The sequence below is a fragment of the Zootoca vivipara genome, chromosome 15, assembly GCF_965207765.1.
Source record: "Zootoca vivipara chromosome 15, rZooViv2.hap1.1, whole genome shotgun sequence".
Taxonomy (NCBI): Eukaryota; Metazoa; Chordata; class Lepidosauria; order Squamata; family Lacertidae; genus Zootoca; species Zootoca vivipara.
Window position 1 is genome coordinate 191414 of NC_142598.1, and position 71866 is coordinate 263279.

General features: G+C 46.5%; 1 protein-coding gene across 8 annotated transcripts; it reads left to right on the forward strand.

The window, feature by feature from the left end:
* The first annotated feature begins 6832 nt into the window (after positions 1-6832).
* Positions 6833-57105, forward strand: S1PR2 (sphingosine-1-phosphate receptor 2). Of its 8 annotated transcripts, none has more exons than XM_088658454.1 (4): positions 6833-7019; positions 39312-39430; positions 51350-51497; positions 51603-57105. In XM_088658454.1, exon 4 carries the CDS (start codon positions 51714-51716, stop codon positions 52767-52769), a length of 1056 nt encoding a protein of 351 aa, XP_088514580.1. In that variant the 5' UTR covers positions 6833-7019; positions 39312-39430; positions 51350-51497; positions 51603-51713; the 3' UTR covers positions 52770-57105. The 8 variants fall into 8 exon arrangements, with proteins under 8 accessions (XP_088514580.1, XP_088514581.1, XP_088514576.1 ...); XM_088658455.1 differs by having other exon boundaries at positions 39315-39430; XM_088658450.1 differs by lacking the exon at positions 51350-51497 and adding an exon at positions 25279-25423 and having other exon boundaries at positions 6834-7019.
* Positions 57106-71866: the final 14761 nt, after the last annotated feature.

Consider the following 71866-nt stretch of genomic DNA (forward strand, 5'->3'; position numbering starts at 1 on the left):
TATATTTACATCAGCACCTATGGAGCAGTGGGGGGAGCTGATGCTGGAACCCACCATCAGAAAAAGGAAAGTTTATAATAGACGTGAGTTGTGGTCCTGTGTGCTTGGCAGTCCTGGAGCTACCATGACCCTCTCTGTGGCAGTCACCTCAAAAGGCATTCTGGGAGAGGCGGCAGATTTGAATCTGAGTGGTGTACCCACCTCCCTGCAGCCTGCCTGCTTGCTCATAGTGATAAAACCGCCTCCTCCCTGGGGCGGCTTCCTCATATTCACACATTCCTTTCTGTCCTCCATTCAGGCAAGCACTCATCTCCCCCCCCTTTCCCCCGTCACCCCAAAACACAACTCCTCCTTCTATTCTGCTGACTTCTGTGTCTCTCGTGTGTCTTTACCCCATGGCTGGAGACTGAAGCTGCTCTCTTGCAAAGCTGGGAGCCTGCGCATCAGGGAGGGCTGGCATATGTCTGGGATTTCAAAGGCAGAATTGACATCCGGGGTGTGTGGGGGGGATTTCTGAAAGGTGGCGCTTTGTCCTGGAGAGGGAAGCAAGAGAGCCAGCCCCGGTGCTTGCAGGTTTTATCATCGCTACATGCCAGGCAAATAGCAGTGTGGTGGCAGATTTTTAACTGGAAAAATATCAGCAGGAAATGTTTACCCTGTAGGTCCCTATCACAGTTCCAGGTGGATTCAGCAGCACCTCTGCCAGCTGTTAAGTTTGTAGAGCACAGTGTGGATGTTCCTGTCGCAGAACCTGCAGAATGGTCATGCTCCTGCCAGGTGTCTCCTCCTCCTCCTCCTCCTCATTCTCCAAGGTTCTGGCTGAGCATGACCTGAAACCTCCGGATGTAGCCCAGAACAGCAGCCAAGGAAGAAATGGGGCCCTTGGGGAAGACTGACAGGCATCCTTCTCCTCAGAGACAGAGCAACCCTCGTGTCCTCAGAAGCTATAGTGCTGCAAGAGGCTGTTTGTACCTGGATCCCAGCTAGGACAGGACAAAAACACCAAGAAAAGCCCTGTGGGGTGAATGTAAAACCCAGCCAGTATAGCATTCTGTTCTCATAATGGCCAACCAACTCCCTATTTGTGATTATCAGCAACTGGCATTTCCAGCCCACAAGCAAGACATGAGGGCAATAGCCTTCTCCCACTGTTATTTCTCAGCAGCTGGTGTTCAGTGGCAAAACTCTCTTCTGAACTTTAGTGTTTATGGATAATAACCATTGACTGACCACCCCTCCACAAATTTATTTTATCCTTCTGAAAGCCATTGGCCATAACCCTCTTTGTGGCAACGGGATTCCATACATTAATTAGAAATGTCTTCATCTGAGTGCTGCACAGAGAACAGTGTTGGACTGGGAAAGATCTCAGTTGAAATGCCTGCTTTCCTGACCATGGGCCTCACACATACAATCCATGTCACAGGTTTCATAGAATCATCGAATTGTAGAGCTAGAGGGGCCCCCGAGGGTCATCTAGTCCACCCCTTGCAATGCAGGAATTTCAGCTAAAGCATTCAAGACAGATGGCCATCCAACCTCTGCTTAAAAACCTCCAAGGAAGGAGAGCCCATCACTTTCTGTGGGAGACTGTTCCACTGTCAAACAGCTCTGTCAGAAAGTTCTTCCTGATGTTTAGTCGGAATCTCCTTTCTTTTTACTTGAAGCCATTATTTTAAAGCCAGCATAATATTGGTGGCATTTAACTAAGTTTACTCAGAGCAGACCCACTGAAACTAATGGACCTAACAGATGTTAATTAATTTCAATGGATCTACACTGAGGAAAACTTGGTTGTATCTTTACCTGTCTTATTTGAAACAGTGAGATCACTAGAAACAACAACAAACTTTGCAAAATTCAGCAATTGGTCTCCCCTCCCTTTCTTTTTGGTTTTAGAAAACCGCAGTACAGTATTATCCTGTTCCAGTGACAAAGACTTTTGCTGTTCCATGGACAACAAAAGTCAATTGAGCTTACAGCAAAATGCTAAGATTTGTTAACAGAACTAAATCTGTGGTTTTGATAGTTGAATGAGGTCAGCCCAATACTGCTATAGGCACAGGAAATGTCTCTACATGGTATAATTATCTGGAACATCATCACTTCCTTCCTAAAGTGGCCCAGGAAAATTCTCTCTCAGTGCATGCAGCTGTCAGTCTCAGATCTATCTGTTTTCTGAGTGGGTGTACAACTGAATAAACTAGCAGGACAAGTCACTTTTTTGTGAAAGCTGACATATGCACACCCCAGACACTTGTGGCTCCAGCACTGGCAATAAGGTTAGCTTGGTCCTGCAGGTCTCACTGGGAAAACCCACAAATGAGGCAGATAGGAAGTCTTCCCCATGGAGATCAAACTAAGGGCCAAAGTAGTCATGAATCTTGATGCTAAAGTTGGACTTCTGGTGGTGCATGGAGAAAGAGAGGTTAACCCTATCTTTCTCTACTGTGGTAATGACCAAATCAAAAAATCCCAAAGCTGCTATTAGCCACAAATTTTACACTGGGTCCCGTGGGATGTTCCCCCTGTAAATGGCAGGTTTTGTCATGATCGCAATGGAGGAACTTCAGATTAAACCTCTTTCTCTGTATGCTACCATGTTGACTATTAATAGCAAACAAGGAATACCACTTTGACACGATCTGGTTAGCACCATGTCTAGTTTGGTCCTAATGTGACACAACACTGGGTGCGGAGCCTCAGGGGGCAACTGTGATTTAGGATGGAGCATGAGAGGAAGCTGATGGAAGGCACTCTGGGCCCTGAGCCTCAAGTGACGACAAAGGGTCCAGAAATACCCACAAGCTATGAACATGCTCCTTCAGAGGAAGTGTGACCCCATCAAGAGCAGGCGATTTCCCACCCATCTGGTCTAGGGAACCACCCACTAACAGGGCCTCAATCTTATCTGGATTGAGCTTCAGTTTGTTGGCTCCATTACTGAGGCAAGACACTGGTCCAGCACTTCCACTGCCTCACCTGCAGATGTAGAGGAGAAATAGAGCTGAGTGCCCTCCGCATACTGCTGGCAACATACTCTGAACCTCCGGATAACCCCACACAGGGGTTTCATGTAGATGTTAAACATCATAGGGCAGAGGTTTCAACCTTTTTGAGGCCACAACTCCCTTTTCCAACTACATTATATCTGTGGCACCCCTGTGGGGCTCAGGAGCCCAGTTATGTTAACCCTTGCCTGCAGAGCTGCCAGTCTCTCACCCTTTTTCAAACACCTTTGTGAAGTGTTCCCTCAGCCTCCTCTCTCCTCTCCTTGGGAGTCTTCTGGGCAGCCACAGCTGTTGCCCCTGTTCTCTGAGCTGCCCCCCCTGCCCCAAAGAGAGGTGCTTCCTCACACTGCCCCACAAGTGCCTGGGAAGAACCCCCTGGCCAGTCCCAGAGGCACCCTTCACCTGGGGAGCTTGTAGCCAGGGCTGCTGCAACAAACAGCTATGCAAGTCTTTGGGAGGCAGAGATGCAGAAGGACATCAGAGGGTGGGGAGGGAAAGAGGGACAGAGGCCAGGGTTACCCGCAGCACCCCTGACCATCATTCAAGGCACCCCAGGGTGCCATGGCACACTGGTTGAAGACCACTGACATAGAGGATAGGAAGGCCCTGCAGAACCCCACAATGAAAGCTCCACGAGGTTGAAAAGCATTCCCCAAGCAACACCCTCTGAGAACGACCATCCAAGGAGGACTGGAACTACTGCAAAGCAGTGCCACCCAATCCCTAGTTCAGACAGCCGCTCCAGAAGGATGCCATGGTCAATGATATCAAAAGCCGTTGAGAGGTAGAGAATTAACAGGGACACATTTTCCCTGGTCTCCCACTTGACAGACATCATCATACAGGGTGACCAAAGCAGTTTCTGTGCCAAAACCAGGCCTAAACCCCATTTGAAATGGATCCAGAAAACCAGTTTCTTCCAAAAGCGCCTGGATCTGGTCTGCGACCGCCCACTCCAGAACCTTGCTCAGGAAAGGCAGATTAGCAACTGGCCAGTAGTTAGTTGTTTTCTGAATCCAGGGAAGGTTTCTTAAGGAGTGGTTTTACCACTGCCTCCTTCAAACAGGCAGGGACCTCCCCCTCTCATAAAGAGTCTGGCCTGATGCTGCACTGAGTACCCAGGTGGGCACAGCTGCTCCACCCTGTTCACCCACCCAGTTTCAGTGATACAGGCCAGATCAGCCTCCTCATCCATAATTAGATCATGGATAATTTTATTCTGGGCTGATTTGGCATTCAACGTGGTTCCCAAGTTACACTTTTGACTGCACACTTTCCATTGTCTCTCATAAATTGTCTCAATTGTCTTGGTTTTGTAAAGTTTCCTACTTGCAGGGGTCTTGCAGGGGTCAATCAAGACCTGCCAAATAATTTAGATGTTTACAATGTTCTTTTAGGTATACTCTGTAAGTGTCCCATTCTCTATTAAATCATTGTTCTGTATCATCTCGAAGTCTTCCTGTCATTTTTGCTAACTCAGCATATTCTAGCATTTTCGCCTTACCAGTCCAACATAGTAGGAACTTTCCTTCCTTTAACTTTCCTTCCTTTAGCTATTAAGATTCTTGCTGCGGCTATTGCATACATGAAAATTCCCTGTGATGCCAAGGGAGTCATCCATTCCTGGCACACCGGAAATGGATGCCCTGGGTGCATTTTCCTAAAAAAAATAAAAATATGCAACATAAAAGAGTACAGTGAAAGTACCTGCCTGATGTCACTGGGTACAATGAGTACTGCTGCACTAAACGATAGATTTCTTGCAAGTGTGAAACAATATTATACAGCACCTGCAATGGTATGTATATTAAGATACACTCATGTGCAAATTAATTGAAACAAACAATGTAGTTTATGGTACAAAACTCACATATACATGTACAAAACTCACATATATGTACATTAGTAACGGATATGACCTCCGCTATTTTTAAGCAGCATTTGAACATGGTTTGGCATGGAGTCTACTAGTTTCGAACAGTTACTGTTGGTTTTTGGATCCCTGTACCACACTTGAATCAGCGCCTGAATGAGCTTCTCCATAGTCGTACAGTCCACAGCACGGAGATGACTTTTGCATGAGATTTACGTCCGGGGAGTTCCGTGGCCAATCAAGTACCTGTATTTGCTGCTCTGTTATGAATTTCTTCACTGCTTTCGATGTGTGACAGGGGGCTAGGTCCTACTGCAATATCCCATTACTGTACTGTCAGGATACCTCTTTTCCCAGCTCTGGAATAACTCTCCTTTATCGAACCTCAATATATTGTGGCAAGCACATCATTCCTTCTATTGAGTGCAGGCTTCCGACACCATAATGATCAACTGACTTTTCATGTTTGTTTTGAGTACAGGATTATGAGTAAGATAGAAAACATGCTTTGTTTCATTTGCACAATGTGTATTTTATTATTATATATTAACTTAAGAATAGATTTGCATTCCCAATAGTGAGACCCATTTAATTTTGACCAGATGGAAAGAGGATAGGACTTCTGTACCTTTAACATGGGTGAAGAGGAGGCTACAGAGCTATTAAAGGGGCAAGAGTCCTGTCCTCCTTTCCATTGGACCACCCTACATAGCTGCCAAGTGATCCCTTTTTCACAGGGATTTTCCCTTATGCTGAATAGGCTTCCTCGCGAGAAAAGTGAAAACTTGGCAGCTATGCCACCCTAATTTAATTCTTTTATGTACTGTAATGTGTAGCTGCAACAAGGAGCATCTTCTCAATCACTTCTGAAAAACTGGATTCCTGCTCATGCAAAACTTGTGAGAACACCTCACCCACAAAACCCCGGCCCAAATGCCCACATGGCCACCTCCATCTGCAGAAGTGGCACTGCTCCCCCCCCCCAGGGCAGCACACAATGCACTCAAGCAGAAACTTGCCTTGTAAATAGGTTACCAGCTTATCAACCTGCCTCTGCTCCTGTGCTGTGACCATGGCTTTTCCAGTCCAACCCCCTGCCAAGCAGGCAACACCATCAAAGCATTCTTGACATATGCCTGTCAAGCCTCCGCTTAAAGACCTCCAAAGGAGGAGACTCCACCACACTCCTTGGTAGCAAATTCCACTGCTGAACAGCTCTTACTGTCAGGAAGTTCTTCCTAATGTTTAGGTGGAATCTTCTTTCTTGTAGCTTGAATCCATTGCTCCATGTCTGCTTCTCTGGAGCAGCAGAAAACAACCTTCCTCCCTCCTCTATATGACATCCTTTTATATATTCAAACATGGCTATCATATCACCCCTTAACCTTCTCTTCTCCAGGCTAAACATACCCAGCTCCCTCAGCCGTTCCTCATAAGGCATCGTTTCCAGGCCTTTGACCATTTTGGTTGCCCTCCTCTGGACATGTTCCAGCTTGTCAGTATCCTCCTTGAACTGTGGTGCCCAGAACTGGACACAGTACTCCAGGTGAGGTCTGACCAGAGCCTTTGCCAAGGCGCTCTCTCTTTTTTGGTGTCCAGATATGTGGGCAAACACAGTTCTAACTCACAAGTTTGTTGCAGCGGACACGATGCCTGCGAAGCCCTGTAAGCAGAGGGGCCAACTTGAATGAAATACTGTGGGGGCCGATCACAGGACGCAGAGCACAGCCCCTTGGAATGGCAAAGCCCCCCGGCCCCCTGCAGTTGGCTCCCAGGCCTGTAAACATCTGGCACCGCTGTGCACCTTTCAAAACAGCATCCTCTCTATTACACGCCACGAAGAGGCAACGGTAGCTCTCTCTTCCCCGCGGCGGGAAGGAGGGACCGCGCAGCCGGGCGCCGCTCGCAGGGCGGGGGCGGGGACGGGGCGGGGGCGCGCGGAGCTCCCCCTGCTGGAGAGAGCGCGGCCCCTCTGTCTGCGCGCCTTCCTCCCGCCTGTCGCGCGCCGCTGGCTCGCCCTGACGCCTGGGCGGGCGGACGCGATGGAGGCAGCTGGCCAGCCCCGCTGCGCGACCCGGCGAGCCCAGCCGGCCGAGAGGAGCCCGCGCCGCCGCCGCCGCCTCGGGAGCCTGGAGGTGAGTGCCGAGCCCTGCTGACCCTGGGCGCCCGCCGGCCTCCTTGGCGGAGTGCGCTGCTCTGGCCGGAGCTCCGGCGGGACCTCGAACCCAGCGCCTCCTCGGCCCCCTTCTGCCCCTCCTCCCTCCCTCCCGGCGGCGCATCCCTCCCTTGGCCGAGCCTTCTCCTCCGGGCGGGCGGGCGGGCGGGCGCCGCGGGCAGCTCTCCTCCCTCCTGCCGCCGCCGCCGTCTTCCGTCTCTCGGCGAGCCCCGCCGGCCCGCGCCGTCTGCTCCGCGTTCCTCCTTCCTCGCTCGCCAGGCCGCCTTCTCTCCGGGCAGCTGCTGCCTTGCGCCTTCCTGCCGCGCTGCTACCCCCCCCCCCCCGACCCGGGTCAATGCTGGACTCGCCCTGCGGCTCTTCGGCGGAGCTGCGCCTTTGGGGAGAAGCCCGTGGAGCTGGGCGGGGAGGCTGCTACTCCGAAGGAGGAAAGTTGACGCTGGCCTGGCTGCCCGGCTCTCTGGGAGCGGGGCGGGGTGGATTGGGCCCCTGCCCTGCGAGTGACAATGGCCAGGTGGAGAGGCTCTCATTGGCTCTGCCCTTGGCTCCGCTGAAAGAAGTAATGGACGCTATTATTTTAGTTTTGAAAGGGAGACTGGAGGCTGGAGTCCTCCTTGGCCACCCCTTAGGAATGCCCCTAGCGAAGGGGAAGGGGCTCCCAGTCTTTGGATTGAAGGCCTAATACCCTACAATATTTGCTATTTAGGCTCATGCTTCATGCCATTGTGTACAGTATATTGAAAGCAAAATGCCTGTCACTCCACCGGTGGACATGGGAGACTTTTACATTGCAAGGAGGCGGGTGGGTGGAGGGGAAGAGCACCTCTGCCTGCACAGCACCCAGAGGCGCATTGCGCCCCCCCCCCCTGCAGGTCAGTCCACTTCCAGTGTTGTGGCATCATCAGCTATTGCCCTCGTGCTCTGCTTTTCTCCAAGGAAGTGAATGTCCGCCTTTTTTTTATATAGGAGAATGTGGATAGGAAGGTCCCCCTCTTCTCTTGTATACAGAAGGTCTCTTGCAGTCCTGTCCAGGAATGAGCACAAAAAGAGGAAAGTCTGTAAGCAGGTACAGAAAAAAATAGTTTCTTCAAAGCAAACAAACAAGCTCTAGCAGCCTTGACACATTTTAGGCCGCAGACAGGCAGCCCTTCATGAGGGGAACTCTGTGTTAAGAAAACATAAGCTCTGAATAATAAAATAATAATAATCCATGTCTGTTCAGGGCATGTGGGTCGAGAAGATTTGTGGGACTGTATCTTCTGAAGGCAGCTCAGAATAGCTTTTGATTTTAAAAAGCAAGACTCTTCTGCTTAGTCAAAGCTTATCTTTAACACACACAGGTCACCTAATGAAGGGTGTTTGTTGCTCAAAGCACACTGATCTGTCAGAAGTGATTATGTTACCCCCCCCCCAAGAAATTGTTGTTTTTGAAATTAATAAAACTGTTACAACAATAACTTGGAACAAGTCTAGTTATGCAATACAATCTTCACAAAAATCTTTACATGGACTTTGTAGTGTCAGCATATTCTTAAGACATTAATGGTTAATATAGCCTCTCCACAGACAAATTTGAGGAGTTGGTGGGAGAGAATTGTTATCTTCTTCCCTTACCTATGAAAAGAAAGGAGACTGAACCCAGTTATGGACTGTTCTTGTGATGAGCTGTACAATCCTCACATTAATACAGTTTTCCGTATTTATGCCTACCGGTAGAAAGCCCAGGCTGAAATGGTGCTTGTGGGGCCTCCTAGCAGCGTTTACACAAGATGGATGCAGAGTATATTTTGAGTCGAAACAAAATTTTAAAAAATCTTTCCAGATACCTATCTGAAGAAGTGTGCATGCACACGAAAGCTCATACCAATGACAAACTTACAGTAGTTAGTCTCTAAGGTGCTACTGGAAAGAATTTTTTTATTTTGTTTCGACTACAGCAGACCAACACGGTTACCTACCTGTAACTATATTTTGAGTGTTCACTATGCTTCCTGTTATCTTGGTAATCTTTCTAACAACCTTGTAAAAGAGGCCAGTATTAATAATATCCCTCTGTTGCAAGTGGGGAAGAGCGCCAAGAGACTTCCTTGCCCTAGCTAGGCAATCTAGAAGGTTAATGGTTGATGTGAGATTTGGACTAGGTACTTCCTGGTGTGTGCTCTCTCAAACGCATAATAGCAGCATAAAATGTAAAGAGGGATTGTGCATTCCCAAACATTCAGGGGCTTGTGATGGACTCTGATGAGTAAACTTTCAGATGGAAAGCTAGCACACAAGCCACAGGACTGACCTGCCTTGCACACTCAGCTTCTCAGCCCACACTATTCACAGATTTGTGGTGAATTTTCAGATTTACAGGTTTTAATCAGCTGCATGGTTATAATCAGAAATTCTCAGGATTGCATAGGATTTGACCTGGAAACCTAACCACAAATGTAATGTTTGGGCACCACAAAGAGGTCACAAAGCTTCTCTTAATATAATAATTATTTCTTCTGGCACAACAAGCCAGCCTGTAGTTTTCAAAGAGGCCTCATCCCTTCAAGCATTGGATCTTAAATCTATCCTTTGCTCCCAGGCTTATTAAAACTGCAAGGCTAGAAGGGCCACTATGCCACACAGCATAGTGAAGTGGCATGCTTTGAGTGGCACCGTGGGGCTGGGAATAGCTGGAAGGCAGGAATTGGATGTCTGGGTGGTGCAAGAGTTTTCAGACTGTTGGCTCCAGAGGCAGAGTTCATAGTCATAGAATTGTAGAGTTGGAAACGACCCCGAGAGTCATCTACCTGTAGTCCAACCCCCTGCAATGCAGGAATCTCAACTAAAGCATCCCTGGCAGATGGCCGCCCAACCTCTGCTTGAAAACCTCCAATGAACCACCACATCCCAAGGGAGTCCATTCCACTGTCTTAACAGCTCTTGCTGTCAGAAAGTTCTTCCTATCAGCAGCATGGAAGGGGCTTGCTGCCCTCTATTTCCCCTCTGGCCATTTTGTTAATGTTCAAAACAGCCACCTCCCAGCCTGCTTTTATTCTGACAAAGAAATAGATATGAGGGACAGATGCTATACACCAGGCATGCCCAACAGGTAGATCACTGGACGCAAAAGGCGGTAGAGCACTAACTCTGTGAGTAGATCACAGTCTCTTGGGAGTTGGCCACCCCTGTTCTACACACCTGGGTACAAATGTCTTGTCAGAATGACCTGTCAATTTGACTCCTTGATCTTGAGTTTGTGTTGTCCTCCCTGGAGTCACTTTTCCTCTGTTTCCTGTGGTTGCCTCTGGCCCCCAGATCTCAGTTGTTCCTCTGCAGTCTGTTATTAGGACTGACAGTTTTCTGTGTCCTCTTGAGGGGGGGGGGCAAGGCTCAGTGGTCGAGCACATGCAGATGGTCCCACGTCCAGAATGCAGTTAGAAGTATCTCCTAAAGTTGGTAGAAATATGAGGCACTGAGGAAGATGAGAGAGGAAGGCACATCTTTTTCTTCGGAGATTTTTGTAGGTGTTTGCATCTCTAGCATGGCTGTGAAAGAACCTCTGCCCAGGGCATTGTGGAGAGCAGTTGTTTGTTAAAGTAAATTATACTGGCCTTGGTAGAACCATAGATCATATGATTCCCTTCTTTTGCTTTGAGTCACAGTACAGTCATACCTCGGGTTGAGTACGCTGCGAGTTGCGTACTTTTGGGTTGCGTACTCAGCGGACCCAGAAGTGTTTACTTCCGGGTTCCGCCGTGCATGCATGCATGCGCAGAAGCATTCTGCGCACTTTGCGCGTGCGCAGAAGCACTCTATCAGTGCTTCACGCAAGCGCTAAAGCACCGCTTGGGTTAAGTACTTTTCGGGGGTGCGAACGGCACCCTGGAACGGATTAGGTACTTAACTCGAGCTACCACTGTACTGCACTTGTGTGGATGGGAACTAGTGCCATGTCCAACCCCCAAGGCTGCTGCATCTTGGAAACGGCATGCTTTTCCTCATGCAGATTGGTCTCTTGAATGGAAATGCACTGAGTTGAGGTTTTAGGGTTGGATGATGATGATGATGATGATGATGATGATAATAATAATAATAATGCACTGTAAAGATGCCCAGTTGCTTGTCTGTTTCATGACAGTGAGGGTAGGGAATTGGTAGTGGGATTACGATGAGGGCTATTGGGTTGATGACCAATAGATTGATGAAGAGGCTGCATAGCATACATTCAAGTGTAAAGAGGAATCACTACAATTCTTCAACTGTATCTATGTGTGTATCCAGTGTATTTGCTGGATAATTTCAATATACAGAAGATGTTGCAGTTCACCACTTTTTTATTTTTACCCAATCAAGTGGTATAGACAATTTAATTAATAAATGGTATAGGAAAATCCCCGCTGAATTAGAACAAGAATCTACAGAGTCCAGCATCCAGGAAGCCTCAAGCAACAAACTTGTCTCATTTTATGTCTCCCAGTACCTGATATTCAGAGGTACAATGCTTCTGAACATGTTTCCATGTAGCCACCGTGGCTAATAGTCACAGATAGACCACAAATTTGTCTAATCCCCTTTTAGAGCCACTAAATTCAATGTTATGTTGAATTGCATTGTATGAAGATAGCACTCTTTCCATCAACCCTGAATCCTCTGCCCTTTCAACATGGTTACAAGAGAGGGCAAAAATGTTTCTGTGTCCACATTCTCTGCAATGATCTTTTTCCTAACTTGGTTATCTTTTATTTCTAAACTAAAAAGCCAGCCTCCTCGTCATTTTGGGCTGCAATCCTATACACACTTACTTGGGATTTGCTTTTGAGTAGCAATGCATAGATTGCACTGTTAGTTGCTTTTTCTTTTGGTACATACAAACCAGCTCTGATTATTTGTCCATGTAGCCCCACATTGTCTGTTCTGACGGACAGGAAGTGTCCCACAGAGGACACTGACATCACCTGCTATCAGATCCTTTTTAACTGAAGACACCAAGGATGGAACCTGGAGCCAACTGCTTGGATGCATACACTTGTCACTGACTTATGGTCCGTCTGTCCCCCACCGCTGGCCACAACACCCTTTCCAGCTCCTGATTATCCTCATGGAGGTGGAGCCATCAGAACTCTAGTTTTGATTCATATAATGGCACTGTGGCAAATAACAGTGTTATAAGAAAAAACTCTTCATTTTGTCTCAGTACTTCTCAGCAACACTGAGTTTCTAGTTTTTACTGCCACAGAACATTGAGTACTCTACTCATCACTGACCCAGGGAAACACTTTGAGTGAAGTGCACATATTAATTACATATATTGCCTCTTTGGGGACTGTCAGGTGCTTCTTGGGCAATTTTAAAGGCCCAGTGATAAATTTATCCAAATCAGGAGTTAGGCAGGAAAACCCATTTTAAAAATGCATTTTGGTTTCTATACATAACACATGCCCTCCAGATGTTAATTGCAACTTATATCAGCCTCAGACTGAGCAGCAGCAATCCTTAAAAATTCCATACTCTGAAAGTTCTGAGACAGAGAATGGCCATGAGGATCTGATCCCAGCCAGAGCTGTTTGTTTTAGACGCTCCTCAGGCTGCCCTTCAAATCAGCTTCCACCTTTCTCATTCTATCTATTCTAATCTATTAGGGCTCCTCTTGCTCTGTTTGCTATTGCATACACAGACCAAGGACTTTTCCATTCACTTTACCACCATCTTCTAATATCAGCCTATCTGGAAGTGCAGAACGAAGCTTTCATTCAGCACGCTCTTTCTCTCTCTTGCCTCCCCCCCCCCCAGCTTGTGGGCTATTGCCTTAGGAGAGATCCCCTCCCCTCCCCTCCTTTCACCCCACCCCCTCCTCCTGCCTCATTGCTTTTCCCAAAGCCTCTGGCCAAATCTCCGCCAAACAACAAAAACCATCTGTTGGTATCTGTGGCCAGCGCAACCGCATTCCTCAGGCTTCGGATGTGCTGGAGAGGCTTGGGGGTGGGGTGGGGGGGTCTGTTTCTGATAAAGCAATTGCAGCTGTTCAGATCAGGCCAAGATTGCTGTCCTGCCATGTGCTGCAAGATGTCCCCAAGGCAGATAAATTAAAAGATGGGTGCCAGGATATTTATCACTGGAAATTAGACCAGGAAGAAATAGCTGTTCTTCTCCACCCACGAGTGCTATTTAGGAACCTGGAGGAACTCTCTCCTGCTAGGATGACCTCATCCATTACAAGGAATCCATCTGCTCCACCCTAATACTCCCACAGTCTTTCTCAACTTCCACAGAGCAGGAAGTGCCTTCATGGCATTTGGCTCCCGAGCAAGGCATCCTTGGCTGCTTGTGGACAGGGACACAAGGGTAGGTGGCAAGGAGTGTCCGTGCTGTATGTACAAGGTTCAGATCAGGATCAGGCCTGCAGGGACACACGTGGGTTAATGCAGAAATCAACATCTAGCAGGGCTCTGGCATTTGCGTCTGGTGTTCCAGACACAGGGCAGATGCTGGCTCTTGAGTTCAACAGACTGGCTGAATCTCTGCTCTAAGCAGGATGCCTCATGTCTAACTTGGAGCAGGGGCTGAGGACTGAATGTGCACAGCGCCAACCACCACGTCATTGTCTTTCAGAGCTGGCCATTCCTAGCAATGGTAACATTACTCTTTCAAGCACCATTTTTTTCCAAGGCAGGAATGAGAGTTCCTTTGGCCCCCCCTTTGCTCTTGAGATGCTTATACTCCTACAGTATGCAGAGAAATTGTGTTGGTTCCAATCATTACTGAAGGAGTGATGACATACCCTCCAACATTTCTCCAGGAAAAATAGGAATGCTCTAAATAATAATAATAATAATAATAATAATAATATTCCAACATATATAAAACATAATAAAATATTAAACATTGAAAAAAGCTCCTTATACAAGACTGCCTTCAGGTGTCTGCTAAAGGTTGTATAGTTACTTATCTCCTTGGCTTGGTGGTCACATAACTCTATGCCCTCCAACATTTCTGTGATGAAAATAGGGACATCCTAAGGAAAAGCAAGACATTCCAGGATCAAATCTGGGACAGCTTCTGTAAATCCGGGACTGTCCCCGGAAAATATGGGCACTTGGAGGGACTGTGATGATAACCCCTTCCTCAAGCTGGCTTTTGCATATGTGTCAGGGAGAGAAAGAGAGAGAGAGAGAGCTGTCTGGATTGCTCAGTTCCTCATTGTAGGGTCCAGGGCGCCCAGCATATCAGGAAAGGCTGAAAATGATTAGACATATTTTAATTCTGATAGATGCCATTTTGGATTAAGCGGGGTATAGGGCAAGGTTCAAAGTCCCAGTCTTGGATGGATTTAAAAATATATTGTTCAAAAAGAGTGTGTTTTTGAAATAATTTGTTGCAATGACTTAAAATCCCTCCTCTAAGAATATAGCATAGCAATGTTGATCAACACAAGTCAATTCTCCAACCCTCCCTTCTCATTTGGAAAGAAAAGGGATTTGTGTGTTTAATTGATTTATAAGGTTTGGAGAACCTTATAAAGAGATTTATAAGGAGATTTGGAGAGTTATAAGGTTTGGAGCCCATTGAATTGATTTATAAATGTTTTTGGATTGCACTTCCCATCATCCTTGACCACTGGCTCTGCTAGTTGAGGCTGATGGGAGGTGAGAATTCTGTCCCTGATTTATATCAATTAGGTGCTCAGTGTGTAGAATGATTTGACCAAAGGGACTGAGAAACAATCACAGGTGGAATGAAAGAACACTCCATGCTTGCCCTACTTCAATGGTGTTTTTTGTTTCCAAAGTTTAGACCTCTAAAAGTCTGCTGAAAGTTGGGTGGGAAAGCAATTTTTCCGGTGGGAAGGGGAAATGTGGAGAGAGGAACAATAAGCTAAGGGTTTAACTGTAAAAAAAAAACCTAAACAAAAGCTACAGATGCTATAAGCTTAATAGGATTATTTTTTCAAATCCAAATAATTTTTATTGGTTTTCATGTAAAGGTTAATAGGATTATAAACAATTTGGAAAAGTATTTTTCCCAACTTCCTATCCTGGATGGCTGCATCTTGGGATGCTTTTAAGGTCAAGGAATCCTTTCCGATTAAATGTGAGTAGGTCAGTCCAGAAGTAATCAGGGGCAAATGGAAAGTGGAAGAGAGTTATTTTTAAACCTACAGTCAGATTTTTAAAAGGAACCTGATTGAATGTGAAAATGGAAATTAGAATGCAAAGGTTGCAAAAATGTTATCTCCCTTCTAGTGTCCCTGTTCGTATGGAAGAGGCAAGTCACTCCTGCCAGTGAGATAGAAATGGAGCTGGAGGCCCTCTTGGTCAAGTTCAGAGGAGGGGCATATCAATGAAGAAGCGTGCATAGACAGAGGGCCTTCTCGGTAGCAGCACCCGCCCTGTGGAATGCCCTTTCCATCAGGAAATAAGCAGTTATCCTAATTTTAAAAGACATCTGAAGGCAGCCCTGTTTAGGGAAGCTTTTAATGTTTAATAGATTATTGTATTTTAATGTTCTGTTGGAAGCTGCCCAGAGTGGCTGGGGAGACTCAGCCAGATGGACAGGGTATAATAATAATAATAATAATAATAATAATAATAATAATAATAATAATTCACTGTTTTTAAAATGTGAAGGGGGACATCTGACTTGATGTCTAAGGGGTGGGAAAGATGGGCTTTTCGAGTGTTCAGCTTGGTGGAACATAGCTCTGTAGTCAGGCTCACCTCTGAAGGGTGGCTGGGATTTATGAAAACCTAGGAAACCTTTATGTTATCACCTCTCCCTTTCCGCATTTCTGTGTCTGACACACTCTTCCCTTTTTTCTTCTACTTTTGATAGAACAGACTTTAGAATTGTGTGTTCTCTTCCCAGCCCTACAACTTCCTTAAGACTGAGGGTATCATACTGTAGGCTGGTGTAGTATTCCCCATGCCTTGGACAAGACAAACGAGCGGCTTAGCTTCAAAATGGTCATTGCCCTAGTGAAGCATCAGTAGTAATCCAGTGGCTTTATTTGCATGTCACTTTAAACCACAGTTAACCTTCATTGTGGTACAAAGTGAAAGTGCAGTGTGCTGGTACACACTGCTGAAATCGCAGGCATTTTAGTATGCCCCCCTACTCTCAGAAACAAGAATCATGGTTTGTCTTTCTGCAAACAACAACCCACAAGCTACAGTATAAGCACATTTTGTTTTTGACTTACTGCTTATTGTTTACTTGGGGAAAACAAACCTCAGATTTAAGGCAAATCATGGCTGAGCAGGGAAGGAGCGAAGTGGCTGCAATTCTTTCCCTGTTCACCTTTAAACTATAGTTAAATTTAATTACCGTGATGTGCAAATGAGGACAGGGCATCAATGTCCCCCTAATCACACAAACATTGCCTCTCAAGGTAATCACGTGAGTTCCTTGTGGTGTTGAGCCATCCATAACCAAACCAGACCTTCTGATGCAATATGTCATGTCTGTTCTGTTCTCAGCCAATTCCCGCTTTTGTGCTTCTCATATTTTTCTCTAGTTTTGCGAATATAGTGACAACTTGGTTCCAACTTTTTTTAAAAATTTATGTTGAACTAGCTGTCATCCGGTGAGGAAGTGTACCAACTTTTGAGCCACTCTTAGCATTTTCAGATTACTACCTGGGTGCATTCATAAGATTGTACCTTTGTGGTCTGCATGAATTAACCCAGGGCAACTACCACCCTCCAAGTTGTGTGATCACACATTCCTTATACACAAGATTGCATCCTTGTGATTCTTGTTTGTGAATCCAAAATAATTTGCAACCTCTGGTTCTCTGAGTTGATCACAAATGTGAACTGGAATTTCCACTCCCTGCATCAGAATGCCTTGGATGATGGGAAAGAGCTAAACTTTTACCACTCTTTTCTGTGTACAACAGGACTGTGATTATTTCTTCATTTCTAAAGACAATATTGTATTTTTAAAAAACATTATATACCACCCTTCATTATAAAATTCCAGAGTGGTGTATAGTATACAATTGCACACCAATAAATTAAAATAATAAATGAAACAATCTACAGTAGAAAACATCTCACTTAAAGCTAGGTACTAAAAATTAGCAAATGCTTGGTTGAATAAACAAACAGGTCTTTAACAAGTGTCAAAACTAAGGATGGTACGGTAATTCAGAAGCTGGGTGCCAAAACAGAAAAGACCCTCCAAAACAGGGGTGCCAACTTGAATAAAATATTGGGGGGCAGGTAATCCCCACCCCACATAATTGATCACATGACACGCCACACATACACTATTTGAATGGCAATGCCCATCAGCTGGGGGGGGCAGCCCCCTCAAATATTTTATTGGGGGTGGGCAATGGGACCTCGGCCCCTAGGAGTTCGCTCCTATGCTCCAAAAGATGTACTGTACATGAGCAGGTAAAAAAGGAAGCAGGAAGCAGTGTTCAAAATTAGCCAGGCACATTTTGCATCTGTCTATCAACCACTTGCGACCAAGTGATGATGCCTGGGAGCCAGGATGATGCCTCACATCTCCACCATCTGGAGGTGCATGCTTGGGGATCATTAGATCTTGACTGTTTTTCACACACTAATACCACATCCTGTAGAATTCTATCAGTTCTATTTTATCTGCACAATTGTAATGAATTTCAGTAACCAAAATGCTTTTTATGTGCAGCTGAATAGGCACAATCACCATTAAGAAAAAGAGGTAGAAACAGGCCAATTTCTATGTGGACTGTCCCTGGATTAAGTGACTTTTCTTCTTCAAGCTCTCAAATTTCTTAACCTAGCTCAAGGTTATCATTTGAACTAGCTGGATGTTTAACTGAGAATCACTCGCAATCAGTCCATCATTAGAAAAATAAGATGTTAGAGTCGTCCTACCCAAAAATGGCAACTAGACATACCGTTTTGGTGACTGTAACCTTGGTTTAAGAAGCATTTGGTGCTTCGCTTATATATCTGAATTTCTAACACTGGCAGGAAGGCCTGATCTTAGTCCGTATGGAAGAAGGTGGTCCTTTTGATAACCAGATCCCAACTTGTTTGTTGTTATTATTATCAATAATTTGTTAACCACCAACCATCTCAAGGCAATGTACAGTAAAAACAGCAAAAAACAGTTAAAAAGACAGCCAAGATGTTTAAAACAAAACAAAAGCAATACAAAGCAAAACAAATTCCATGGCAAGTACGCATTTATCCAGCTGGGAAAGCCTGTTGGAACAAATATGTCTTCAATGGTTTCTGGAACATGGAGATAGTACTGCCTGTCGTATCTTGACAAGAAGGCTATTCTACAGAACAGGGGCAACCACACTAAAGGCCCCGCTCTGAGTTAATCCAGTGTGGGTATCTTAACTCTTTGGAACTTTTGGGAGAAACTTCTCTGTGGGTTGCAAGGTTCTACTGAGATAATGCCAATTCTCAAGCAACCTGGTTAAAGCTACATACGGTAGGGGCTTATAAGTTAGTAACATCACATTGAACCTGACTTGGCAGCAGACTGCCAGCCACTGCAGCTCCTTTAGCAAAGGTATAACAACATGCTTGCAGTAGCTCACTCCACTCAGCAGCCTCACCACCAAGTTGTGCACAAGCTGCAGCGTTTGCACCAGCTTGTCATATTGCATCATATTGCAATATCATATTGCAATACAGTGGTACCTCGGGTTACAAACGCTTTAGGTTACAAACGCTTCAGGTTACAGACTCCACTAACCCCAAAATAGTACCTCGGGTTAAGAACCTTGCTTCAGGATGAGAACAGAAATTGTGCTCCGGCGGCACGGCAGCAGCAGGATGCCCCATTAGCTAAAGTGGTGCTTCAGGTTAAGAACAGTTTCAAGTTAAGAACGGACCTCCAGAACGAATTAAGTTCTTAACCAGAGGTACCACTGTAATCCAGTCTTTATTGCCATAGGAATTCCAGAGAAGTTGAAGCTAGGAGATAGTGACTGGTCTAAAAGCCCCTGCTGTGTATTTTGTGTCTGAGCATTTATCAAAGTTATCCATGGGGGGGGGACTTCTGTGCCCTTGGGCAGCTTCCATTCATTTCAAAGGGGCTTTTGCAGGAAAACTTCCCCATTGAACAGTGCCTCTCAGGTCAATTTGGCCTGCATCTTTCTCTCTTTTTTCTTGCCCTTATATATTGTTTTCTTTGTTAGTGTTTTGAATCTCACATCTGAATATAGAATATTGTTTGTAATTTTGTGAAATTATCTATATCTATCTATCTATCTATCTATCTATCTATCTATAAATGTAAAGTGGGTATGTTCCTTCCTCTCTAATGTTCAACAAAACCGCTTGACCGATTGAGGTGACATTCTGACACATCACATGCGAATGTTCGAAGGATATAGGCAAGTTTGCTAAGACGGATGGCACACCTGGGCCACGTAAAAAACCCCAAACCCCGTGTTTCAGGACACACAGATCATATAAAAGTGCATGCTGGGAAATAGAATGGAGAATCTGCGTCTCCATTGGCTGCAGACAATCGGTGACATCACAAAATTCCACGGCAACCAACTCAAAACAAGGCCCAGCATTGCGCAGCCGGCTGACTAGGCCGCAGAATAGCCTAGCCAGGATAGCTGACTACGCCACAGGCAAGAATCACCTGAATATGGGCCTTTTACAGGGCCATGCCTTTGGGTAGGATAAATGTGTCGGGGTGGGGTGGGGGGATTTCACATAACACGCGTGGGTAGGGGAGTCAGGATTGGGACAGGGCAAAATTTAACAGAACACACATATTGGGAGGAATGATTGTGTACAAAATGAAGGGGGACTCTGAAGGTGATGGGACTCTGAAGGGAGACTCTGAAGGTCCATTTAACAGAAAAAGGTCCATTTAACAGAAAAAGCCACAGCAACGCGTGGCATGGCCAGCTAGTATTTAATAAAAAAAATTAAAAATCCACTGAGGATGGATTATCAGAATAGTGGCTTTATGCAGTATCCCTAGACCTGTACCTATACAGTACTGTATCATAATTCTTTGAGATCTTAGGAGAAAATGCAGAATGAGGGACTGAGCACAGAATTCAACTTCCAAAAGAATCTTAGCTTTAGCTGAAACTAGTCCTATTGGTTGCAAATATATGATTGAAACTGTGCCAAATGTGAGCCAATGTGGTGCAGTGGTAGAGTGTCAGACTACCCTGTTTCTCCGAAAATAAGACACCGTCTTATATTTATTTTTCCTCAAAAAACCACACTATGGCTTATTTTCCTCCTCCTGCCGCGGCCGGCATTGCTGCTGCGCCTATCACTATGTCTTATTTTCAGCGTATGGCTTATATTCCTTGAATACTTAAAAATCCTGCTATGGCCTATTTTATGGCTACGTCTTATTTTTGGAGAAACAGGGTAGGAGCTAGGAGACTTGGTCACAGAGCTCACTTCCTTGAGCCTAACCTACCCCACCAGTGACCTAACCAGTCACTTCTCAGCCTAACCTACCCCACTGGGTTGTTGTGGGGATTAAATGAGGAAGAGGAGACCCATTTTCACTACCTTGAGTTCCTTGGAGAAAGAGGTGGAAGATGTGTAATTTTAAAAAATGCTTTCACAATCTCAAAAGAAAGAGGAGCTGCCAAGTATGATCTCTAGTGACTGTGGACGAGGCTTCTTTGCAACTTTTTGCCCCTTCCCATGATGTATGAACTCATAATTGATTTGCATAATTTTGTTTGCATAATTTGTACAGATTGCAGAACTCAACTTTTCTTGATGCAGAATTTTAGCATTTGCAACACATAGCACAAGAAACCCTCTGCATCAGTTTTGGTGTGTGTGTGTGTGTGTGTGTGTGTGTGTGTGTGTGTGCACAAGCCTTCAGCTTGTATGTATGCATGCTTCCCATCAGACTTTCCTTCTGGAGTGCAGAGTTTTACATGTCATTAACGGCTGCCTGAGCCACTGCAGCCGCAATAGCACTTCTTGGTTGCTGCACCTGGAATCTATAGTCTCTGAGTTGCTTTAAAACCACTCAAGCTCTGGCTCTTATCCAGCTACAGCTGCCTTCCACTGTGATGTGCTGCTCAAGCACTCATGCATCCCAGCCTGCCTGCTGCCTCTTGGTCCCCCATTCATCTGTTTGGGGATATTCTTCATTTCCCATTCTTCTTAAAATATTAACGCAAATGTTTTCAACCTTTTTGAGTCCCTTGAGGACTTAAGTGTTGTTGACCAACTACACTCTTTCTGTGCCACCCCTATGGGGCTCAGGAGCCCAGTTATGTGCCCCCCCCCCCCCCGCCTGGAGAGCCGGCAGCCTCTCAACCTTTTTCAAACACCTTCCCTTGTGGAGTGTTCCCTCAGCCTCCTCTCCTTGAAAGTCCTCTGGGCAGCCACTGCTGCCACCCCTGGTCTCTGAGCTACCCCCCACTCCACCCCAAAGAGAAGTGCCTCCTCACACTGCCCCACGGGGGTCTGGGAAGAGGATGTCCCCAGCCTTAGTGGACCAACAAAGATTGGCCAGAGGTGAACATGAGGCTAGCAGTTTACCTTGGGAGACAGCAGTGGGTGCTGCCCAGCCTGTGTGGTTGAAAGGCTCCCCTTCAGCACCGGACACTCAGCTCCCAGGCAGGCCTTGCACACAGCAAGCACAAGAAAGGCCAGCTCAGCACATGCCTGCCTGCCTGGCCTCCCACTTGTCTGTCCATTCCCAACAGCAAGGGCTGGCTGGCTGGGCTTCCTCACCCCCTTGCTTGCTTACTCCAAGACCACCTTCAGCTCCTGGCAACCAGCACCCCTTGGCCAGCCCCTTGGCCAGCCCCCTTCGCCTGGAGAGCTTGTAGCCAGGACTGCTGCAGCAAACAGTCATGCAAGCCTTTGGGAGGCAGACACATGAGTGGGCATCAGAAGAAGGAGGTAAGGAAAGAGGGACAGAGGCCAGTGTTGCCCGCAGCACCCCTGACCATCATTCAAAGCTCCCAAAGGTGCCACAGCACACTGGTTGAAAACCACTGTATTAATATATTCCTGCTTAGCATGCTTCTCAGCTCTCTTGCTTTATTTTTAAAAATATTTTAATACTCATAGTATTTTAATACTTTGTTGTTTGCATGGTTGCTTTCTCTAGCTTGTAGCTCTTTTCTCTTCTTGGCTTCCCAGTAGTTACTTCCCTCCCTGCTCCCAAACAAGTATTCCCTCTCGCTTCTGCCAGTGACTCAACAGCCCTAAGCTGTAGGCTGGGACATGCCTGGATATGATTTTTGGGCTGGCTGTGCTGGTGCATCTCAGCATCCTGGTTTAGTGCGGGAATCCTGCCAGGCCATGGTGCAGGATTCACTTCGTAAACGTCCTCACACCTGAGATGAGAACAAGCATGGGAGACGCATCTGAGGAACCCTCAACCAACCGAAGGTTGGAAATGTAGCCTTTGAAGGGGTTTGGTAGGGGAGTGAATGTGGCTGGGCTAAAAACTGCTGCAGCCATGTGATCAGAAGTTGTCTGTCCCCTGCATTTATAGAATAAGGCATGGTTCACAAAAAGCAACTCCGGCTGTATTATTTATTATATATTTATTTCTAGAAAATTTATACATAACTTGATTGTAAAAATCCTCAAAGCGGTTTACAAAAAGATAAAACAAGAAAATCAAGAAAAAATCCCAGCCATACTTTAAAATATACAAAAGTTAAAATACTCAAACAGTCATTCTCTCCCTTTCCCCACAACCTGGACAAATGTGTGCTGTAACCGTGTAAGGCAGGCATGGGAAACTGGTGGCCTTCCAGATGTCACTGGACTCCCAACTCGGATCAGTCCCAACCAGCATAGCCAATGGTCAAGGATGATGGGAGTTGTAGTCCAGCAACTTCTGAGGGGGGCCCTTGTTCCCCACCTAAGTGGGGGGAACTTATAAGGAAACCTAAGTGTGAATCAGACTGCATGTTCTGTGGTTGAGGCAAAAATTATTTTCAACTCGTTCAGTCAGAGCAATTGTTGTGTCACATTAGTGCTCCCCACACAATCTTGTGGCTGAGAGGTGTCTGTCAGATCTTGAATGTAGGAGAAGTTGCCTGTTCAATACTGCTTTTAAAAGCCTACTCAAGCAGCCTCTGTCTGCGTCCTCTTTATTTGGTTCTGGCACTGTTACAGTTAGAAGTTGTAGAAACCAGCTGGGTAGATTCTTTGAAAATATTTTGTGTGTTTTTGCATGCATATGCAAGCTATCCCTGTAGCATCTTCAAACACATTTATTTACAGGATGGCTTTCATTGGCAAGAGAGGCATCTGAATGTGAAAATATGAAGTTGCCTTAAACTGAGTCAAACCATTGGTCCATCTAGTACAGTATTGCCAACTCAGACTGGCAACATCTCTCCAGAGTCTTGTATTCTGAGGAATTTTGTAGTCCTGCTCTCAAATATCATTTTAACTGGAGATGCCACAGTTTGAATCAAGGCACCCTCTGAATGCAAAGCTGTGGGTAGTAGCCCTGTGTGCCTGATGCAATTCCTTCAGACTCCATGGTCTACATCTCCTTAGATGTGGACATACACTTCGTATCCCTTCAAAGCTATCTGGTTATGCTCTATGGCACTGTTGCCTCACAAAGCCTGATCCTACAGCCTTCTTTTCAAGTGTTATGGGAGCATTTCCCCATTTGCTTCTTGTGTTCATGGGATTTACTAGCCTCTCCAGCGCTGTGATTAGGTTGACCTGCAGAAAGAACAGTGAAATTGATTAGCATCCCCACATGCTTCAAGAGCATTGTTATCCACTGTTGTCTGAAAATGAGGTGCATTTTTTATACCTCTTTTCTGTTGTTGTAAAGGATGAGGCAGAGCAGAGCCCTGCAACATGACAAAAGTGCACCAATCCATTCAGTCGACTGTTTTACTCTCTGTAATATTTGCTGCTGCAAAGAGAAGTTTGCTTCTTCGAAATTTCACTTAAGTCCATAAGAATGTAGCAGTTGATCTCAAAATTGCTGGTGCCCCCGTTTCTGTTACCTGCAAGGGTTCCCAGTAATTGCTTCTCTCCATGCAGCCACATATGAAACACTAGTTGTGGGTCTACTGTTACTATACTTCTCCATTAGAAGAAAATATTACTCTCTGTATGTTAATATTGCTTTTGATGTAGTGATGGGCATCCCAGCATCAAAGCCTTCCCAGAAGTCTCACTGGCACTTTAGGATGCTTTATGAGATGTTAGGATGTCTATTTCTGATGTAGGTATATCTGCATTCTCATGTTGTTGGATCAGTCACTGCTTCAGGAACCTTTAGCACTGCTCCACAATTATCTTCCCTTCCTCCTATACTGTAGTCTGTTTGGGGCCATATACCACTCAGTCACTTTTGCAGGTCTACACATTCTATTCCTATCGATGATAGATTCTTTCTGAGCCAAAGTAAATAAGACATCCAGAATCTCCTACTACAGAAGTATTCAACCTTTTTGAGTCCATGGCTCCCTTGACCAACTACATTCTTTCTGCAGCACCCCTGTGGGGCTCAGGAGCCCAGTTAGGTCTCCCCTTGCCTACAGAGCTGGCAGCCCCTCGCCCCTTTTTGAACACCCTCCCTTGTGGAGTATTCCCTCAGCCTCCTCTCCTCTCTCCTCTCCTTGGGCATCCTCCAGGCAGCCTCCAAGGAAAAAACATTGCTCTTCCTTTCATGCATGCGAGTCCGTAACTGTCTTAAGCAGTATTTTCGCTGTCGTCATGTTTCAAATAAATGTTGCTAAATGAATGGTAACTTCTAGAAATCCTTTTCATATCAATCAGCCTTCTTGTTTTGTCTAGGTATTTGAGCTATGGTTTCTATTCTAGATGCATCAAGTTTTAAGGTTTCTTTGAGTAAGATACAGCTGGTGTATTTTATTTTTGAAATGGCAAATTTGCATTTTCCTTTATTCAGTTTCAGATTTCTCTGAGGAGTTGTGTAGAATTATGTTCTTTTATGGTATTTCCCCACATGAGAACATAATCTATAGTGGTACACTTCTGTTATTTTAGACTCTAGACTTACTCATCTTACAGAAGTTCCCACTTTTTCAATGGTCATGTGTGTTATTTCACTTACTTCAAATTGCAGTAAACCAGCCTTGCTGAGTTGGTGAGTCCTCCTGCTGAAAGGAACCCATTACCTCTTTCCCAAAGTCCTGACCTGGTGGCATCACTGGTGGGCTGGTGGCAAAAGTGGGCAAATCAAAGGATGTGTAGGACACATTCTAACTGCAAAATTCAGAGGTTTCTATCCCCATGCCCCACATCTCTGTGTCCTTCATCCAGGCAAACAAAGAAGCATTATCACTCGGATCCATTCCAGCCCACAAAAACATTTGAGGGCAAGGAGGCAAGCAGTGTGGTCGGGAGAAGAGGCCTGGAAGGATTTATTTGGCCCTCAAGCCTGAGGTTTCCCATCCCTGTTATAAAGGTATGAGTCCAACACACCACATTGTCTCAAATCAGGTGGCTGAAAATGTCTTACACTTTGTCAAACTCCCCACCGGAGTAGAAATCATATATCAAACAGATGGAAAGCTCTTCAATTCTGAGCAGGCTGAAAGCAAAAAGTAAGGTTACTGTAACTTCCGTCATAGAGCTTCAGTATGCTGATGACAATGTAGTGTGCGCACGCTCAGAAGATGACCTCCAAACCATCCTAAATAGCTTTGCAGAAGCTTGGCCTATCACTCAACATCCAAAAAACCAAAGTGCTGCACCAACAAGTACAAAATAACCCCTCTGCAGCACCACAAATCCAACTCAGTGGTGTAACGTTGGAAAATGTTGATCACGTCTCCTACCTAGGCACCTTTCCCACAAGGGCCAACATTGATGCTGAAATCCAGCATCGCCTGAGCTCTGCAAATGCGGCTTTCTCCCAATTGAAGTGCAGAGTGTTTGAGGACCGGGATAGTCACAGGGAAACCAAAATGCTTGTTTACAAAGCTATTGTACTACCAACCTTACTATATGCTTGTGAAACATGGACCACTTATAAACGCCATCTCCAACTCCTTGAAAGATTCCATCAACAGTGTCTCCGAAAATTTTTATACATCACTCGGGAAGACAGGCGAACTAATATCAGTGTACTGGAAGAAGCAAAGATCACCAGTGTTGAAGGAATGATTCTTCCACATCAACTTCGTTGGACTGGTCATGTTGTGCGGATGCCTGATGATCGTCTTCCAAAGCAACTGCTCTATTCCGAACTTAAAAATGGAAAGCGTAATGCTGGTGGTCAACAAAAGAGGTTTAAAGACTGTCTCAAGGCAAATCTTGAAAAATGTAGTATAAACACCAACAAATGGGAAACACTGGCCTGCGAGCGCTCCAGTTGGAGAACAGTCTTTCCCAAAGGTGTCATGGGCTTTGAAGAAACTCGATCTCAGGACGCAAGGGAGAAACATGCTAAGAGGAAGGCACACTTGGCAAATCCACACCGCGATCAACTCTCACCTAAAAACCAATGTCCCCACTGTGGAAGGATGTGCGCATGCAGAATTGGCCTCCACAGTCACTTATGGACTCATTGTTAAAACCATGTTTATGGAAGACAATCTTACTCGGCTACGAGTGATCGCCAAAGAAGAAAAAGGAATCAGGTGGCTGAAAATGTTGTCTTAACTGATTTATTCATATTTTGCGAGTCCAAACATATTCCTATTTTGACTCTTCCAGGCCTGTCCACATCAGATGAATTAGGCTTTTCTGTAAATCCTTCTGCTTTGAGTATAATCTTCAGGTTTTCTGAACAATTCAGCCCTTCCTTTTAACTTCTTAATGCCACTGGAACCTTACAACTTGCATGAATTACAAGTAGTACCTGTGGATCCCTCTGGATGGATGGGGAGGCGGTGTCTTTCCTGGTGCTGCTGGACTGCAACTCCCATCATATCTGACCATTGGCCACACTGGCTGGTAGAGATGGGAGTTGGAGTCCAACAAAATTTGGAGGGCCACAGCTTACACTCTAGTAATAAGGCATTGCATGAAATTTGAAACACATCCTTATAACCTTTGTCAGCATCCCATTTAGATTTGTTTCTACAGTGGTACCTCGGGTTAAGAACTTAATTTGTTCCAGAGGTCCATTCTTAACCTGAAACTGTTCTTAACCTGAGGTACCACTTTAGCTAATGGGGCCTCCCGCTGCTGTTGCGCTGCCGTCGTGCGATTTCTGTCTCATCCTGAAGCAAAATTCTTAACCTGAGGTACAATTTCTGGGTTAGCGGAGTCTGTAACCTGAAGCGTTTGTAACCTGAAGCGCCTGTAACCCGAGGTACCACTGTATTCAGTTCAGTCTTTTGTACCAAATTAGTCAAATATCTCAGACTCAATACATATTGCCCACAAAAATCTACCACTGGAACTCTTAACTGAGCTGCTTTGTCTTTATACCTGCAGTTCAGATTACGTTTATCAAGCACTTGCAATCTTTTTCCAGACTGCTTGGCATTTTAATGCTGAGGTTGATCAGCTTGCAATGCTTTCTTTCTTTCTTTCTTTCTTTCTTTCTTTCTTTCTTTCTTTCTTTCTTTCTTTCTTTCCATGACATTACCCACTTTGGTGAGTACATTTCAGGCAGCAGTGGAACAGTTGCAGGTGGCAGCCCTGGTGAATCAGAGATCAGCACAGGAAAATAAATTGGTTAATGGGTATTGGGTGAAGACATCTCTACTCTTACTGTGCTCTAACAGCAATGTAAGAATATGACTAGGAATGCTGGAGGGGGACAACGACTTTGCTGCGTTTCAAGCCACTGATTATTATGCACATGAATGTGTACATACCCAGAGCCAGGAAACATGAGGATCATGGGAACTGTAGTTTAAGGGTGCTGGGAATTGGAGCTCTGTGAATTGGAGAGTGCAGTTCCCAATAATCTTCTTTGTTGTGTGTAGAGAGGGGATTCACTTAAAATAGATGGTATGTACCCAGCCTTAATCTTATCAACTGTAATATCGTGGTTGATTTTAGCATTGTAGGTGAGGATTTTCTTAACTTCCACATAAAGATGCTGAAATGCATACACTAGGCAGCATCTTTAGTTCCTTTTTTTTTTTAAAGAAAATTTTATTTATTACACATAGGTAAAACAGAGAGTGATACATATACATACATTCGTACCATTCATCATACAAGACATGCAAGGCATAGACAAAAAATACAAGACACGCACAAAAAATCAATTACCTACATTGACATGCCTTACCTACACACATTACATTCCTACCTATAAGACTTTATTACTATTATTATATTCAAATTTCTTATCAAAGTTCGAAAATCCAATAGAACAGTTTTAAGGAAAGTTCGATAGGAGGAGAAAAGAGCAATAGACAGGCTAGACAGCCACTGAAGCTTCACCTGAGATATCTTTTTGGTATTAATAGAAAAGGTTTATAAAAGTATCCCAGGAAAGGGAAATACAAGAAAAGGCTAAAGAACAAAAAAGAAAGAGAGAGAAGAGGAAAGAGAAAAAAGGCAGAAAGAAAGGAAAGAGGAGAGAAAAGAGAAAAAGGAGAGAAAAGGTCGTGAGAAAAGTAGGAAAGAAGAACAAAGAATAAAAAGAAAAAGGAGAAAGGAAGGGCAATTCAGACTGATTCAACAGTCATCTCTCAACTAAATACATTTCATCTTCTAGCACTTCCACCGCGCTATACACAGGAGTTTACACTTCAATATTTCTTATACTGTCCTCTAGTTACCACACATAGTCTCATTAACCTTCGTACTTGATCCCGATCCCATACCCCAAGTCGTTAACATCTTATCACAAGTACTATAAGGAGAAAAAAGAAAAAAACTAAACACTCTAAACTTCTTATAAACAATCCTGTATAGTTAGTCTAAACACAGCCATGTTCTGTTCCCCACTCCCATATTTAGTTCCTTGGTGCTTTAAAGAAACAACTGGTTTCCTTCAAAAGAGCAAGGAAGCTCTGGACCTGAAGCTGACTAGGTTAACCTGCCCACAGTCTTTGGGGGCCAGTTGCAATTAGTACGGTAGGGAAATGGCTTCATTTGAACCTTGGCTGCATCTCTCAGAATAGATTCTCTCTTGTTTTTGTAAAGGATGCTGAAGAGTAAAAGACCCATGTAACAATTGCAGAGTCCAAACAATCAAGGCAAGGAACCTGTCTTGCAACTTTTCAGAGTGGTTAGGTTTTTGAATGGGGGAAAAGTTGGCTCTGTTATGTCCCCCCAAAAGCTCCCTAGCCCCCAATCCACAAAACAGTTTTGCAACTGTTTTTTTAAAAATATATATGTTAAAGGGTCATGTATGTGTGGTATCTATATCTATAATATGGATATACTAATTTGCTAAAGCTTTGGGGAGGTGGATCCATCCTGTTAGTTTGCTTTGAAAGATGCCACAGAAATAGAAGTGCCCCAATCCAGCAGCTGCCGTGCACAGAGGAAGCTTTGTACCTGCACAGCAAACTAAGTGACCTCTTCTGCTTTGTGACTCTCTGTCTGCCAGGCAGCCTTGTGGAGCTTTGCTTTGCTACTAATGCAGTCTTTGGCCATCACTCTTGGGTCTTGACACAATTCCCCAGAGTTTGGGTGGGGAGCGTTGAGTTGCCCTCTAGTACAGCACTGTGAAAGTAGCAGCTCGCTACGGCAGAGATGCAGAGGGCTTGGATAAGGACATTGGAAATATTTGGAGAATTAGTTCAGATGCCATCTTTAGCATCTTAGCATTCTTCCCAGGAGAGGAGGTGCTTGTGCTGGGATTCTTTTCCTTTTGTGTTATGGAAACTGCTGGTGCCTCCTCTCCAAACCTTTTCAAGCCAATGTTTATAGGAGAGTGACTGGAAAGCAGCCAGAGACAAACACACCTTTTGCCACATGCAAGTGAGTGGGTGCAAATCATTTATTTTCCTGGGTTATTGTAATGTTTGTGTTGCAACTGTAAGGCTAGAGACAAACAGTTAAAGACTGTTAAGAAGGCAAATATTTTGAAGGGCTCTTGTGCCCCACACTCCCCTTCTGTAATAGTCTACATCCTCACTGTAGGAAAGCCCTTGCCAGCCTAGTGCCCTCCAGATGTTGTTAAGAGACTACAGTTCCCATGCCCCAGCCAATTCCATGAGAGTTGTAGCCCAACAACAGTTGGAGGGGACACCTGGTTGGCAAAGGCTGCTGCAGGAGGTTCAGGGGGCCCCTGCTGGGGTGTGATTCCTTGGAAGGTGCCTGGCCATGCTGTCCCTCCATGCCAGCTCCAGGTAAATAAGTTTGGTAAATTTTTGTATTTCAAAAACCTTCAAAATGTGCTTGTCCGGGGGGGGGGGGTGAGGTAAAAACAGGGTGCCTCCCAGCTGTCTGCCTCCGGCAAAAGCGCTGGTGTTTTTTCTCAGAATGTCTTCCTATTCACTCTTCTGTTTCCTCATAACTTCTCTCTTGCAGCTCCGTGTTTTAGGAATGCCCTCCCCTTTGACATTCACCTTCCTCCTCCTTGTTTTCCAAAATCAAGATTCATCTTTCCTCCTGAGTTTTTCCACACTGGATCCACAAATTTGGCATTTTGAAAGCATTCTGTCCTGTCCTGCCCTTCCCTGTTTTCTGCTTTGCTTTTTTCAAATATGAGCCTGCCCAACAGGCATCATGTGTTTCTCCTGTAGGTTGCTTAATTTTTAAATACTGTACTTATTAAATGTTTGTCATCCCATCTACCCAAGTGGAGACTTTGGACATGAAAAGCCTATTGCATTACAACATGGGTTGGCAAATAAGGCCCACGGGCCAGATCAAGCCCACTTGCCTTCTAGACCCGGCCCATGGATGGTCCAGGAATCCAGGCAGCTGGCATAGTGCACGTGCGTGGTGGTTTTTGTGACTCAACCAGGCTTGGGGATCCAAAGTGAGGTGGGTGGCTGCTCAAGACAAGCCCCTTCTCCGTCCATCGTGTGCGTGCAGCCACCTTTTCTTCCGGGGTAGGGAGTGGGGAAGAGGGGAAAGGAGCCACAGTTCAGATTTCCACAGTGCAGCTGCCAGTGACTGACCTCAGGAAGGGCAGTTGCGGCAGCAGGGGCTCGGAAGCGCCTTGGGAGTGGCACCTGCAGGGGCCATAGGGAGCGGGGAGCGCCTGGGCGGCTGCACTCCAAAGCAATTCTGTGCCAACGGCTTTCCCCTGCGCACACGCTCTCCAGGATTGACAGGAATAGCACGCTTACCCCAGCCCCCCACCCCGCCTTACAAGAGAAATAATAGCTGCCAATGCATAAAAGCAGCGTGGGTGTATGAGAGAAACCCCACCCCCCAAAAAAATCACATTTGGGCAACGTTGGGGTTGGCCCCAATAAGGGTTTTTGCCAAAAATGTGGGTCATAATCATGGCAACATATAGTCTGGACCCCCCCCCCAAGTCTGAGGGACAGTGGACCGGCCCCCTGCTGAAAAAGTTTGCTGACCCCTGCATTACAGTAGAAATTGGAGTACTTGGTAAAGTCCAGAAATAAACAGTAAATTGCAAGAACTCAGGCCAGAAGAAAAATGGATTTCAAATAAATCTTCACAAGGTTTTATTTGTGTGATGAGGAGTCAATCCCAGTATTGAAGGCAAATAAAGATAAATTCCAGTAAAAATCGGGACAAGGCCCTGTTTCGACAATTCTTCGTCAGCTGGAATATTGAGAAATTAGAATTGAATCTTACAATAATTTTTCTAATAACAAAAATTCATTCAGATCTCTAAACATAAAGTTTCATCACATGTAAAAGACAGAGAATATGTTTGAGTGAACAAAACAGGTATATCTATGAATAACTAACCTTACATCAAAATTACATTCTGTTTTCTAAATAAAGAGTTCAATTGCTTATAATGTACAAAGATAGCTTCTTTATGTTTTAAATGATAAACCATCTTAAAATAATTATCCTTACATCAGGAATACATGTAATTTTCTAAAGACGAAGTTATATTACTTATAATAAACAGAGGTAGCTTACCAAAGATTCACTGGGATTGACTCCTCATCACACAAATAAAACCTTGTGAAGATTTATTTGAAATCCATTTTTCTTCTGGCCTGAGTTCTTGCAATTTACTGTCTATTTCTGGACCCCTGCATTACAACAAGGATGCAGCGAAGCAGCTAACGGCAATGCTACATTGTTAGAATTGCTTTGGGAAACATGAGTGTAGCACCAGTGCATGTGTGTCTCAATGCAGCAAATGCATGAAGTGGAGAAATGGCCCAATCAGGTTCCCCACATTTACACCCCTTTTTTATCTACACAGTTAGCCATTGTGAGGTCGGGATACTGGATTAGAAGGCCCTTTGGCACTTTCCAGCTGGTCTCTTCTCGGGTTCACTTGCTTCACTGCAGTACTTTCCATCAGGACCCATAACGTGTCTCTCTTTCATGTCCTTCCACTGTGCTCGCAGGCTTCTATTCACTCCAGAGGGTCTGCTGTGCAAGAGAGTTCTCCCACCACTTATGCCCTGTGGATCAGATATGTCTGTCTGGGACAGGCCCATAATTTGATGGTAGATCAAATTTTGCTTACATATACCAGTAATTTCAAGTTCACTCTCCAGTAGAAAGGATTGGGGAAAGACCCATGTTGGACTTTGGAGAGCTGCCCAGATGGAGGTGATTATATATTAGACTGGGTAGACCAGTGGCCTGGCTCTTAATAAGCAGCTTCATATGTGTCCCACCCGGATGCTCCTGCTGGCACCAAAAGCCTGCCTCCTGCCCCTTATATCAGTGTCAACCACAAGTTTCCCCATTTTACCATCCAATCCCTACCCAGTTTGTGGATATATCTCTTCCTGCTTTGCTTTCTATTTCTGTTTTTAATCTCCTTTAGTGAAGAGAAATTGATCCCATTTATCTACCCCAATGCCCTTGGGATGTATAGTGGGTGGGTGTGTCTGTGCTGTCTAGTCTTGAGATGAATGAGCTTTTGGGAGGGACAAGCAGGGAACAAGGCCTCCTTCTGTGTGTCGAATGAGCTTGTGTCTTGGGAGGATCCAAACAAGCTGCCTTATTGTCGCCAGAAAAGCTATCAGTGACAGAGCCGGAGGAGCAAAGGCATAGGCAGTTTCATTCTTCTAGCAAAGCTAAATCCAGAGAAAAGCAGACCCTAAGGCTTTGCGGATGGGCCATGGGGAGAAAGGGAGTTGGGGCAGTATTTGTATGGGATGGAGACTTGTAAGTCATCACTGGGGATTTGCTGGCCTGAGGTATGCCATTCCTGTAGCTTTCAGTGCTAGCAGCTTGTCATCTCTGAAGGGTGATCTGGATCAGGCATGGGAATTCTTAATTCTTCATCATGCATATTTTTCAGGGAGCAAAAAGAGGAGCTTATATACTGTTAGTATTCATGCCATGTCAGAGAAGTGTGACTGGTTCTCCATTTGGTCAGCCTTCGTTTTTAATTAGTTTTTTAATCAAAGAAGCAGCACTTAGAACAGTGTGATCTGCACGGAGGCCAAGGAGGAGACAGGAGCAAGGAGCCTTGTCCATACTGCAACTGCTGCTGCAGCAGCAAAAGGAAACATAGAGGAAAGAGAATATGCTGCTTCTAAAGCAGTGGTAACGCCTGGCCAAGCAAAAAGTAAGCAGAGCAAGAGTGGCAGCAGAGGCAGTCAGGGGAAGGATGAAAGTGGGAGGGGGGCACACAGTGTGATCTGCCCTCAGCCCACCCCCCAGCCCAGCTTGGTCCTACTTGCTTTTCCACAGTTTTGGGTTTTATTTTTTAAAGTGAAATACAGGGCAGAGGACTGGTGACTGCTGGATCCCGAAGCTCTAAGGACTCAGCTAGACTGGTAAAGAAAAAAACGATTTATACGTGTTGTATGTGCGATATAACATTGTGCCACCAGATGGCGAAATGGAGCCCCATTTTTCTCTACTGTACCAGTTTTCTCTGTTTAAATTTACAACGTTTTAAACTGAAAACACTTCTTTGATGTGTCTAGATCCAGCCTCTGTCAGAGTGTTCCTGGTGTTGCTTTAGAACTGGATTCACTTGAATGGTCTGAGACAGGGAATGTTTCCAGTTCTAAAAAATATAGCCCTAAAAGCAGAGTTGAGCCTGTTCTATCCCAAGGCTCCCTGCGATTACCATCTTGCCCACCCCTGATTCTCTCCACTAGTATTTTGACTCCTGCCAGGAAAAGTTGTTCACTGTGAAGCTGTAGCATTCTAGCCAAATCAATAACATTCATGCAAGCTATTTGTGTGTATGTGTTCTCTGATTTTTGCATGTGTCAGTTTTTGCACACTGTCCTTAAAAAAACCTGAAAAACTGGATTCTGCATCCTCTATAAATTATGCAATCTATAAAAATCTACATGATCCCAGCTTTGCTATACATTGGGAGCAGCAAACAGCTTTGCAACAATCATCCCTCTGGCTTCTGAGTTTTCACTGCCCACACAATTTGAGCTTATCTTCATAGTAATAAGGACTACAAACCACAACCACCTCCTCCTTTTTATTTATTTTTTAAATAAAAGCTGTGATTCTTGAGAAGCTGGATTCCATGCCCAGATCTGCACTGCATACTTTTTCTATACTTCCATGAAAAATCCTTGTGAGTTAAGGGTTAGGGTTATCTGAAGAAGTGTGCATGCACACGAAAGCTCATACCAAAATAAAAACTTAGTTGGTCTTTAAGGTGCTACTGAAGGAATTTTTTTATTTTACTTGTGAGTTAAGACAGTATTATTATCATACCTATTGTTAGCGGCTAACATTCTCTTTCTCTTGGTGTATGATGTACACAACTTGAAGTTAGTTTTATGTACAACTTAGTGTGGTGTTATGGTAGTTATATGGTAGTATCATTTGTACCCACATGTGGTCAGTGGGCTTTATGAGGCGTGGCAACTTCTCTGTTACCTTGTTATTCGTTGCACCTGGACATCCTGTTACCTCTGCACACTGCTGCCTTTGTCCCCCTCACTTACCACCACCACATGTCTCTTTCTCCTTTGGGGAGTGGTAAGAATTCTTCTGTGCACTGTACCTTCCACAGCCATCTTGGTGTGTTCTGAAATTGGTAGTTGCTGTCCTAGCTCCTCAGGTGAAGTGAGGGCATGGAACATATCTGTCAACTTCCGGATTGGAAAATAAGGGATCAGCAGCGGCGCAGCACTGGAAGTCACTTCTGCGCATGTCCAGACATGCGCAGAAGCGACTTCCGGTGCCGCCTCTACCTGATTTCCGGTGCCCAGACATGGGCAGAACGGCACCGGAAATCAGTTCTGCACATGTCCAGACACGCGAAGAAGCGACTTCCGGTGCCGGGCTGCTCGTGTCCACATGTCTGGGCACCAGAAATCGCTTCTGTGCATGCCTGTCCTGCTTCTGTGTGTCACCTTCCTCCAGAGGTTCATCTCCTCTGGAGGATCAGCCATTTTAGATCTGGTCCTAACCAATAGTGATGACTTGGTTAGTGGGGTAGAAGTGGCAGGATCATTAGGTGGGAGTGACCATGCTCTTCTGGAGTTTATTATCCAGCGGAAAGGAGCAACCAAGCATACTAAGGTCCAAATTCTAGACTTTAAGAAAGCCAACTTCAGAAAACTTAGGGAAACGCTGGGTGAAATCCCATGGACAGTAATACTAAAAGGGAAGGGAGTTTATGATGGTTGGGAGTTTGTTAAAAGGGAGATATTAAAAGCACAACTTCAGGCAATACCAATGAGACGGAAACATGGAAGGTGCCTAAAGAAGCCAGGCTGGCTATCTAAAGAACTTTTGACTGAGTTAAGATTTAAAAGGGATATGTACAAAAAATGGAAAAGGGGGGAAATCTCCAGAGAGGAATTCAAACATATAGCCAGCACGTGTAGAGACAAAGTCAGAAAAGCTAAAGCACAGAATGAACTCAGGCTCGCTAGAGAGGTTAAAAGCAACAAAAAGGGCTTTTATGGGTATGTCCGTAGCAAAAGGAAAAACAAGGAAACAGTGGGGTCACTCAGAGGAGAAGATGGTGAAATGCAAACAGGGGACAGAGAAAGGGCAGAACTCCTCAATGCCTTCTTTGCCTCAGTCTTCTCCAAGAAAGAAAACAACGCCCGACCTGAAGAACATGGAGCAGATGATTCAGCAGGGGAAACACAGCCCAGAATAAGTAAGGAGGTAGTACAAGAATACTTGGCTAGTTTAGATGTATTCAAGTCTCCAGGGCCAGATGAACTACATCCAAGAGTATTAAAAGAACTGGCAGAGGTGATTTCAGAACCACTGGCAATAATCTTTGAAAATTCCTGGAGAACAGGCGAAGTTCCAGCAGACTGGAGGAGGGCAAATGTTGTCCCTATTTTCAAAAAGGGGAAAAGAGAGGACCCAAACAATTACCGCCCAGTCAGCCTGACATCAATACCAGGAAAGATTCTAGAGCAGATCATTAAGCAAACAGTCTGTGAGCACCTAGAAAGAAACTCTGTGATCACTAAAAGTCAGCATGGGTTCCTGAAAAATAAGTCATGTCAGACTAATCTGATCTCATTTTTTGACAGAATTACAAGCCTGGTAGATGAAGGGAACGCTGTGGATGTAGCCTATCTTGATTTCAGCAAGGCCTTTGACAAGGTGCCCCATGATATTCTTGTAAAGAAGCTGGTAAAATGTGGGCTAGACAATGCTACCATTCAGTGGATTTGTAACTGGCTTACTGACCGAACCCAAAGGGTGCTCATCAATGGCTCCTCCTCATCCTGGAGAGTAGTGACTAGTGGGGTGCCACAGGGTTCTGTCTTGGGCCCAGTCTTGTTCAACATCTTTATCAATGACTTGGATGATGGGCTTGAGGGCATCCTGAGCAAGTTTGCAGATGACACCAAATTGGGAGGGGTGCCTAACACCCCAGAGGACAGGATCACACTTCAGAATGACCTTAACAGATTAGACAACTGGGCCAAAGCAAACAAGATGAATTTTAACAAGGAGAAATGTAAAGTACTACACTTGGGCAAAAAAAAATGAAAGGCACAAATACAGGATGGGAGACACCTGGCTTGAGAGCAGTACATGTGAAAAGGATCTAGGAGTCTTGGTAGACCACGAACTTGACATGAGTCAGCAGTGTGATGCAGCAGCTAAAAAAGCCAATGCAATTCTGGGCTGCATCAATAGGAGTATAGCATCTAGATCAAGGGAAGTAATAGTACCACTGTATTCTGCTCTGGTCAGACCTCACCTGGAGTACTGTGTCCAGTTCTGGGCACCACAGTTCAAGAAGGATACTGATAAGCTGGAACGTGTCCAGAAGAGGGCAACCAAAATGGTCAAAGGCCTGGAAACGATGCCTTATGAGGAACGGCTTAGGGAGCTGGGTATGTTTAGCCTGGAGAAGAGAAGGTTAAGGGGTGATATGATAACCATGTTCAAATATATAAAAGGATGTCATATAGAGGAGGGAGAAAGGTTGTTTTCTGCTGCTCCAGAGAAGCGGACACGGAGCAACGGATTCAAACTACAAGAAAGAAAATTCCACCTAAACATTAGGAAGAACTTCCTGACAGTAAGAGCTGTTCGGCAGTGGAACTTGCTGCCAAGGAGTGTGGTGGAGTCTCCTTCTTTGGAGGTCTTTAAGCAGAGGCTTGACAGCCATCTGTCAGGAATGCTTTGATGGTGTTTCCTGCTTGGCAGGGGGTTGGACTGGATGGCCCTTGTGGTCTCTTCCAACTCTATGATTCTATGATTCTATGATTCCTACAGGCAGTCTTCCTCCTCCCTAGGGGCATCCCCGATGCATCGCTGTTTCAGGACAGTCCAGTCTGCTCTAGCAAGGAATTCCTCATCTTGGCCAGTAGCTCCAAGTGTGGATAGGTGGCTCTCAACTTCCCATACCTTCTCTTCCAGCAAGGAAACCAGCTTGCACTTGCTGCATCTGTGGTTTTGTAAATTCTCAGACAAACATGGCACAGGTGTTGCAGGTGGCTGCAGCAGCTCCCTTGTCCTCCATCTCTCTCTCATACGAAGAGTCAGACACGACTAAACAACTAAACAACTATATATATATATATATATATATATATATATATATATATATATACACACACACACACACACACACACATATATATATACACATATATATATACACACACACACATTTTTTCCGTTTTGCAACATTCAACAATAAATATAATATATAAATATATAACTCCTCAATACCTTCTTTGCCTCAGTCTTCTCCAAAAAAGAAAACAATGCCCGACCTGAAGAATGTGGAGCAGATGATTCAGGAGGGGAAACACAGCCCAGAACAAGTAAGGAGGTAGTACAAGAATACTTGGCTAGTTTAGATGTATTCAAGTCTCCAGGGCCAGATGAACTACATCCAAGAGTATTAAAAGAACAATCCCCAGAGTGACTTAACAGTCAGTCCTTCTTCCCAGGGAACTCAGATCTCTGAGGGTGGTATACAAATGAGACCTCTATCAAAATGAACCCAAAGCAGCTGACAGCAACATAATATCAATAAAACAGCTAATGCTAAATACAAAATTGCAAAATGTAAAACATCCAAGATCTGAAGGTTAAAACAACAACAGATCCTGCCTGCTGCTTCCAGACACGCGTGCTGAAACAAAAATGTTAACCATCAAGAGATCTGCTTCTGCCTCTTCCCTCCAGGCCATTCAGTTCCCATGCACACATGGATGAGCAGTGACACATCTCAAGCACTGCAGATCTGCTACTGGATGCTTGAAAAGTGTCAGCAGTGAAACTGAGTGTGTGCAGTCAAGAGGCTGTGACCTGAACCACCCAAAACAGGGCTTTCCTTCCTAAAAAAAAACTTGTCTTAATATAATTAAATGCTTATACACTGTGCAGAGTGGATACAAGACCAATGCCACAGGGCTTTCCCAACCTCACAAGTACAAACACAAGAGGCACTTCCCATTTGAATGAAAATTCAACCCCATCCCAGTTTCATTTCAGCCACAGTTCCAGCTGGCTCCCAGCTCCCCCTACCCTTCATAGCTGCCGATAACTTGTCTGGCTTATTGCCATCTGCAGAGAGAGAGAGAGAGAGAGAGAGAGAGAGAGAGAGGCTGGGAGCCTCAATGACACCCCACCCCCACCCCAGAAGCTTCACCCAGAACAAAAAAAACCTGGCTAGCCCCCCTCCAACTATAGCTCTGGCTTATGCAACTTTATGCATGGTGTTTCCCTAAACTTATTTCAATTTATACCTTGCCTTTTCACAGGTAGGAAGCTAACAGTATGCATACCAGAAACGCAGCATAACTTGCAGCTTTGAGAAGCCTGGAGAAAATGACCTGTGTGTGGATGGTCCACTCACTAACTGCTCTGAATTTTGTATTCTTCCTCAGAAGATTGCAATGCTCACTGCTGTTGGAAGCTGGGATTCTGAAGTATAAGTGAAGCAAGGATATTCTGCATCGGTCTGGCAGGCCTTTTCTGTACCTTACCGAAGACTCTGCTTCCTCAGGTAACTTGCATTTTTGTTGTGCTTAAACTGCTGCGTTATCTGTGTGGTTTGTTTTTTTTGGGGGGGGGGATTTCCCACAATTCTTGGAGATGTTCCCATAGAGGACTTGCCTGCTTTTCAATACTAGAACTGAGATGTGGCTGGGGAGTTTTCTTTTCTAATGCATAATAAATATGTGGTTATTGGCTTTGCATGGAATATGCTTGGCAAACCATCAGTAAGGTTATTTAATAATAATAAGTTATTATTTATACCCTGCCCATCTGGCTGGGTTTCCCCAACCACTCTGGGTGGCTTCCAACAAAACATTGAAATACAATAAGTGTCACAGTGGCCGGAGCGGGCTACTTCAGAGTAACGACTCTACACAGCTCTGCATTTTATCTTTTATTGGTGCTGCGTATTTACAGTGCTGAAGGCAATGCTATTTACAAGGACACATCTTCTCAGCTTGAATCAGAACCTCCGAATGGCGTTTGGCGCGTTTTTCTCCAACATAACAACTTTGGTAGACCCATCCTCTTCCCTCTCCGCTTTCTGCGCAATTCCGGAGTTGGGGGGATGGGTCTGCCCCCCTTGCTTGCCCCTTCCTGTCCCACCTGGGACCCTGGCTCCGCTACCTTGTCTGAGCCTCGGACACGACTTTCTGCTTCCCCACTGGAATCGGAACTCTCCCTGCTTTCCCCTGCGCTCGGGGATGGGCTTGAACTCAGGAGGGGAGGGACTTCGCGATATCCCCTGTCCCTCACATCCATCCCCCTCCCAAGCTCCCCTTCTCCCCTCCCAGGGGGCTCCCCGGGTGTCGGTGACGACTGAAAGCCTAAAAACTCTGTACTTTCCGAGCCCGTAGGTGTGAACACCTCCCCCCAGTCCTGCGAGCTCCCTCCTTCCGCCTGGGAGGACTGAAATCCCCAAAAGTCTGTGGCGTCAGAGCTGGTGGGGGTAAAAATACGCTGCCAGTCTGCCTCTTCCTCTGACAGGGTGGACCTCGGAGACACCCATACTTCTTCCTCCTGGTCCTCAAACTCCGCTTCCCATCCCCATGGTGAACTGCTCTCCACTACTGCCTCCCCCCCTCCCCCTCCCTTTCCATGTGCCAGGGCTTGGGTCTGTGTGGGAAGAGGGCGTGAAATTCTTCCACCAAGAATTCCTCCTGTATCTGAGTGGCCGGGACCCATTCATTCTGGGAAGGCGGGGCATCCTCCCATGCCATGAGGTACTCCAGGCCCCCCACCCCTCTCCTTGAATCAAGGATGGCCGTGGCCTCATTGAGTTGCTCCCTGCCTCCCCTCTTCCCCCCTCCCTCGAGGGTCTGTTCGCTGTCTCGGAGCCTGCTGCTTTCCCTGTACGGCGACAGCAGCGATCTATGAAATACTGGATGCACCCTCATGTCCTCTGGCAGTGCCAGCCTGAAGGCAACCGGGTTGACCTGTTGCGTGACCGTGAAGGGGCCCAGCCGTCTGGGTGCCAGCTTTTTGCACCTCCCTCTGGTGGGAAGGCCCTCCGAGGACAACCAAACCTTGTCCCCCACCCTGATGACCTCCCCTTGTCGCCTGTGGCGATCTGCCCCCTTCTTGTACGCTTCCTTGGCTCTCTCCAAGTGTTCTCTGAGCTGCTGGTGCACCGTCTCCAGTTCCTCTGCCCAATCCTCTGCCTGTGGGCCCTCCTCCTCCTCCTCCCTCTCCCTCTCCGGGAAAGATCTGAGGTCGCGCCCGTAGTTGGCCTTAAAGGGCGACACCCCTGTGGAGACGTGCACTGCATTGTTGTAGGCAAATTCTGCCAGTGGCAGGCGATCCACCCAGTCCGTTTGCCTCTGGCTGACGTAGCATCTCAGGTACTGCTGCAGAATGGCGTTGACCCTCTCCGCCTGTCCATTGGTCTGCGGGTGCCGAGCCGTCAACAAGCTGACCTCCACCTGGTAGATTTGCCAGACAAGTATAGACCAATCTCACTATTAAATAGTGATTATAAAATCTTTACCAAAATCATTGCTAATAGACTGAATACTATATTGGAAGACCTAATACACAAAGACCAGGCCGGTTTTGTAAAAGGAAGATTTGCTAAAGATAACATTAGAAATATAGTGAACATCTTGGAATGCCTCGAGAATAGGAGAGATAAAGGCGCAGCCCTCCTGGCCATTGATGCGGAGAAGGCATTTGATAGAGTCTCCTGGAGGTTTATGATAAAAACAATCGAAAAACTAAAAATGGGAGAACATTTAGAAAGTGCAATAAAAGCTATATACAAGAAGCAGGAAGCCACCATTTTAATAAATGGAAGATCAACTAAAAAAATAAATATAGAGAGAGGCACCAGACAAGGTTGCCCTCTGTCGCCTATTCTCTTCATATTAACATTGGAAATTTTATTAAAAAATTTAAGAGAGGAAGAAAATATTAGAGGAATAGTAATTGGGGAAAAAAAGTTTAAAGTAAAGGCTTTCGCAGATGACATTATAATAACTACAGAAGACCCAATTCAAAGCATTCCCGCAGCTTTAGAAAAAATTAAAGAATATGGGAAGCTAGCAGGCTTGAAAATAAATTACGAGAAAACCAAGATGTTGGTGAAAAATTTGGAAAACAAAGAGATGCAGGAGCTTCGTGAAAAAACAGGCCTAAAAATTGATAAACGACTAAAATATCTAGGCATTCACACAACAATCAAAGGGATAGACCTGGTGCAAGAAAATTATAAAGAAATTTGGAAAAAGATAAAGAAAAATTTTGAAATATGGAGTAAACTTAAATTATCAATTATGGGGCGAATTTCATTGATAAAAATGTGTGTGATTTCAAAAATGAATTTCCTTTTTCAAAACCTCCCAATCTTAGGAAGAGAAAAAATTTTCAGAGAATGGAGAAAAGATTTGGTAAGATTTATTTGGAATGGGAAAAGGCCGAGGGTTAACTATACAATTATGATTGATCATAGAAATAGGGGAGGCTTCGGCCTACCAGATCTTGAAACCTATCACGACGCTGCAGCCATCACTTGGATTAAAGAATGGATAGAGTTTAAGAATTCGGACCTCCTGGACCTGGAAGGCCAAGGGCTGCCATTTGGATGGCATTTTTATTTAATGAAAGATAAGATAAGTAACAGGAATATCTTTATGTTCAATTTAATTAGAAAATCCCTATACTCAGTATGGCAAAAGTACAAAAGATATTTCGAACCTAAGACCCCTTGGTGGGTCTCACCATTAGAATTAGTCGCAGTCAGAAGAACAAATATGGAAAATACCTGGCCCACTTATAAAGAAATTTTGGAAGAAAGAGAAGGAATATTGAAGTTGAAAGATTATTCGGAAATAAAAAACTATTTGACCTCATGGTTACAATACTTTCAAATAAATCAAAGATTACAATTAGATAAAAAAATAGGATTCGAACCTAAAATATCAAAATTGGAAGAGATTCTATTGGTCAACCAAGATAAACATATTAAAAATTTGTACCAAATTATGTTACAATGGAAGACAGAAAAGGAGATGACTAAAGATTACATGATAAAGTGGGGCCAAGATTTGGGAAAACCAATCCCAATACAAAAATGGGAAAATCTCTGGAAACGCGACTTAAATTTTACACCAAATTATGATTTGAAAGAAAACATTCTAAAAATGCTAAACAGATGGCACCTGACGCCACTAAAACTATCAAAAATTTATCCGGGGGTCAGTAATCTATGCTGGAGGTGTAAAAAGGAAATTGGCTCATATATCCATATATGGTGGAATTGCAACATAATTAAGGGATTTTGGGAAATGTTATACAAAGAATTAAAAAAAATACTGAAATATCCCATCAAGAATAATCCGGAAATGTTCCTCTTGGGAATGCTACCGGAGGATGTTAAATCTGAAGATAGGTGTATAATAAGTTACGCAGTAGCAGCCGCTAGGCTTCTAGTTGCAAAAAATTGGAAAACCTCGGCAATTCCCAGCAGAGAGGACTGGCAAATCAAGGTATTACAATATTGTAGATTAGCGATAAGATATGAAGAACTCAAGGGAACGGATTCAGAGGCAATCATAAAAATATGGAAACCATTTACCAACTATATAAAAGATAAAGTGGAGAACCCAAACCTGATCTCAGATCTTTAAAGGGTTCTATCATAGGTATAAACACAACTGTAAATTGTAAAGGGTTTATATTTATATGTTATTGATAATTTCATGTAACATGATTGGTAGTGTGTAATATCTTATATGGTTTTTCAGGGAGGAGCCCGGTACAGGTTGGGAAGTCATGAGGGAGGAGGGCCAGGGAGGGGGGGGGAGTTGGGAGGGGTGGGGAGGGGAAAAGAATAACCACACGACAACATATTGTTGATGTATATTGTTTTTTTTTAATTGTTTGTATACTTTTGAAACCAATAAAGCTAAAAAAAAAAAAAAAAGCTGACCTCCACCTGCAGGAGGTTCATGAGCCGCCTCCAGAACCTGGAAACAAATTGGCGGCCTCGATCCGAAATAACTCTTAAAGGTAATCCATGCAGTCTGAATACGTGGTCAACAAACAGTTTGGCTGTCTCTTCTGCAGAGACCGCCCTGGCACACGGTATAAAATGGCACATTTTGGACATGAGGTCCACCACCACCAACACTGCGGTCTTGCCCCTGGACGACGGCAGGTCTGTGATGAAGTCCATGGACACTACTTCCCACGGCCTGTGCGGTGTGGCTAATGGCTCCAGCAACCCTGCTGGTGCTGCCCTGACCACCTTTGCTCGCTGGTAGGTGTCACAGCCCCTTACATAGTCCCGAACATCTTCCCGCACCCCTGGCCACCAGAAGTGTCTCATGACTAGGTGAGTGGTTTTGTCCCTTCCAAAATGACCCGCCGTCGGGTTGTCGTGCATCTGCTTGAGGACCTTACCTCTGAGCTGGTTGGTGGGCAGGTACAGGGCTCCCCTGTAAAAAAGCAACCCCCTCCTTTCCTCAAAGTCTTTTGCTTGCTCCCTCCCCCCTCGCAGCTCTCTGAAGATGCGGGTGGCAAACTCATCTGCTGCCGTCAGTGCTGTGAGTTCTGCCTCGCTCACCACTGCTGCTCCGCAGGAGCATGCTGATGGGGGGAAAATGTGCCGGGGTGCTGGTGGCAACTCCTCCTCCATGTACTCCGGCTTGCGGGAGAGGGCATCCGCCCTGACGTTCTGCTCCCCCGGTATGTAGTGGATGGAGAAGTTGAAGTGCGAGAAGAACTCTGCCCACCGTATCTGCCGCTGGTTGAGCACCCTGGCTGTTCTCCAGAACTCCAGGTTTTTGTGGTCTGTGCACACCTGAATGGGGTGCTTGGCGCCCACCAGGAAATGTCTCCAGTGTTTAAACGCAGAATGGATCGCGAGAAGTTCCTTATCAAACACCGTGTAGTTGCGTTCTGGCTGTGTCAGCTTTCTGGAGAAAAAGGCACAGGGTCTCCACTCTCTGTTGGCATCCAGTTGCAACGGGATCGCTCTCAAAGCTCTGTCTGAAGCATCGGTTTCCACGCGTAGGGGCGCATCCTGCACCACGTGGAACAGGTTCTGGTCTGAAGCGAACACCCTCTTGAGGCTTTCGAACGCTGCTTGCGCCTCCTGTGTCCACCTGAACTTCTGCTTGCCTCTCAGGCAGGCAGTGATGGGAGCCGTAACCCGCGAGAAGTTCTTGATGAACTTCCTGTAGAAGTTGGCGAAGCCTAGTAGGCGTTGGGCATCTTTGCACGTCCAGGGGCTGTGCCAGTCCAGGATGGCCTGCACCTTGTCCTTGTCCATCGCTAGCCCCTTGTCTGACAGTTTGTAGCCCAGGAAGTCCACCTCTTTGGTGTGAAACTTACACTTCTCCAGCTTCACATACAGGTGGTGCTCCTTCAGGCGCTGCAACACCTCCCTGACATCCTTTACATGCTGCACTGGGTCATTGGAGTATATAAGGATGTCATCTAGGAAGACCAAGCAGTTCTTGAAGAGGAGGGACCCCAGGACGTGGTGCATGAAGGCCTGGAAGCATGCTGAGCCCCCTTGCAAACCGAAGGGCATCACCAGATATTCAAAAGAGCCCAGAGGCGTGAACATCGTGGTCTTCCACTCATCGCCTTCCCGGATTCTGATCAAGTTGTATGCCCCCCTCAGGTCAAGCTTGGTGAAGATCTTGCCCCTGCGTGCCACTGTCAGCAGATCGTCCACTCTGGGCATTGGGAAAGCCACCGGTTCTGTCATGTTGTTCAGCCGTCTAAAATCCACCACAAGACGGCGCTGTTGCGTGTCCTTCTTGTCCACCCAGAAGACCGGGCTGCCCCCCGCTGCCTTGCTTTCTCTGATGAACCCCCTCTTGAGGTTCTTGTCTATAAACGCACGCAGATCCTCCAGCTCCTGATCTGACATGGAGTACAGCTTGGCTGGGGGTAGCGTGGCCCCCGGCACCAGATTGATCTGGCAGTCAAACGACCTGTGCGGGGGTAGGTGGTCGGATTCCGCTTCACTGAAGACCTCCTGCAGGTCCCAGTACGGCTTGGGTATCGCCTCACCCCCCTTGACGTGCATGGTGGCCACCGTGGCTATTGGAGGCCCCTCCCCTGGTTGGTGCTGCATGCAATGTTCCAGACAAAAGTCCGATCCAAACGTGATGCATCTCTGGTGCCAACTGATGGAGGGGTCATGGCTCGCCAGCCAGGTCATGCCCAAGACGATGGGGGGGTCTGAGATGGTGGTGACGTTGAATGCCAGTGTCTCTGAGTGTTGTCCCACCGTCATTCTCATGGGGGGGGGTCTGGTGGGTGATGGCCCCTCCCAGCAACTCCCTGCCGTCAATGGTGGAGACGTGCAGGGGAAAATCCAGCTGCAGAAGTTGGATCTGGTGCGCTTCTGCAAAGTTTCTCGAAAAGAAGTTGGCAGAGGCACCTGAGTTGATTAACGCGAGGACCGTCAGGGGATACCCATTAGGGAGCGTTAGCGTCACTTCTAGAACCACCCCTGCTCTGGGGTGGGGGGTGGGCTGGCGCTGCTCCTCGCTGTGCGGGTGGGTGGGCTGGGGCTGTTGTTTGCCGATTGCGCCTGGCTGCTGCCCCTTGTCTCCTGCAGCCAGGCTGTCTCGTTTCCCTGCTGTGGTGCTGCGTCAGTGGGGGAGGGCACAACCGTTCCCGCCTTTCCTTGCCATTCCCTGCGATGTGGGCAGTCTCTGATGAGATGCTGAGGGGAGTTGCAGAGAAAGCAATTCCCGCCTCTTCCCTCCTTGCGTCTTGGCGCCGCTGGGGTTTGAAAAGCCCCCCCGCGCGCGCTATCAATTTGCATGGGTTCCTGGTCTTGGCTGGCCCCTGGCATGGCCTGAGATGGCTGTTGGGGGAGTGGCTTCTCCTGCGACCGTGAGAACCAAGCTCGCTTTGCGCGCATTGGCTGCTTGTCGTTCCATCGGGATTCCTGTCTCACCCCCACCGCCAGAGCCGCTTTGCTCAGCTGATCCATATTACTGGGCTTTGGACCTCTCGAGAGCTCATCTTTCACATCCTCATGCAACCCCAGGTAGAACGCCGCTTCCATCGGAGGCAAGTGCAGTTCCCACCCCAGTCTGTGCACCAGCATGGTGAATCTTGACCAATATTCGCGAATTGTCATTTTTCCTTGTCGTAAATTATGCAGTTCCTCTTTGGTCTGGTCCATATGGCTATCAGACGCATACATTGTTTTTAAAGCCCCTAAAAATAGTTTGACATCCTTCATGCAAGGATTTTTTGTCGCGATTAACGGTCTAAGCCACTCCCTGGCTGCCCCGGTAAGGTGTTCCACTATAAACGCTACTCTGTGCCCATCATCAGGGAACTCATCATGGTGCAGCTCAAGAGCATACACGATCTCAGTCTCAAAGCCATGATATTCCCTCGGGTCTCCATTGAACTTGCTTACTAGGGTCCCTGCTCTCCTTCCTGGCAGCACTTGGAGTTGGGCTCCCCCTCCTCCCTTGTTTTTCTCTGCATCCAGCTTGTTCTGGAGGTCCACCGCTACCGCCCTTAACTGCTGCTCTTTCTCCTGTAGCGCTCTCACCTGTTCCGCAAGGTGTTGTCTGTCCTCCTGGACCTTCTGCGTCTCTTCTTTAGCTGCCTTTAATTCTCCCTGTGCCTGCAACGCCAGTTGCTGCAGGTCCTGCTGGGCTTTCTCTGCGATCTGCCGCCATTTCTCCGCTTCTGGCGCGCTCATCCCGGCAACTCCCAAGTAGCCCAAAAAAAGATTCGGAGGTTCCTGTCACAGTGGCCGGAGCGGGCTACTTCAGAGTAACGACTCTACACAGCTCTGCATTTTATCTTTTATTGGTGCTGCGTATTTACAGTGCTGAAGGCAATGCTATTTACAAGGACACATCTTCTCAGCTTGAATCAGAGCCTCGGACACGACTTCCTGCTTCCCCACTGGAATCGGAACTCTCCCTGCTTTCCCCTGCGCTCGGGGATGGGCTTGAACTCAGGAGGGGAGGGACTTCGCGATATCCCCTGTCCCTCACAATAAGCTATTAAACATTAAAAGCTTCCCTAAACAGGGCTGCCTTCAGATGTCTCCTAAAAGTGTGGTAGTTGTTTTTCTCTTTGACATCTGGTGGGAGGGCATTCCGCAGGGCAGGTGCCACTACCGAGAAGGCCCTCTGCCTGGTTCCCTGTAGCCTCGCTTCTTGCAGTGAGGAAACCACCAGAAGGCCCTCAGTGCTGGACCTCAGTGTCCGGGCAGAACAATGGGGGTGGAGACGCTCCTTCAGGTATACTGGACCGAGGCCGTTTAGGGCTTTAAAGGTCAGCACCAACACTTTTGAATTGTGCTTTTCTATCCTACAACAATCCCTGGTCAGCTATGAACTTTCTTTCCCCCTCCCGCGCCCCTGTACCTCCACTTTAAATTTCCTGTGCCTTAATGTGTACATACCGGTAACTACAGACCAGCCCTGCAATCCTTGTTTAAATGCTCATCTTTTCGAGCATAATCCCCTCCCATTCTAACAGGCAGTCTTTTCTTTGAGGCTGGTGCCTTCTTAAGAAGGTAAATCATTAATGATTTGGGGTAGAGACACGGCAGTGTGTTTGAGGGAAGCTATTTCCATCCCACCCCCACCTCCTGCCTTTCCGTGGGTGTGATGGGTGGCCTGCCCTGTCTTGCCCTCGGGCCAGACCTCTTAACTCCCAGAGACTTGTGCTGGAGAGGGAAGGTGGGGCACCCAACCTAATATTAAAGTGAAAGTTGAAGTGTGATATCTATTTAATTAAGAAGATAAACACTGTTACTTGAATACCTGTCTTGTTGCTCTGACAGTAATGCTACATTGTTAAGTAAGTGGAAGAACACCTTAATTGTTATATGGATGTTTCATTAAATGTAAGGATCTCATTACCACTGTCCTGTACATTCTACAAAAGCAAGTTGAAAAGATCAAAGCAATGAGTTATGAAAGCTGCGACTTGAACAGAAGCAGTGTTTGCCATGGTTCCTTGGCAGGGCCTGCCGATTGCTCCTTCTTTGCCGTTCTTCCCTTACAGCTAGCCAAGGCCTGACCTACCAAGCCAAATGTGGCCCACCAACCGTACATAGAGGTCAGGGGCTTGACCACCCTTGTTTTCATTTCTGTAGCTGCTGGCAGGTAGCTTAATAAGAGGCTCATCAACACCCTGATTGGAACTCTGTACATGGCTGATGGGCAGGGGTGGCCAACTCCCAAGAGACTGCGATCTACTCACAGAGTTAAAAACTGGCAGTGATCTACCCCCTTTTTTGGGTTCAGGTCAAAAGTTGTTGAGCTTTTTTGAGGAAGGAGGAAGGCCCATTGGGGGGGGGGCGGTTTCAGGCCAAAGTTGTTGTGTTTTTTCAGGGAGGAGGTAAAATTTTGAGCTTTTTTAAGGGGAGCCACAGTTGTTCAGCTTCTTTGGGGGGAGCCAATGATCTACCAGTGATCTACTGCAGACATCCAATGATCTACCGGTAGATCACGATCTACCTGTTGGACATGCCTGGGCTACACTATGTAGATCAAGTCTGCCTGCAGCTGTATGCCTGCAGCTGTTTGCATTCCCATTTAATTTGTGTAGTCCACCTGACATTATCCCCAAACATCACTGGCCTTGATACTTTCCCCTTCTAAAGTTGGGTTTACTCGACACAGGGGTAACCTGATAAATTAGGGGAAATCGGGCTCCAAACAGCTCTACTCATTGTCAGAGATTATTTGTTTTAGCATCATAGAATAATAGAATTGTAGAGTTGGAAAGGACTAGCCCACCCCCTGCAATGCAGGGATCTTTTGCCCAACATGGGGCTCATAACCCACAACCCTGAGATTAAGAGTGTCATGCTCTACTGACTGAGCTACCGTAGCTCAGGAATGAGTGGATTGATTGTCGTTTTCTGCTGCTCCCTTAACTGCTATTTCTTCTGTGCTTTCGTTTCCCCCCATCTGGTCTCATAACTCTTTCCAGGGCACTCCTGAATATAGGAATGTTTCCTTTTATTTTGATTCTCCAGTTCTGCACCAAACACAAAACTCAAAACTGTGCAACCAAACTTACATAAAATTTCTATGGTGAATATATTGAGCAGCCATGTGTGCTGAGACAATTAGAGATGGAAAGGCCTGGGGGAAAACTGAAAAAATTGAAAAACAACAACAATAGTTTTCCCCCGCCCCCGTTGTTGTTGTTTTTCCAAATGGGAAAAAGTGGCTTTGGGGGAAAACGGGGGGAAACCTGGATTCCCCGCCCCCACCCCATTTTTCCTGGTTTTTTCCAGGCCTTCCCATATCTACTTACAATAGCTTTCATTTCTTTTTCATCCTTCCAATTTATGCAAAATCAGAAAATAGCACAAACAAATTTGCAATTGCCTGACTGTGCACCATTGCACACATGTCCGGTTGTTATTTGGTTGTCACACGGTTTTGTGCTGTAATTTTCCCACTGTTTTCATAGGTTATACCATGTGATTAAATTTGGAGTGGTATCCTGGCATACAGTTCTTTAAAAGGTAAAGGTAAAGGGAGCCCTGAACATTGGGTCCAGTCGCGGACGACTCTGGGGTTGCGGCGCTCATCTTGCTTTATTGGCCGAGGGAGCCAGCGCACAGCTTCCAGGTCATAGAATCATAGAGTTGGAAGAGACCACAAGGGCCATCCAGTCCAACCCCCAGCCAAGCAGGAAACACCATCAAAGCATTCTTGACATATGCCTGTCAAGCCTCTGCTTAAAGACCTCCAAAGAAGGAGACTCCACCACACTCCTTGGCAGCAAATTCCACTGCCGAACAGCTCTTACTGTCAGAAAGTTCTTCCTAATGTTTAGGTGGAATCAGCCTGTTTTTACATGAGTAGAATGTGTCCTTTTATTTAAAATGTATCTCTGGGTTATTTGTGGGGCATAGGAATTTGTTCATTTCCCCCCCAAAAATATAATCCGGCCCCCCACAAGGTCTGAGGGACAGTGGACTGGCCCCCTGCTGAAAACAGTTGCTGACCCCTGGCTTAGGCTCTGTGGTTTAGACCACAGCGCCACCCACGTCCCTATACTGTATACAGTTCTTTACTTCCATTTTAATGGGGAACAGAAGCATGTCCATGCGTAAAGGATGGTGACATGTCCAATGGTACCCCCTGTTGTGTGGCACCATGCCCACTAGTGCAAATGAAATTTAGTGCAACATGGCAGTATATCAATTTTAAAAAACAAAAACGGTTCCATAATGCAACAGGCAAAAGGAATGCTAGCAACCAGGACGCTTTTTTTCTATCTCCATTAGTAAAAAGTTGAAGCAGGAGGGGGGAATCTGCAGCCCTCCAGATGTTGCTGGACTACAACTCCTATCATCCCTGGCCATTGGCCATGTTGGCTTGGGCTGGTGGGAGTTAGAATCCAGCAATACCTGGGGGTTTTTTTGTCTCTGGGGGCTAAAGACTTTTGCTTTCATTTTTAGAAGGGAGGAAGGAAACGAAAACAGAAAGGAAAGCTGCACTCTTGCAGTCAATTCACACCCAAACACTCCCTGCAGGTCATGGCCCTGTAAATGGAAGGCCAAGACTAGTACAGTACAGTACTTCTGATACACATGCCTCTCTAACAGGGTAAGGCTATATTTCACATTGCATTCCCACCACCAACACCACACTCCTTGTTCTTTGTTCTAAGCTCCTAACCCTGTTAATTTTATGTGTTTTCATCAACCCCAGGCTTCTGCAAGTCCCTTCGGAATGAACACATTCTCACTGTGGTCTTGCCTTGATGCCCTCTAATACAGACGTCCGAGAGTGGGCACAAGTGTAACCTGTTGTTGGAGAGCCATGGGGAACACCTTCGACTCCTACTTCAACAAGCAAAAGATTGTGGAGCACTACAACTTCACCAAGGATAGGCTGGAGAAAGATGATGACCCTTCACTGTCAAGCGGCTCTGTTGCTATCATTGTGCTTTGCTGCTTTATAATCCTGGAGAACCTGCTGGTGCTCATGTCCGTCTGGAGGAACAAGAAGTTCCACTCGGCCATGTTCATCTTCATTGGCAACCTGGCCTTTTCAGACCTGCTGGCTGGCTCAGCCTTCATAGCCAACGTTGTACTCTCAGGCCCAGCCACTTTCCACCTCACCCCACTGCTGTGGTTCGTGCGAGAGGGCACAGCCTTTGCTACCTTGGCAGCCTCAGTCTTCAGCCTGCTGGCCATTGCCATAGAGCGGCATGTGGCCATCACAAAGGTGAAGGTCTACAGTAGCGACAAGAACTGCCGTATGGTACTTCTGATTGGCGCTTGCTGGGTGATCGCGGCAGCCATTGGGGGGCTGCCCATCCTTGGCTGGAACTGCATACATGACCTTCACAAGTGCTCCACTGTCCTACCGTTTTACTCCAAACACTACATTGTCTTTGTGGTCACCATCTTCACCGCCATTCTCTTCTCCATTGTGGTCCTCTATGTCCGTATCTATCGCATCGTCCGCTCCAGCCATGCGGAGATGGCTGGCTCCCAGACTATAGCCTTGCTCAGGACAGTCACTTTTGTCCTGGGGGCCTTCATCATCTGCTGGCTCCCTGCCTTCATCATCCTCTCAATAGATGCTTCATGTGCCATAAAGTCTTGCCCCATCCTTTTCCAGTCAAAATATTTCTTTGCCTTTGCTACCCTCAATTCAGCCATCAACCCTCTCATCTACACCCTCCGCAGCAAGGACATGAGGAAGGAGTTCCTGCGAGTACTCTGCTGCTGGGGGATGATGGGGCGGGGGAAGCCTTCAGAGCGTTGCATGATTCCCCTCCGTAGTTCCAGTTCCTTGGAACGGTGCACCCAAAAGCAGGACAATCCTACTGCGCCTTTCATGAAGAAGGAACATTCCACATTTGTATGAAAAAACTCAAGGAAGGGAACTATGGGGTAAATGATGAAAGAAAGGGGAGTGGCTTGGACCTAAGTGAGCGGTACAAAGGTGATGTGGTACATGGGATGCTAACCTCCTCGTGGCCAAATCAACCTCCCTTTGACATAGGTGGAGGTGTCCGTTTGTTCACTAGACCTGCACAGTATTAGAACGTTCTGTTAGTGTGTGTGAGAGAGGGGGGGGAGGGAGGGAGGGAGAGAAGGAGAGGGGAGAGAGAGAGAGAGAGACTGAATGACTTGAAGTGACAGTTTGCTTTGGTACAGTTCTGCTCCTTTACTAAAAGGTGCACTGCCTGTTTTGTACACCCAGAGTTCCTTCTGTCCTGCACCTCAGAGCATGCTTTTATGACTTCCCCCTTCCCAAAGCATTCACTCCTTTCCAAGGAAGTAGCAACCAGTCACTCAAATCTGCTTTGTTCTCTTTGCCTTGGTCCTAATATGGCCATAGAGCAGCCAAGGAGCTTCCTTGAGTGACTGGAGGTGAAAACAGATGCAAAACATTTTTGGAACAACAAGGGCACTTTGATAGTTCTGTTGCTGCCTGCAGTGCAAGTGTGTGTGTGTGTGTGTGTCTGTGTGTCTGTGTGTCTGTGTGTCTGTGTGTCTCCTGCTCTGGGCTCTGCTCAAACTGGTTTTGCAAGTTTTCTGTGCATTTCAAGTTGAGCCAGGAAAAGGCCAATTCTTCCCTTCACAGAATCATAGAATTGTAGCATTGAAAGGGACCCCAAAGGTCATTTAGTCAAATCCAGAGATGCATGTGTGGCTGGTATGAGTGCATGTTGGCTAGAGTTTGTTTCTTCAGTAAAGCCAAGCTATGTGCTCTCTCCATCACTTATGATCCCTCATGATTACTGCACCACCCCCACCCTTGGTGAGGTGAAGGATGTGCATAAATGCATATAGAGCTCTCAGGTTGGGGGAGTCGTATGAAACTGTGCTATCCTATGCTCACACTTTACATTCATATGTGTGTGTATATACACGCACACACACACAAATATATATTATTTTTAGCATGGCTTATTAAGCAGAGTGCATTCAGTCTCTCCCATTCTTAAAGTGGTTTTTTTTTTGCAAAGAAGAGCAAAAAAATCATTGCAGCCTTGCCTTGCTGACTTAAGATTGAGGAGAGAGTCACGGGGCAGTTATAAGGGGGGAATCGTGCTGGAAATAAATACAGTGCCCCTCTTCCAGGGCTGTAGCTTGGTGGGAGCGACCCTGTGAGCCACTTCCAGTTAGGAGACAATACTGAGCTAGATGAACAGTGGTCAGATTCCAAATAAGGCAGTTTCCTGTGTCCAGCTTGGATAGGAGGGGCATCAACAGCTGCAGTCCCCTTGGTTGTTGGCAGAGGTGGGGGGGCGGAACAGGGGGCTGGGCAAAAGCCAGAGAACTGGGTGTTTCAAATTTTGTACCTCATTTGAAGGGCAACCCATGCCAGCATGTGGATAAGGGCTCCTCTTTTGATGTCTATTTAAATTGCAGAACAGTTTCCCACTGGATTGTATTCCATGACAATTAGCAGAAGAGGCTTCCATCTGGATTTTCCCCTCCAGGATGGCTCAGAACAATTTAAAACAAACTGCAGCCTAGGGAGACAGGCTTAAGGGGTGTGCCAAGGCAGCATTGAGGGGAAAGTTGCTTCTATGATCATTAGGAACAGTGTGGTGCATGTCTACTCAGAAGTAAGTCCTGCTGAGTTCAGTTTAAATTACTCCCGGGGAAGTGTGTGTAGGATGGATGGCTGGTTTGACAGACTTGGCTTCATCCCGTTGAGTCATCAGAATCAAGAGCCCTCTTTCCTCCAGCACTGCATGTGAGTGTTGGAAGGCTAGATTTGCACACAGATGCAGCCACCCTCAAGGATGCGTTCCCAACCTGTAATACCAGTCGACAACAGGAGGCCCTTGACTCCCAGCCCCTCTGCAAAAGTTCTTCTGTAGTGTGGGAACAAATGTGTGGGTTTGGGGGAGGTGGGTTTGTGAGGCTGGGGGCATTGCTAAGGAAGGGGTGAAAAGAAGAGAGGTGTGTGAGGGCTATTCCTTCAAGGAAAGAGCCAGGTGTGGGTGGGTGTCCTGCCTACAGCTGCTGCAGGTGGAAACATGATTCACCCAGTATGATGTGCAGGGACATGCCATTGAGAATGAGGAGGGTGTTTTTATGAATGGGAATGAGATGCAGGCGTGGGAATCATGTCCCTCCTCAAGCACAGGTGATGCAGCCCAGAGGCTGGAGGGGGTGGGAGATTGCTTTAAATAATGCACCCTCCTCTTCGCTGCCTTCACCTCCTCAGAACAACGTTTTGTAGGAATAAAATAAGCCTGTCTGGTACTCTTTTTAAAAATCGTTTTCCTGGCTAAAAACCAAGCAAAACTTTAAAGAGTGTTGATTCTTGGTTTAACATGGCTGCTGGTTCTAAACAAGAACCCATAGAAATGTAAGAATTGCTTATGGAGTGGGGAGTGGGGAACTGCAGTGTAAGGGTCTGTTAATGGGCAGTTGTGCACCCTGTCAAATGTTGCCCATAAAGACCTTGACGCACAAATCAGGACATATCTGACTCAGGGCTATTTCATCAGAATATGTGAATTGGGATTTCTTTAGTTGGATGGTAGCTAGCCAGCTAAGTCCATCCACCTCAAACAGAGCCCTTAGGATATTTTTAGCCCTGGCCCTTCTGCAGTTATAAATTTAAGCACTGAAAGGTGCAGATACCAGGCACATGGCAAAGCATGCAGAGGATGGGTGAAATTACAAATACTTTCACCCATGTGCATGTATATAGTAAGCCACTATGGTTTACCCTCCTGTGCAGGTAAGAACCTAAGCAAACTGAAGGGAGTGGTGGGTTTTGTTTTGTTTTTTTGGTAATGTCAAATCACAGTGCAAGCCTGTGCACATCTATTCAACAGCAAGTTGAGCTGAATAAGACTTACTCCCAGATAAGTGTGTGTAGGTTTGACGCCTGTGAAGCATATGTGTGCTTGCACTGCTTGTTGTAACAATGAAGTATTGCATGTGTGTGCACACACAACCTCTGTGTGCAAGTGCCAGTAGATGTGGATGTGTGTAAGTTGCCTGGCTGCAAGGTATTTCTTGAGTTGTAATTTTGAAATCTGCATTGACACAGGTCTATGGCCTGTGTCCACGCACTCCAAGCCAGTGACGTGTGCATTTAGGCTGGTGCCTATGCTTGTTCGTTTTGTTTTGTTTTGTGTGAATGGAGCTGGAGTGCTGCTCTCCTCCAGCAATAGCATGGAACCACTGGAACACTTGTGTGCACGTTCTGTGATGCCATGCAGAACCTCACTGGCTCTCTGTTCCCTGTGTCTGGTTTTCTTGTACTTGCTTATATCTCTCTCTTCTCTTGAGCCCTTGGCTGCTTTCAAGAGGAGACAGCTACATGGTGCTTAAGTGTATTCTTCTGCCTCTGGAGAGTGGGGGCCATCCCACCTCTGCTTCAAGCACTTATCACAAGCTACTGCAAGCAAATGAAGGGCAAAGAGAGCAGAAAAATTTTATCATCCCCCCCCCCAAGAGAGTTTTGGGTGGCAATGTTTCGTAGGATTGTTGCCTTTACTGTGAGCGTTCTTCCCACTGTTCAGAGGTTTTGCAGGATTTTGTAGAACTTCAAAAACCTTGTTTAATTGGAGACAACACTGGGGCAAAAGAATGGCATGTTTGTGTACAACATGCACACACAAAATGGCTCTACCCTACTACTTTCATTTCTCTTAAGAACTATTGTTTGTCCTCACTTCTGGAAACAGTCAATCCACTCCCTGCTCCCACATCCAAATGCATCAAGCCCATGCTTAGTGGCCACCCCTCCCCGTTCCCCCATCACTTCATGACACCGCTGTAAGTAGTGACAGTTTCAGGATAGGCTGTAGCTGGGCATTTTAGCACTGGGTGAGGCCTTGGAGATCTTTCAATAGACTTTTCAGCACCCTCACTAAATTGCAATTGCAAGGATTCTGTGGAGGAATCAATGACCTTTAAAAATATATGAAGCTGGCAATACATTTTGTTGTACAAAGTGAATCTAGTGTAGGAAAACACTGGGTCAGTCATTGGAAGGATTCTAGAGGCAGAAGTGAACTGTTGCAATCTCTCTCTCTCTCTCTCTCTCTCTCTCTCTCACACACACACACACACACCAAAGGGTACGGTCTTGACTATTCAATCCTACTATCCTTTCCCGAACAGAATCTTGTCTGTGGAAACACTAACGGGGGGGGGAGTGTTTTTTAAACATTATTCTCCCTTTTAATGGAGATTTGTATGTATTAAAATACTTGCTTCTACAGTTGTCCTTTGTGCATTTTCCCCTTGCCCATACTATCTGAGGATGTGAACATTTGCAAAAACACTTGAGGGCTGACCCTCTTTGGTTTTTACCCTGGGGGAAAAATAATCATTAGAAGCCACGGCTCTGAATAGAATCATAAAAGCTTCCAGGTTCTGACCACCTCTTCCCTGCCCTAGACCTCCCAAGGCTTGTACAGGAAGGGACAATGATTTTTTCCCACATAGTATGTTTAATATGCATCTTTATGGCATTTGCACTATGGGAATGTTAATGTGAGACAAATTACAGAAGCTATTCAATGTAAATTTTGCATTTGCATATGAAAGAAGTGGTGAAGCCTAGTAGCTAAGAGTGTACTTTGAAGGAAGAGTACCGGTATACATAAATCAAAGATGGAGAATGTGTAACTCTTCAGATGCTGCTGGACTAAAATTCCTATAATCCCCTTGGTTTTCCTTGCATGGCTGAGGCTGATGGAATTTGGAGATCTGCAGGATCAGAAGAGCCGCAGGTTTATCATTCCTATTGTAGGAGCCACTGATATCCCTCATGCTCAGTCTACCCTTTGGACTTCACTCACTAGGATCCGTTGAATCCATAATGCATGAGGTCTCTTCCTTTATGTACATTTTACCTGCTTTTTCTTAAAGGAGTTGTCACAATTAATGTATAGTCCCATGGACAGCTCCTTAAGAGTGGGCCCCCCACTCCTAAAAATGCCTCTGTTTCCACATTGGAAAGAGTACCCAAGTGGGCAGCATAAGGGAATTTGCAGCTCTCTCATCTCAAGGCTGTGCTGACTATGGCTGATGGAAGTTGTAGTCCAACAAAACATCTGGACAGCACCAGGTTGGGAAAGGTTGACCTGCTAGTGAAAAGACTGTTCTCTCTGTGAATCTCCAGCTCACGGTTGACAACACTTTTGCTTTCTGGGACTCCAGGCCTATTCTGTAATGAATGCTTTATTTCCATGCATTTCATCCAACTCAATGTTGTGGATGGAACGGGACCATAGTCCACATTATGAGGCTTTGCCCAGCCTTGCTGGAGCAAATCATACTGCTGCTTTTCCTCCAATCCATTCTAGCAAAGAGGAAAGGGCAGTGTGTATTTCTTTGTTCCAGCCCCTGGCCTCCTTGATTCCCTCCAATCCTTCTGTGGGGTAGGGAAGGGAAGGAAATATTCATCCATGTATCAGTTTGCAGCTGAAATACAGCAATAGCTGGGAGACAAACACACACACACCCCACTTTGGCCCTGCACACGCGCGCACATACATACACACACACACACACACACACACACACACATTGTCTGACAGGGGCTATGGGAGCCAAGCCCTTTCACATCTAGGGGGACAGAATGATTATACAGTGGTGCTTCGACTTACGAATTTAATTGGTTCCGAAGGCACCTTCGTAAGTTGAAAAATTCATAAGTCGAAAAATGCCATTGGAAACGCGATTTCCCATAGGTATGCATTGGAAACGGAATAATTTGTAAGTCGAAGCAACCCCATCTAAAAATTTGTAAGTCGAAAAATCCCTGCAATTCCCCCCCCCTGGCTTAACAACCCAGCCAAATTTGAATCAAAGTGCTGATAAAATGGCAAAAGAAGACAGCAAGAGAGAATTCAATACTTTAGGCGCCAGGCAAAAATGTTCTTTTTTTCACCAGGCCTTTGGTTGATTTGATTGACATCCTATGCCCTTTTTAAAAATGTAGGGGGTTATTGGGCTGTTGTTTTTATTTTGATAAATATATATTTGATAATATATATATTGTGGTTTTATATTTTTATTTTGTTCTGTGAACCATCCTGAGACCTCCGGGTATAGGGCAGTATATAAATCCAATAAATAAATTAAATAAATCAACAAACCTAGAAGTGGGTGGGTTGGGGTCCAGCAAGATACCCTGGTACACTGCCAGATGTTATCTACACAACTGAGTTTTTGAACATAGAACCTTCACATCTGTTGTTGCTAAGTAGGGATGTGGAAGAAATGAAATGTTCACAATCAAAGGTGAACATGCTTAATTTTTCCAACATTGCAAATCTAACCTTATTACCCATGTCCATCCCACTGTCTCCCCTCGTGCCTAATTTGCACTTTCTGAAACAATACACAGGCAGAAGCAAAGCTAGCTTTTGAAATTCATACTTCTCTTAATTTTGCAATGCAGTTTTCCAGCCATGTAGTGGATGAAAATTCACACAGCATAGTAAAGTGTAAATGAAAATGTATATATTAGTGAAAATAACACACGGAATTGTGTTGCTTTGCAACACTGCACATGTGCACTAACATGGTGCTTTTTAAAAAAAAAAATGTACTCTTTTTTGACATACCAGATTTGCAGAAAACAGTGAGTTGCATTTGAATGTTTTTAAAAAGTATGTCACCAGCAGCCCACTGAGGAATGCCTCACCAAATGGAAGTAGGGGGTGTAGTGATGGATAGTCAGGACACAGTGGGACCAGTCACAGGGATGAGCTGTGACACGGTGGGACCAGTCACAAGGTGGGGGGAGAAGGAGGCGTGATACGGCATGGGTCTGCACAGGGTGGGCGAAATCACAGGGATGAGCCACAGCAACGCGTGGCAGGGCCAGCTAGTTATTAATAAAATACAGGCCAGATTTCCCAGGCTTCCTTTCAAGCCCCTCCACCTCCTCTGTCTTACTGAGCTCATCCCACTGGGAAAACAAGGTCCTCTGTCTTCAGCATAGTGAGGCCAAGAGCTACTGAGAGCTCAGACCCGAAAGAGAAACATTCCCAAGGAAGCTGGCGGGGTCAGTGCCTCCTCTGTGGCTGCACAGGCCACAGTTGGCTTGGGTGGGTGAGGGAAGCATGTTTTTCTTTTGCAAACCAGCATCTGCAATTGATTTTCTTGACTCTGTGTGCACAGATGACCACAGAAGCCACAAAACACAGTGCAAGAGCCACCATCTATTTGATATATCATTCTTACATATTTAGTATGAAATTCTCAAAGTGGGGAGTGCACGCTAAGCTGCAGTGTGTAACGATAAAATAAGATTGTAAAATAATGCAAACAAAATAGGTCATTAATACCTTCTTGCTGCCCTGCAGTAACTCAAGACTCTGTTCTTGCGATTTCACAAATGATTATCCTTCTCCTAGTTCAGCCACCATTCCCCATCTCCCAAAGACCATAAACTATCAATCTCAGAACTTTCACTGGGCTAGGAGACCAGGGATGGGGAAACAGTTGCCCTCCAGATGTTGCTGGACTCCATTTCCCTTCTGCCCCAATGAGCACATTTGACATCACTAAAACATCCGCAGGGCCGCTCCCATCCATTTTAATGATATATCAAAATCTGCATATCATCTGAGGTGGGCTGCCTTGCCCTGCTTAATCCCTTCTCGGATATTACAGCTTCCATTTAGTGGGGGAAAGCGGGGGGGGGGGATAAGTCATAAACACTTTCACATGGGGTGATAAGAGGGGGAAGATGCTCAGGGCATTTGCCCTAATTGCCCAGAAAGCGCCTGCCTTTCAGTGTTCTAGCCAATTAGTGCAAAGGCACAATAGCATAACTGGCAAGCATGGGAAGAAGTAAAAGCCTGCTAAATTTCCATCCGCTCACCAATGAGGGGAAAGGAAGCAAGTGGTTGGTTGGTTGGTTGGTTTTGTACTTTCCTCCCTTCTCAGTTATAGGCAGTTGCTTGTCAACTATGGAAAGATTTCATCCATATAGGGAATTTTGGCAGGACATAAAGTAGAGCCTGGCAATTAGAGTAGAGCCTGGCTGCTGGATCTGGTCAAAGGCCCTTCTACCGCATCCTTCTTTTCTCACAGTTACCAGCCAGGTGTCCATTGGAAACCTGCAGCTGCAAGCAAGACTGGAATGCAATGGCCCACTCTCCACCTGTCTTTCCCCAAAACTGATACTACCTCTGACCATGCAGGTGGAACATAGGCATTGTGACTGGCAGCCATGGATAGCATTATCCTCTGTGAATGTGACTCCCTCCTCTTGTGAGTTGGTGGCCATCACTGCCTTTCGAGGAAGTGGATTCCGTAGGCTAAGCATGTGCTAGGTGAAGAAATGCTTCCTCTTTTCGTAGGGTTGCCATACGTCTGGTTTCCCCGGGATAGGTCGTCTTTTACAGTGTTGAAATTTGAGTCTGTGGGGAAATTTAGAATTTGGTCAAATGTTGGGGGGGGGCAGCAAAGGCAGCAAGTGGCAGCAGCGGAGGACATGAGCCAGCTGCCTTAGCTGCCCCTCCTCTGCCTCCTCTTCCCTGTCCTCAGTCGGAGCAATGCTTCCCCCTCCCCCTCCTCATAATAAATGCTTCCTGGGTCTGTGCTTGAGTGGTTCCCCCCTTTCCTTGACTGGTGGGTGTGGGCAGCTCTTGTTGGATCTCCTGGCTTTGCCCAAGAAAGGGGGGGGCAACTTTCCAATTTTCACTCCCCACCTCCTGAGGGAAGAAAAGGGAAGCGTCGTCCTGTCAGGCAGCTGAGGTTTACAAACCTCCACCCCACTCTCTCCTACCCACTGGGAGACTGGGAGGGTCGTGGCGCCACCTTCCCAACCAAATCCACACACCGAGAAGAGGCCCATAAGAAATGGGAAAGAGAGAGCTGCTGGCAGATCTCTCCCCCCCACACACAGTTGAAGACACCCACTTGAATCATGACCCTCTTTAAATCTGAAAGTGACAGACCATGAGGTATTTGTTTATATTTGTTTATATTTATAGCAGGGCTGTCTTAAGCATATCCGGCGCCGTGGTGCAAAGATCCCTCTGGCAACCCCCACTTCCCAGAGTTGACCTTTTTTTATGGCTGGAGGAGGCGGGCAGCGGCTGGAGGGCGGCTCCTCTGGCAGGGAAGAGGCAGAGGCTGGACGCAGTGCCTCCTGGCTCAGCTGGCCACTTCGTGCCGTGGTGGCCATGGCAAGCAGCACACCAAGTGAGCGGGCCTGCGCCGAGTGAGCAAGGGCGCGTGTGCCACTCCCGACAAACGGCGGCTTGGTTTTTTCCCTTTTAGCCTTCTATTGCCCCGCAGAATCCAGCGCCTGCAGGCTAAAAGGGAAAAAACCAAGCCGGCGCTCGGTGGAACCGGGCACGCTCCCTAGCTCACTCAGCGCGCTTGTTCAGTGTTCCCTGGACTCGCCTGGCGCCCTCCAGAACTTGGAGCCCATGCGCCCCACACCACTAGCCTCAATGGGTAAGACGGGCCAGATTTATAGCGGTATTTAAAATGAGAATCCTCATAAATCCCTAGTTAAACATAGAAGTCAGTGAATGTGTCCTCCTTTTTGCTTTGTAGTCAAACAACTTGGAACCTGAACGCTACAAACCTGGAAGTGTTCAGGTTTGCAAACTTTTTTAAGAAGCATGCTTTATTTTGAGGGCCACACTTCCAATTTGAGTGCCACATGTCGGTGGTTGTAACCAGCAGTTGTAACGGTCAGGCCAAGGAAGAACAGAAACCACCCCCCTCGCTCACGCCGCCCGAGAATTGAAAGCTTCCCCTCGTTGCCCTTTCGGCTGCCCTCTGCCCTGCTCACTGCGTCCTGTCAGGGCAAGGGAAAGGATGCCCAGTGGTGCCTTGTCCCAGGCCAGCCCCAGGGCTGAGTGAGGGAAGGCCAGGCCGGGCAGCAAGCAAGGGGTTGATGCCCCTCCCCAGCGCTGCGTTCCTCCACCGCTGCCACTGCAGCAGCAACCACCCCCGGTGGCTCCCGCTGCCACTGCCCTCCTCCGGTTCCGAGTGTCACCCGCAGCCAGTGCTCCAGGTCCCGGAGCAACGCTTAGCAGCAGCTCGGCCCCAGCACTGACAGCTGCTGCTTCTCCTCACAGGGTGCGGGACGACGTGGACAGGATTTGGGGGGGGGAGAGCTGCTTGGGGGGGAGGAGAAAGTTCTGGCTTGGGGAGGGGAGAGAGAGAGAAGTCAACTGGCTCCTCAGAGAGAGAACTTTTGCCTCCCTTTGCTTCCCCCCCCTTTAAACTCCCCCTCCCATGTCCAGTTAGCAACTAACACACATGCACCCTGGACGCACTCCTCGTTCCTCCAATGACAGAGGGTAGATCACTGCCAGGTTTTTATACTGGGTAGTAGATTGCAGCCTATTTGAAGTTGGACATGCCTGGTTTATTGCTTTCATTTTATGGATCAATGGTCTTGTTAGAGAGTAAAATTCATGTTAAATTGCTGATTAAGGGGTGGTTTTTAAAAGTCTGGAACAGATTAATCTATTTTGCATTACTTTCCTCTTCCTCCTCCCAGGAAGGGTCAGGATGGGAAGGCGGTCTCCACCACTCCTCCTCCTCAGCCCAGACCATGACACCAGAAGATGAATGGGGAGAATTCTGCATCGAGGTGACCCACTGGCCACTCCCTCCACACACGCAGGAGAGGGTGTGATCCGTCGCCAAGTGCATGGCAGCGTCTGTGGCACAGAGTGGGGGCTGAGGCAGAGTCTCCAGAAGCATTACGCTGTGGGCTGGGGACAGGTCAGCTTTAATGCCCGGCAATGGCAGATGGCTTAGGGCATCTGTGTGGCCCAGGCTCTTTCTGGGACGGTGGTGCACCCCATAGTCATATGCATTGAGACAGATGGACCACCTCAGCATCCTTGGGGACAGGATCTGGGGCATCTGATGATCAAGAGCAAAGAGGCCCAGCAGAGGCTTGTGGTCAGTCACAATTGTGGATGGAACTTATTAATACCACCACAACAGCCAAGGCCTCCTTGTTGATCTGGGTGTAATTGCATTCCGTTGACGACGAGGTCCTGGAGTAGAATGCAATGGGGGCCTCCCCCCCCCCATCTGGCAGTTAGTGGCTGAGGACTGCCCTGATCCCTTATGGGAGGTGTCACAGGCAAGCACAACAGGCTGGCTTAGTCTCATTGAAATGGGTAAGAATGCTGTCAGAGGGGAGCAGGTTTTTGACAGCATTGAAAGCAGTGTCCTGAGTGGGCCACAGATCCAAGGAACTCTCTTGTCCAAGAGCTGGTGTAGCAGCTCCACATTTGCTGCCTTATGCGGAAGAAAGGAATGATAGAAGTTCAACAGGCCCAGGAAGGACTGCAATTCTTGCTTGGCATGTGGCGGTGGCCTCATCCTTTGCTGGTGTGGGGTGGATGCCATCAGCATCAATCAGGAACCAGAGAAACTTGGGTTCCTTGGCACTTTTATTTCTTCACCTTTAGGCCGGCATCTTGTAAATGGCGGAAGACCTCTTGAAGATGGCCCACAAACTCTGCCTCAGGACTCCCACCACCCCACCCCACCCCACCCCACCCCATTCTTCCCACATGCCCAGTACTGGGCATCACGGAAACAACTTTACTGGCATTCATGTGGGCCTCTGCAACTGGTGCAAATACCCCTGGCACTTTTCAGTTGGCCAAAACACTTGGACGAGCTGAGGCGCAGTCTCAGGACCTCCTCACTGACCACAATCTCCTCTGAGTTCATAGCCTTGGCCTTCTGTTTGGCGAATCTCTCTTGTCATCCTGTCAGCTATCTCCGCTGTGAAGGCCTTGTCTAAGACAATCTGAAACATCAGGTCCTTCCTGGCAAAAAGGCGCCACTGTAGTTTCTTGTCCCTCAGGCCACACATGAGATGGTCATGGAGCATTATCTCCAGATTGCTGAAGTTGCAGTAGTGGGTGGCCTACTGCAAGGCCGCGACAAAGGCCCCAATGGTTTCACCTGAGGCCTGGTCTCATTTATAGAAGGTGTGGCAGGCTATCTCTGAAGGCTGGGGAACAAAGTGTGTGCACAGCTTCTCCATTATTGTGTTGCACAGCATCTCACTCAGCTTGGCCAGGGCCCATAGAACCTGGACAATCTCAAATGGGACAGGTACACACACACACACACACACACACACACACACACACACACACACACTGCATAGCATGGTCTACTTCAGTTTGAAGTTGGTCACCCAATTGGCTGTGAGGAAAAACTCAAGCCATGTGGCGTAGGAGTCACATTTTCCTGGGACTGTGGGGTCAAATTCCCCAATGTGGCCCTGCGTGGCCATGAGGTCCGGCCTTGTGGCTATGGTCAGTTATTCCAGCCAGCTGAAGCAGCAAGTCCTCAGCGGAGATTCAGCTCAGCCGAGGCAACTTGTCACCAGTGAAGTACCGTATCTGTGGGTTCAAGCAAGACCCAAGGCAGTGATTCACCTTAATGGCTTTATTGAACAGACGGGGGGGGGGCAGGGGAAAGAGTCTGATTTATATTCACTTTGGCCATTGTTATGCGAACTCAAGCTCAGAGCAGGGGGCACTCAGGGACATACATAACACTACCTGCCCTGCTCCCTCTCTTTTCCCCACAGGCTTGTAGCCTTGCCCTTGGCCTATCTGACCTCATGGATGGATTGACTTTGCTACGTAACCCTGCTCTGGCCTTCTTGATGCAACTCAGCTTCTAGTTTGTGATGCCTTTTGAGACACCTCCTGCAACCAAATCCAGCCACCACACAAAAACTGCAGCATGAAACATCCCTCTCTCTCAGCAATATGAGCCTAAAACACCTTGTGAACGCCTGAGCAGGCTTATAACTGAAAATATATTGTAACTTATGCACTGCTGCCAGGAAACTAACTGGGTTACGAATGCTCAGTATTAACACATTTCTTCTGTATAGAACTGACTCATCCTTTCTATAGAAATTATTCCACTTTGTATGCAAAGTTCTACATGAGTTTCATTCCGATGTGTGTGATACAGATTACTGCACATCCCTAAGTGAGGAAGGAGACTCTGGGGGACTGGAAACCGCACAAAATTGGGTAGGGAGGGCAATGGTGTGATGGTGTTGATGGATTACTCTAGAGAAGGATCTGACCAACAGATCAGTTCAGGAGACCATGGAAGGAATTCACCATATTAACTCATTGAAAAAAAACAGGATCATGTCTGGATTGGGATTGACGTTGTGTGTACAATCCTAAAACAACCCAGCACACACCGTGCCAGGAATGTATACTAAACTGTAGTGTGTAAGTAGCCTGAAAAGGCCCTCTTGTGTGCAGCTTCCCATTCCATTTCAGAGGACAGGGGCAGACTTCGGTCTTTCAAATTTCAGAGCCGAAAATTAAAATGCCAAAATTTGCCCCCACCCCACCTCTTGCCTTCCATTCTGCTCATTTCACTGTGTCATAGTTGTGACACCTTACAGCACCCCCCAGGCTCGGCATCCAGTGCAGCAGGACCAGTCGTGCTGCCCTAAATCCACCTCTGCAGACGGCAGGGAGAGCCATGTTCTATGGAACAGGGCAGGGTCTGCCCAAGACAGTTTTGTGCTTGAGATGAGCCACAAAATGGTATCCCCTCCCCCTCCAAGGAAGAAGGGGTGAGTGAAGAAGCGGGAAATAAAAGACCACACCTGGATCTGCTGCCCCTGTGGGTCCTGCCATCTGAGGTAGTCACCTCCCCTTGCCTCATGGGTGGGCCAGCCCTGGAACAGGGCCTCCAGTGACCCTTATCACATGACAGCTGGTGGGGGCAGTGGCAAACAGGGCCCACATCAGTACCAGGGGTGGCATGAGCATGTAAGTGCTCACCAGGACTGATGCTAGTCGCCATGAAACCCTTTCTTTCATTTTTTAAAAGTTTATTTCCAGGTATGTACATGGTTACAGATGTTAATTTTATTCATTCTACTTTAAAATATATATATTATCCCCTCTTTTTCAAAAGAATAAAACAGCGTTTATTCCCATACCCATCAGGGCAGCAGAAACAAAGTTTTATTCCTGTAGTAATGATGATACTGGGAGGGATGCTGGTGGTGCTGTGGTTAAACCACTGAGCCTAGGGCTTGCCGGTCAGAAGGTCGGCGGTTCAAATCCCCGCGACGGGGTGAGCTCCCGTTATTTGGTCCCTGCTCCTGCCAACCTAGCAGTTCAAAAGCACGTCAAAGTGCAAGTAGATAAATAGGTATTGCTCTGGCAGGAAGGTAAACAGCATTTCCGTGCACTGCTCTGGTTTCACCAGAAGCGGCTTAGTCATGCTGGCCACATGACCTGGAAAAACTGTCTGTGGACAAATGTCGGCTCCCTCGGCCAGTAAAGTGAGATGAGCACTGCAACCGCAGAGTCGTCTGCGACTGGACCTAGTGGTCAGGGGTCCCTTTACCTTTTAATGATGATACTATTATTGAAGTAAGTTTCAAATGCAATGTTCTTTTTCAAACAGGACTAGCAAATTTTGTGTGTATGTGCTAATGTATCAGGAACATAGAAGCAGATGCATGGAATGGCAGTACAAGGCCAGGAGGAACAAAATGGTTAATTGTGCACTTTCACAAGTGAAGTAATCTGCTTGGCTATCTAAAGGTTACCCCAGTAAGTGCCAGCAAAGTCTAGAAACAAATATCCTGATAACACTTTACTAAGCCAAAAACTGTATAATTTGAGAGGAAAGGAACAGAGAGCTTTTGTCTTTCTTAGTTCAGGCCTTGTACACAACAGGGAGACATTTAACAGAAAAATACAGAGGAAAACGCCCTCAGAACTACACAGTCAATCACAGCATGTGCTACCTCAGTAAATATCATGCCACCCAGCCTGGTTGCTAAGCCACACCTCCACATAAACCCACCCACCCACCCTTTGGTTAGCTGGCTTCTTGTTGTTTAGTCGTTTAGTCGTGTCCGACTCTTCGTGACCCCATGGACCAGAGCACGCCAGGCACTCCTGTCTTCCACTGCCTCCCACAGTTTGGTCAAACTCATGTTCATAGCTTCGAGAACACTGTCCAGCCATCTCGTTCTCTTGTGGCGAAGGGGCTTGAATAACTCAGAGACGCTATGAGCTATGCCATGCAGGGCCACCCAAAATGGACAGGTCATAGTTGAGAGTTTTGACTAAACGTGATCCACCTGGAGCAGGAACTGGCAAGCCACTCCAGTATCTCTGCCAAGAAAATTCCATGGACAAAGACAACAGGCATATAAAAGTTAGCTGGCTTACTGACAACAAATTTAACTCTTTAAGTTACATACTGAATCATCTCTGCTGTTGCACTTTCAACAATAAGACCATTAAGTCCAAGGTCTACACTACACAATCACCAAGATGTGCCATTGGAGGCAGGCCCTGTGCAACTTCCTCAGCAAAGGCCTCGTGCACATCCTGCTGGCCACTTGCCCAATTTCACAGCTTCTTTCCCTGGCCTGTTTGGCAGTGGCAGTAGCTGCATTGTGGGGGTGAAAGAAGGGGCTGCGGAACCAGTGACTCAACAGTGGAGAGAGCTGCCAATTTCTGAGTGGCAGCATTTGATGCAAATGATCTGGAAGTGTATTTGCATAGTGAAAAATAATACTCTCCAAGTCAGACAGTTTGACTTCTTTGCTGGCAAAGCTCTCAGATGCTCAGCATCTCTTGTACGCCAATGTTTGGGATTGCTTAATTGTCTGGCATCTGACCAAGTGTTATATGCCCTGCCAGTGTGTTCATTTCAAAACACGGAAACTGTATTGCATACTAAGGAAGACACATCATTTTTTACAAGAGGAAAGTCCCTTGGTGAATCCCACAAGCTTGCTGATAAATAGAGCTGTTCCTACGATGATGGTAAGATGACAGCTTTGGGGGCAGATTTTAAAGAGTGGGGGAACTTTTTCAGTCTGAGGACTGCGTTCTCTTTTGGCCAACCTGCCAGGGCCATATGCCACTGGTGGCCAGAAGCAGAGGTTTGTTTGCTTATTATTAAATTTATATCCCAACTACGGTATTCTCTAAGGAACTCAAGGTGGTCTCCTCACAGCAAACCTGTGAGGGAGGTTAGGCTGAGAGACTGTGACAGACCCCCAAATCACCTAACAAGCTCCTGGGCTAAGTGGGGATTTGAACCCTGGTTTCCCAGCTCCTAGGGACGCAGGTGGCGCTGTGGTGTAAACCACTGAGCCTAGGGCTTGCCGATCGAAATGTCGGCGGTTTGAATCCCCACGACGGGGTGAGCTCCCGTTGCTCTGTCCCAGCTCCTGCCAACTTAGCAGTTCGAAAGCATGTCAAAGTGCAAGTAGATAAATAGGTACCACTCCGGCGGGAAGGTAAACGGTGTTTCTGTGCGCTGCTCTGGTTTCGCCAGAAGCAGCTTAGTCATGCTGGCCACATGATCCGGAAAAACTGTCTGTGGACAAACGTCCGCTCTCTCGGCCAGTAAAGTGGGATGAGCGCCGCAACCCCAGAGTTATTCGCGACTGGACTTAACTGTCAGGGGTCCTTTACCTTCACCTTTCCCTCCAGCTCCTAGCAAATCTTACCCTAGTATGGCAGGCTACACAATCCAGCCATGCAAAAGCCAAACATTTCCACACCTCCACACCTCTCCATCTTGGCAAGCAAGAGGCATAGCCACAGTTTTAGGACACTTTCCAGCCAGGCCAAAGCAGTCAAGGAGGGCAGGGAGCAGTGGTAGTGAGAGACGTAACATCAGCTGGATAGCTCAGTTGGTTAGAGCATGGCGCTGATAACGTAAAGGTTGAAGGTTCAATCTCTGTAAGGGACAGCTGCCTATTCTTGCATTGTAGGGAGTGGGACTAGATGATCCTCAGGGTCCTTTCCAACTCTATGATCTCTTTGCCTCGAGGAGAGCTCCCGTAAGTGGTGGGTCAGACATTGTGTTAAGGGCAAAAGAGGGAGGACAGGAAGATCTGGCCCAGGACTGAGTTCACTCCATCAGGACATTCTTCCCAAAGGAGCTCCCACACATATTAAAAGCTGGGGAACAGAAGGCCTCTTGGAGAAAAAGCAGTGATTTTAGTCCTGCTCCATCATCAGAGGTGACAAGAAGAGGTCCTTACAATCCCAACGTCACAACCCCCAGCAAGATCTATCTCAGGAAGTAACCTGCTTCCTAGCATGGGCCTAGCCAAGAGGGGGGGGGGAGCTGAACCCCAGATCAAGTAAAAGAATAGAAATGCTTAACTAAGTGACCAATCACATTGGTTCTGCACTCCCCCCCCCAAGTCCTGGCTACACCCATGCTTCCAAGGGCATTGCTTAAGGGGGGGAGGGGAGGCAAACCAAAGAGGCCCCAGGACAAGGCCTAGTCCTAATGAGTCTCCTTATTCAGCTGACGTGCAGTTCCTTCTCCTTACAAAAGAAAATAACTTTTTGATAAAACACAGCTGGCTGGAGCTGTGCTGCTGCTATTGGCTGGGCTTCTCGTAACAGCTCAGCAGGGACTTATAAAAACTATTCACATCCACTTCCTAATTAGGGACCGGATCCTGAAGAGTAATGAGCCTTGTTGCAGTGGGACTTCTCATATGCCATGCTGGACTCGTGGGGGAAGTGGCCTCTGAATAATCTAAAACCTGGAGAAAGTCAAAGCCCCTTTGAAGAGGAAATAGTTGCTTTCTGTGACTGCATCTTATATGGAATTTAGAGAGGAGCTGAGCTTCCTCCTGTTCACACCAGCAATTTACTTCTTCCAGCCCAGCCTGCATAGCTAGTGATGGGGTGACAGGAGCCATAGTCTGAAATATCAGGAGGGCACCACATTGGCTACCCCTGATTTAAATGAACAAGTTGGAGCTGGGAGGAGAGGTCAAGGGGTTAATAAGAGGGGCTGGGGAAAGGCGCGCCAAATGGCAATGGTGACAATATTATTGCACCAACAAGTACAAGATAACCCCTCTGTAGTGCCACAAATCCAACTCAGTGGTGTAACGTTGGAAAATGTTGATCACTTCTCCTACTTGGACTGTTACCTTTCCACAAGGGCCAACACTGATGCCGAAATCCAGCATCACCTGAGCTCTGCGACTGCGGCTTTCTCCTGATTGAAGTGCAGAGTGTTTGAGGACCAGGACATAAACACTGACAACTGGGAAACACTGGCCTGCGAGCGCTCCAGTTGGAGAACAGCCTTTACCAAAGGTGTCATGGGCTTTGAAGAAACTCGATCTCAGGACACAAGGGAGAAATGTGCTAAGAGGAAGGCACGCTTAGCAAATCCACTCCTGCCTGGAAACCAATTTCCCCACTGTGGAAGGATGTGTGGATCCAGAATTGGCCTCCACAGTCACTTATGGACCCATTGTTAAAACTGTGTTTATGGAATACAATCTTACTTGACTACAAGTGATCGCCGAAGAAGAAGAAGGAGTGTCAGAATTTGAACTGAAATTCCTTGCCCTTGGTGGGTGCCACAGCTGTAGATTTCACTACAGTGGTACCTCGGTTTATGAACACAATTGGTTCCGGAGGTCTGTTCATAAACTGAAGCGTTCATAAACTGAAGCAAACTTTCCCATTGAAAGTAATGGAAAGTGAATTAATCCGTTCCAGATGGGTCCGCGGCGTTCGTAAACCGAAAATTCGTAAACCAAGGTGTTCATAAACCGAGGTTCCACTGTACTCCCCTCTAGTACCAGGTTTAGGGTGGAAACAGACAAGACATTCCAGAAATTAATTAGAACCTGCATTCTGATGCATTTGATTGCAAGACAGAGGATGTACTTTTTAAGCCACTTCCAATTCAGAAGTAGGGCTAGAAATAGGCAGAAGCCAGAGTGGGAGAGTCAGGCTTGATTTCTGCTGGAATCCAAGGCTGTGTCTGTGGGAGAAGCAATACCTTTGGGGTGTTAGTGCTGTGAGCCCCTTTAGTGTGGGCTTAGGTTGTATATATAGGTAAATAAACATATACTGTATCCTAAAGACACCACAGTCTCAGCTATCCCTCATTCCAAGGAAACAAAACCTTGGATAAGTACCTGGAATCCTTAGAATCTCATACCACTTG

Bases quoted from the DNA above. Each gene is read 5' to 3' on its own strand.
- S1PR2 (XM_088658454.1), top strand. From the start codon at position 51,714: ATGGGGAACACCTTCGACTCCTACTTCAACAAGCAAAAGATTGTGGAG.